Below are 67998 nucleotides of genomic sequence, written 5' to 3'. Positions count from 1 at the left end.
TAAATACTGCTGTGAAATAGTTTGAATAATAAAAATTTGCTATAAAATAGAAGTTGTTACCTAATTTCTAGTTGAGCATGCCATAACAACTTCCCAGCATTGGAAGACCGCACGTAAAGATTACTGAGTCGTATAGTGGGGCTATCCGCCGCGTAAACTGAGTTGGGACCTGTTCAAAAGTAATGTAAAATTTCATTTTTGGCTCAACCATTTAACTTGACCCTGAACATATGTACACACTTCCATGTTTCCAAAAGTTAAGTGTAAGTGTTAATAACATGTGTCTTAATAACATTAAGCAAACAAGCCAACTAAAAAATGCCTGTGATTCGTTTTTGGTTTCAATCTTTACCTCCTGAAGTTATAATTGCTTTGTAGTCTCGTTGAAGCAGAAGGGCAGCTAGGGTTTCAAGGGCTAGCATATCAGATTCCACACATTGTTCACTGACTCTGCAATCAATAAACTGAAATATACATTTTTAAATTAAGAAATTGTTTATATCATCTATCAGCTATCACCTATGGCTTTGTGAATGGGTGTCTGCCTGGGAAGCTGAAGATTTGGAATCAGTCTTCACTTTTGAAAAAAATTGATCTAAAGTAATAGGTCATGTGTTGTTTCATTTTACCACTTTACCATTTGTTTTACAAAACTAGTAGCAGGGAACAAATGTATCATCCCCCAACTTTAAGTTTTACCTGCAAATTTAAGGATACCAAAAAAAGTCACTTTATTAACATGATTGCAGATTTTTTAAATTACCTTAAGCATTTTTTTCCAATTTTTCCAATGACACTTAGTAGGCATCAAGACATCCTATGTTCCTTGTTCCAAGTTCAATAACAGTTTAGCTGATATAAATATTTGTCACAGATTTGCATGTGAAAGCCAAATATAAATCAAAATTACTGTTGATAGATCATTTCAAGATTGCTTACATGAAGCCGGCATTGTGCAGATCGGCACAATGAGCAGATTTTTTCCAGTCTTTTTTTGCACACTGTAGGACTGGGGACTGCAGATAGGAACAGCACCTAAAGATATGAAAACATTCTCTGACACCAAATAAAAACTGAAAGAAATTACATAATAACATGCAAATATACTTTACTGTACCATTCGAACATACTTGATCAATGAGATGTGATCAGCAAGTTTTTCTTTTCACAACAATGAATTTTGAGAACTTGGCCCAAATTTCAATCGCCAAGCATAACAAAAGATAGACCTAAAACCATTTTAGCTATAGAAATGCGGGTCATTACGGCTTATGGTATGTAACCATGGAAAATTTTGGAAATAAAGCTGTGAATATAACAATATCCTTATGCATTCAGTGTAGAAACTTGTGCCCTCTATGTAGTACCTCGGGTTGTATTATGATATTCCACCTTCTGGTTGGGTAATATTCCCGAGCTGGAACTATTCCGGTGTAGTACAAGGCGGAAGGGTAGTACTCGGCAGCAGTTACGGGGTCTTATTTTGGAGCCTCAGCCTAAGAGCTGTGTGTGGCATACGTAGTGGTACAGTAAAATGAAGCTTGTAAACAAACTAGAATGTGGCTGAATAGTATTTAAGAGCTTCAGTGTAGTAAGTTAGAGCGTAAGTTGTCGTGTAGTTGATAGGCTCAAGCTATGATGGGGTAGAGTGGTATTTCAAAGCTCCAGTAAAATAGGTGAATGAACACAAGTAGTTGTGTCAGTTTAGTCATATGGTACTCATGGTACTCCAATGCCTTGGTAGTGCATGTTGTTAAGGCAAACATTAAAGTGTGGTAAACCTGAGCTTCAACATAGTAACTTGTAGCCAATTCATATTTTACACAAGGCAATGGAGGCAGCTTATCACCACGATGGACAAATAAGCGAACTCACCATAATCACAGACTCCAGATCAGTCCTCCAAACCATTGAAAACCCTGGAAGAGAAAAACATGATATTATTAATACTATCCTTAGCACAGCTGAAACACTAAAAAGTGCAGGTACCAAAGTCAATCTCTACTGGGTGCCAAGCCATATTGGAATAGCAGGAAACGAAAAGGCAGATAAGCTAGCATCAGAAGAAAGCTCAAGACAAGACATCGGCAGACTCATCAATAACCAACTATCTGCCACAGAACAAAGCTCCATCTTCAGGGCATACTAAACAAAATAAACATGACTGAACTGCAAAAAGACAATGAGAAAGATAACTTACAGAGGAGGAACAGAACTGGCCCACTTAAATGGCACGCACACAAATCCAGATACATCTCCAGGGTACTTTTCAGGCTAAGAACAGGCTCAAAGCAAACCTGGCCTGTTTCAATAACCATATCCACCCAACGTGCAGAAACTGTGAAGAGGAGAATGAAACCACAATGCATGTCCTGCTGAAATGCTCCACTCTTGAGCTAGAAAGAATGGAAATAAGTTGCTACCTTACAGCAAATAATCTTGAACACAACTTAACTAACCTACTGGGTCTCAACCTCGAAATCCACAGCAACCAACAGTACGAGATCCAAAGGCTACTTGTTCGTTACCTAAAAGAAACAAGATTAGTTGACATGATTTGAACTACTAGCAAGAATATTCTCCACTACTTACCTTCATAACAAACCTGAGGCTAACACAAAGAAACAATCAAACAAAAACCTCATGACTCTATAGCCAAAAGCCCAAAATTTCCAAATTCACCAACGACGCTAAGGCCAGAGATGTGCGCGAGCAAAGATTTTCTTGCTCAAGCAAACAAAAACAATTGCCAATTTTTGTTTGTTTGCTCGATTAATTGAGAATTATTTGAACAATTTGCCAAACAATGTTCTCGTCCAAAATTGTTCATAAACAAATAAAATTGTTTGAACAATACAGTTTGTTTGAGCAAAGTTTATTGTTTGAACAAAAACCCTTCAAAAAAATTTCGGCAACGCAGACAACGCTCAAATTTTAAAAAAAACGGTTACATTTTCTTGGATAACAACAGAGATTCAAGAAACAATTAAACAAAAGGTTTGACTTTCTTTTTTAAACGTTACAGGTTCGAAAACATTTGATTTCCTTATTGACTGGATGTCAAAGACTTAGAATAATAGTAACAGTAATCACAGTTAACATTGATTTTTGATTAGAATTCACAGGTGTTTACTGTTTTTTGGCGGCAGAATTTGCACTGAGAAAGATTAATTTGTCCACATTTTGTGGATCCAAACGCTGGCGTTGTTGAGTGACAACATTTCCTCCGGTACTAAAGACTCTTTCAGACGATGCCGAGGTAGCAACTATCCCTAATATTTGTCTGGCGTATATTGCAAGAAGCGGAAAATCGTATTGACGCCCCTTCCACCAAGACAAGATATCTAGCTCGTCCATTTCATCGGCAGATAATCTTGGAATGGCGAGGAAGTTTTGCATTTCAGCCTTCAGAAGCTCTTCTCGGGTTCCATTTGTAGCAGGTTCCGCATCCAAGACGATGCCGTACAAAGCCGATATTTTGATTTTTTTGCTAGATGATGATGGCGCTGTCGTATTTGCTGTCCGCATTGAGTTTTCTGTTGGTGTCGAACTTGCAGCTGACGGCTCCGACGGAGGAAGAGGACCCAACTTTCGATCATAATAATTTATCGCATCCACGAAGTCCACGACGGTTTTGAAACTAGATTTGTTGGTCTTAAATCTGATGTCCAAAGTAGTCGCAAGGCGAAAGATGGGGTTGAGTACTGAGCCATCCAAATCAGACGGGAAACGTTGCAGCATAGCTGTTTTAACATTAATTTTCAGTTGCGTCATGGAAATTTCCCAGTCCGAGGGCAAACACGAAGATTCCTGGGGTGCTTCTACGTCACACTGCCTTAAAAGAACTTGGATCGCAGGTGAAATCAAAGATATGGTAGGATATCTATCACCTTGCAAGGCATCTGTTTGGCAACGGAAAGGCTTTAAGAATTCAGCAAGTTTCTTTAGCAAAGACATTTCATCGTTTGTCAGTATCAGGTGAGGGGAATCAAATTGTTCAGATGACAGAAGTTCTCTAATGACTACCCGGTTTTCTAAGACAGATTCAATGCTAGTCAAAGTTGAATTCCAACGTGTAGCCTGTTCCTTTTTCAATGAATTCTGCGATATTTCATCACTTGAAATTGGCTCGGAATAGTCATGGTCTTCTGATTCTACCATTGAATCATAGAATCTTGCGAGCTCTTTTTGTTTTGCAATGATTGCAGGACCATGGAAATGGAAAAAGTGAACGATGGAACTTGACTTTTTAATTACATGATTTAGGACCGTAACATTTAAGAACCCGTATTTCGCGATGCATAAATTAAGCAAATGAGCAAACCAAGGTATCTGTATCCAACCCAAATCATTGACGGCTTTTTAAATATTGGCTCCCCCATCAGTTACAACAACAAATTTGTTGAACTTAAGGTCCCACTCTGTAGCTACGCTTGATAAAGCTTCAGCAAGGTTGGCAGCCGTTTGCTTTTCGGTGAACAGTTTAGTGGACAGACAAAAAGATTCAAAAATCCACTCATCGCTAACAAAATGGGCCGTTACTGCCATATAGGAGCAATGTCTGTAATCATCCGTCCACATATCCGTTGTAAGACAGACCCTGATGGCATTTTTCAACTTAGCCGCGACTTGGGCTCGCATTTCTTGATATGCGACGGGAATGTGCGTCCTTATAAACGTTGTACGATGGGGAATGGTGTAGCGAGGCTCAAGAAGCTTCATCAGGGATCTGAATCCTCGACCCATGGCTAAATTCATGGGATACAAGTCCCAAGCCATGAAATTAGTAATTGCTCTTGTTATTAAGGCAATCTTTTCTTTGGACAGAGTCCTCGTGAATTTAGCCATGGTGTTTGGTGCTACATTTGGCGAGGAAGAAGTGGACGGATCTTCGGGACACGTTTTTTTGTGAGCGTGGGTGAGATGGTAGGATAGACTTGTGGTGGCTGACATCACTAAAAATTTTGATTTCGTTTTGCAGAGTAAGCACCTAGCTTTCTCCTTCTTATCTTTTTGATCGATTTCGATCGTAAAAAAGTCCCATACCCATGATTTTTGTTTAATTGCCGTGTTCTTGGCCGTTGCTGCTAGTGGTGGCTGTTGATGGTTGGAATCAGCCTTTTCGCCATTAGAGTCAGTGACGAAATTCTCATCATTAGAGGCCCCAGTCTCAACTTCATCAGCAGCAATCATTACCTCTGGAGCTTCATCAGGCCACTGAAACTCATCATCATCCATAATGACACCTATAGCTATGTGAACAAACAAATTTAAATAAATTTTTTTTTATTATGCAACAACCTTCTAATACCTTACTTTAGTTAAACTGATGAATATAAGGGCTTTACTTAGGAGACAATAGTATTCCATCCAGATCCCAGAGTTATTTGTTCAGAAGGCAACTGGAGTCTTGCTCGCTTTCTGTTCGCAGGAAAAATGAAATGCATGTTTAAAAGTTCTAATTGCCAATCCATCTTTTATTACCTTGTTTGAGTTTAACTAGCTTCTGTAGATAGTATAGGAATGATAGGAATAATATTATTCCAGTCAGAATTTCTTCCAAATGGAACGAGTGTTGTTCAACTTTTATAGCCTACGCAGCCAAAGATTAAACATTAGGTACATACATTCAAGCTCGAATTGGCAAACAATTATCATACCTTGCATATACTCAGAGAACGAATATTATGGGGCAGAATGGGACTACTATGGTATTAATGAGTTGTGGCACAACACTTGCACGTAAAACTCCTACGTTCAAAAGGCGACAGTGGAACAAAGGTTCATAAATGTTAAAAAAACCTTCATTATAGTTATATATTTAGCTTTAATGTCTAGTACTAGTTGCACTAGTATATACAACTAATAAAAAAAATTACCTTGCGATTTCCAACTTTTCACATACACAGTAGACATGAACTGTCGAACAGCAGAGTCTGAATTCTGAAAACTGAAAGTCTACTGAAACGCTGACTGACTGACTGAATCGGTGAATCCTGATTGACTGGTTACTGTCACTGAGAAACATGTTGCGCTAGTCATCATTTCCTTGAAAACTTGGAATCTTTTTAGTTTTTTTTTTTATTGTTTGAACAAAACCAAACAAACAATGAAAATATTGTTTGAAATTGTTTGATTTTTGTTCAAACAAACTCAAGCAAGAAAAAAAATTTATTTACTTACTCGAGCAAAAATTTACTTGATTAATCGAAAATTGCTTGAACAAAATTTGCTTGTGCACATCTCTGGCTAAGACTCCATCAAGCGACAACGAAGGTTAGGGCTAAAGAGCCTACCTACGCCCATAAACTGAAGATAAAATCTGGCCACCAGAGGGATTCTTCAGCACCCCTAAAAAAAAAAAAAAAAAACTTGTAGCCAATTCATATTTTGAAGACAGGGGAGTAGCTGGAAGTGTTACACATGTAATAATGTTGCAGTACAATTACTACTACCTCAAAATACCAAGATGTAAAACTGGAAGTTCCAAATCTGCATAAGCAAAATGTCCTATTTGCTATGTCAGGCATTTTCTTGTCTCACATTTTGCTTCTTTTCCTCGTGTTTCCTAAAAATAAATTTATTTAAACAAGGCAGATGATTGATATTTATGAAATGTAAGAATACTATTTACCGGTCAAGCATTCTTCTCTTTAACCTGTCACCGATGTGTTTTTTTTTATCTTCTGTCGTCCAAACAGAAGGATTTAGGTAAAATTTGATTTTAGTTTAAGAAAACACTTGAGATAAAAAAAAAACACTGCTAAACAGCATCCTTTTCTAAGGAGGACTTAGGGATCGACCCCGATTAGCCATAATCTGGTTAACCGTTCCACCCCGGGAAAGGGCAATCGGTGCTGAATCGGGGTGCCATTTCGTCAGCCAGGGCAGGGCGGGGCAAAAATTAAGGTTAACCCGCTTGCCCCGACGCCATTTGCAAAAATGGCGCCTGAATTCAAACTAGAAATTTGGGTCGGCTTTTTATCGGGGCAACCGGGGCGAACTCCCCGATTTTTATCATAATAATCGATTTCGACTCGATCAATTGATTGCAATCGGGGTTCCATCCCCGATTAGACACCCGATTGAGATCGGGATTCAAAAATTTTCACGCCGACCGCTCAGCCCCGTCGAAACCCGATTGGAAAAATGCGCCCCGATGAGGGTCGGGGCCGATCCCTAGAAGGACTATGGCAGAGCCAGAGTCATGGAAACCTGTGTCGATTTCGGAAGGCTGCACTTTTCTGCACTGGTGCAATTGCCCCGAGAAAAAGTTGTTCGAGTGGTAATCTTAGTGCAATCCACTTTTTCGGTGCATCGAATTTGTACGTTCCAGAAGCACTCCGGCACCGCCCGAGGTCACTCGAAAACTGCACTTTCTTGCCCGACCTTTTTAGTCAGTGCAAGCGGTGCAGTGCAATTTCTAGCAGACGAATTTAGAGAGTGTGTTGTTTAGTGATAGGAGCCTTTTTTTCTTTCGTCTGCTACTTCCTCCAGGGCGTAAAAAGTGAAAAAAGTGTTCGAGTGTAACGTTTATTTTCTGACAACCCAGTGGAGTGCATGACGTCACATGACCCTTCTCGCTCCGAGCCAGTGTGCACTGGCTACTGCACCGAGTGCAGCCATCCGAAATCGACACTGGTTTTGGTAGGTTTACGACATGTGCAAAATCGTCTGTCGTTATGTCTAATTTCGGAAAATAGCAGTCAGAGCCTCCAGCGGGTGTGTGATGAATGCACCAATCAGGAAACGTGTTTGAAAACTTCAACAGCCAATCACAACAGTGATAAAGGAAACGAACGGAGTAGACGACACCTGAAAAATTGAAGTTCGAAAAGAAACACTGACAATGGCCGTTGAATAACTCAGTTTCTCTCAATAGGTGACTCTAATTTGAGTTTCCACCACTGTACCCCGCCCCGAAACTATCGAAATTCTAGACACAAAGACCAACGAAACGTGGTATAGGGATTCCTCTCAGCGTGAACCAACAAGAGTTCCATGACTCTGGCAGAGTGCTAAATTTCCTTCCCTTATCTAGCATTTTCAAAGCATTCTACAATTTTTCCCTTTAGTATTTAATTAAGAGATTTCTGAAAAACGCCGCAAAACGGCGCAATTTTTCAAAATAGGGGGAATTTAAAAATAAATAAAAAATTCCAAAATTGCAACGTCGTTTTGATTTTAGTCCCACAAAATCAGGAATGTAAAGGGACCCTAGTGGATTTACTTTTCTAGCACAGGGACTGATAATAAAAAATTATAAAAATAAAAAAAAGGTGTTTTGCCCTATAACCCCTGTAGACGACCGGCCTCCTAGACTAGCGAACCTAGCGGGAAATCCTGGAACCACTTGGTAAACACCCGCAGGTTTTGGGATAGTCGATAGTTTACCTTACTGTTATATCATGTCTAAACTCTTATACCATGCCCATACCTAGTAACGCCAGCATTATTACTTAAGCTACGCGTGTTTAGCTCTAGAGATGGCGCTCTTCTGTTCGATACCATTTCGCCAGTATGCTCCAGTATTAGACAATATTCTCCCGTCAGAGTACCCCCGGAATTGTTATTTAATTGGCCATGAAGTACTTCACGTAATTGGCGCTCCTAATAGTGTTAAAACAGCGGACCGTACTGGCGGTTTGATAATGAACAGCCGCAACGTCACCTGCAGAGCTTACGTGGGCAGGTCGAGCTTTCTCATGCAAACCCCGTTACTACTCATGGTATACTTCATGATAAATCCATGGTATTTGACACGGTTTGGAGCCCCAGAATACTAACAACAAATAGAGTAATCTGACAGGACAATGTTTTCAAATACCTGAATGTACTGGCGTTTACTTACCTAATAGCCGCAGCGCCATCTCTGAAACGTAACACGTGGTAATTCAATTGATTCTGCAGCTGTAACTACTCCTGGTATTCTCTTTGGCTTTACCATGAAACGCTACCGTATGAATTTCAAACATGAAAAATATAATAATGAAATACACACAAAAGTACGAAGATATTGGGTTAACGATTATGCTACATCATGACCTTGATCAACTCCCAAGTATCGAGTTGTTATATGCAGGCTGTGCATATAACAATATCCCTATGCATTCGTTGTACAAACTTGTGCTCTATGTGTAGTACCTCGGGTTGTATTATGGTATTCCATCTTCTATAGGGGTAGTATTCCGGAGCTGGGTGTAGTACAAGGCGGTAGTGTGGTACTAGGCAGCATTCGTGATGTAGTATTTTACGTGGTAGTAGTCAAATGAAGCCTCAGCAAAGTAGCCTGTTGCCGAATGGCATTTCAGCTAACGCCCAAGTATCGCCCGTCTCTCCGTCTTCGCATTACCCGTCGCTTCATGGTTGCCCCGTCATCGCCTCGTTTTTGTGATCTCGTAATTAGTAACGTGTAGCAATGGCCTAATCTTTGTCAACAAAAAGACATCTCGTCCCTTAGCAACAGACCATATAAAAATGGGAGTTCTACGAGACGAATAGCTTTGGCCCTGAACAGTAAAGGCACAACACAAAGCCGGTGAACTGAGAAATAATTAGTTCTGGAATAATCATACTGCCACAACACAATTTCAGTTGGATTTTCAAAATACCTAATTCAGCCTGACCTTTGTCTCTGATGCTTATCAGTGTAGAGCAATGTTTGTAACTGCTTATTGATCAGGAATGCAGAGCAATGCAGAAGATTGCATCTTACGTATTCTTCTCCGTCTCCATAATAGATGCATAAATCCTTGGCGGATAAAAAAAAAAAAAAAAAAAAAAGGCAGCTGTAAGCCTAAATAGGTGCCCAATCACCACCACCACCAATCATGATTTCTGAAGAGAAGAAGAAAAAAAAATTTAAGACAAAAATGGCCAGTTCGAACCTTTAACATTCAAGTTTCATGACTAGGCACCTGGCACCTGCTTAACTGGTTTTGTTTCAGAAACTTTCATTAACATCCCTGCCATTACTATTGCAGACGTTGGGTAGTGTTGGAACCTACTGCTTCTGAAAGTGCTACCAATCCCACATAAACAATCAAAAAAGGGTTTCGTGATCGTCATAAAATTTGAGATTGAATTTCGGATTGTTACCTAAAAGACATATTGTCCGCCGATAAAAATTGTTACAAATTTCAGGATCCGCAGGAAAAAACCGCTATATCACGCAGATAAATCAACTTGAAGTGTTTTCCTTTAAAACTTACAGAAAAATAAGATTTTTAATAAGTAGCACATTGAAATTTGATAGAATTACCCTTTTACCCTTTTTGAACTTATTGTACAAGGATATTAGTAGTTTCGACTCCGAGCTATCACACAGCAAAAATAGAGGCGCTGAAGGGTTATCTTATTCACCAACCTATAACTAGAAGAAATTAAATTATAAAAAAAAATAATAATAATAATTCGTGGCAATAAAGAAACAGAAAGGTTTAAAACAGATTCATGGTTCGCATGACGCATTCTACCAAAAAAATAATAAAACCTTATGACAAGTGTGAAAGACAAGCATTACCTTATTCCAAGGTGTGTGAAAACATTTTTGGAATGGCAATAAAAAGCTTACCTAATGTATCCTATTATTATTTCCAGAACATGCTGTTATGCCAGTTGAATGTTGATAAACAATACCAACATACATTATAATTGCATTTGAAGGAACAATCACCATAAGTGAGTTGTAAAATTGGCCTATAGGTTGTAAAATTCTGCCTTTCATTGATGCAATGGGCACAGGGGCTAAATTTCCCAGGCTTAACAAGAAAGAAGAAGAAAAAAGGAATATTAATGTATAATGTTGTCTAAGAAAGACGGTAAGTTCACATAACAAAAGAATATATGATATTACTCAACATGAAGTTCCAGAGATGTTTCCATTTACATGAAGTGGAGATATAGCAAAGGATGATGCTTCTCTAAAGCCTGACAAATTGTCCCACTACATTTTTCTATTACAGCTTTGTAACAGAAACTACATATTTGCTCCATGAGATCTGCTATGTTTACAGCAGTTCCTCCATCTCTCTTTAGCACACTATGTCCAGCAAGTGAACATAGGGTACCAACTGCCTCCAAACAGAACTCTGTAACATATGCAAATATAGAATTAATCACATTACATATATTCATAGTCATTGTAGAACAATTAACTCATATTCTACCAGTATGGCACAAGATAGCTTTTTCGTTTTCAGAAAGATAAATTTTAAATCTGATGCTAATTTTAGCTCTACTAGTCTTTAACTCTTTTTGTCTTATTGAGAGAATAACAAAAACATCATTGTTCCCCATGAATAATGAATAATAGTACCACTTGGTATTGTAAAACATTAACTTTTCACCAATTCATAGTTTCAAGAGTTCAAGATGCAAAAAAATTTTAACCCAAAATGGATATGTGCAATCACTAGCTTAAATGTTACAAGTTGGTTTATCAATTGGTCTTAATAAAAACTTTATAGGTCTATTACTATACATCATGGTACTGAAGATACCACGTGAAATTAAATCTAATGTGCAAATTTCACCTCACATGTCACATCTCTCTACACATTGCACCAGAAGAAAGTGATCTATGCAAATTGCACCGGTGCTCTCCAGAGTCGCCAACTGCTTTCTGAGCGATTTCCCGGATTTGCAGTTAAAACTTGAAAGCAATTGAAATTTGTTACAACTTTAACCACCTCAACACAGATAAATTGTATTTAATACAATATCTTAGATCAAATTCTTAAAAAAAAAACTGTTAAATTTTTTAAATATGTCAGTGTATCGTATCGTCAGAGTCATAGAGGGGATGGTTCGTTCACTGCGTCGACTTTGGCCGTAAGGCTTGGTCGTTAAAATTCTCCTTATCGACGGTAGTGGCACCTAGTGAATTTGAACTGAACTTCATGACAATCCTATGTTAGCTTGTTATTTTTATATTTAAAAAGAAGTGAAAACCTAAGGTATTCTTTAAATTTTGCAACGGTTTTGATTCATACTTTTCCAATCCCAAGTTAAAGTTACATTCCCAAGCTAAATGCCAGCTACACAAGGCTTTCTTTTAGCGTTTCTCCTTAAGTACTTTGCAGCCCTCTGTTGTATCAGTTAAAAAACTGAAAATTAAAATGCTTAAAAAACCCTCGAAAACTGACGACCAAGTGTTATGGCCAAAGTCGACACAATGAACTAACCATCCCTAGGACTCTGGTATCGTATTCGTATTTGTCTATTTTAGCACTCAGCCCCGCGCCAATCGGGGAACTTTTTAGTCGATTGGGTGCGGGGATGATCTTTATCGGTGCGGTGATTTCGGTGCTCGGTGCGGTGATATCGGTGCTCGGTGCTTTCCCCGATTATCAATTAATAGTGATCTAAATTGGCAGTTGCCCTGCGGCCAACAAGAACAAAATGTGACCTTAGTCACGTGATTCTCGTTGGCCTATCAGAACGCAAGGTCACTGGTAAGACTAACCTCCTATGGCTGAAGCGGTGCTATCGGTGCAGCACCGATTATAGTATCGTTCCGCACCGAAAAAGAAATCCCCGCACCAAACTTCCCCGATTAATTTTTATCGGGGAAGCTTAGCGGTGTCCTCGATTAGAATGTGATCGGGGCCGAGTCCTAGTCTATTTAAATAAAATTATTAAAAAATAAAGTACAGAAAATGCCTATTTTATTAGGTATTTTTATTAGACTGTTTCAAATTTTTATTTAAATATTTTTATTTGGTATTTTTGGCTAAAAGTGAATAAAATACAATTATTATTTTAAAATACTTGCTTCGATTGGAATTTTGGCAACATGGTATGTAAAGATCGGCCCCCAAGCCAATAGGGGCGTTTTTTTGCCAATCGGGGTTCGCATTTCGGGTCGGGTAAATCAGGGTAGCCTCGTATTTTCGCCCTGTCCCGCCCCGGCGAATGACGAAGTGACCCTCCGATTGAGTAGTTTTTATTTTATTTCTTTGTTTTTTTAAATATTTTATTTGGTATTTGACATTTTTTACAAAAAATTTATTTTAAAGGCCGATTATTTAAAATGAAGTATTGTTATTTGCAGGTTAATACTTTCCGGAGTTCCGGTAATTTATACACGCTTCAGTACTTTGAATTAAATAAATATATTGCATTTACCAAATTCCGACGTGGCATTACTAGTGTTAAAAGAAATCCCGGTGATATTTAAAATATTTTAAAAATTAAAAATTTTACTCGAGTAAAGAGCCCATATTTTTCGATTTTTCTATTGTTTCACTGTCGTGCCAGTACCTATCGGTATAAAATTTGGATAAATCCAATTTTATTATAAAAAATAATATTAACATGTCAAAATTACATAATGACATTTCAAATTCAATAAAGTTATAGATGAAAATGAGAATTTTGATTCAAAAAGATATGTTAATAGCTATTGAAGTGGTGATAACATGACTGCGTGGCGCAACGGTAGCGCGTCTGACTCCAGATCAGAAGGTTGCGTGTTCAAATCACGTCGTGGTCACTATTTTTCATAACACAATAAAAATATCTTGTGTTTTCTATTGTTAAATACTTTGATCTAACAATCCAGCGTTCATTACTGCGCATGACTTCCGTGGTAATAACAAGAGGTACATATTTACCCTGTTTGATATTATTATTCAGTAATTTTGTAAATTGTATTGATGACCGATTTGTAAAAGCCTAACCGAGGCGTAAATAGTACCCCTCAGTCCGCTACAACATTTGAAATTTGCCTTAAATTTAGAAATCTGGAAATCGATCACCGACGTAATAGATATGTTTCACTTTCTGCTAGGAAAAACGATTTTAAAATTTTTGTTGCAATTAATGGTATTAAAAACCTCTGTTTTTATAAAACTGTTTGAGCGAACAAAATTTAAGAGCCATGACCACGACGTGATTTGAACACGCAACCTTCTGATCTGGAGTCAGACGCGCTACCGTTGCGCCACGCAGTCTTATGGTTCGCATACGTTTTGGGTAATTTATATCAGTAGTTCAACAAACTTACATTTTTTTGGCATCCCTTTTGTCATAGCATTCAATTTGCTATTAGACTGTAGTTTCCTTTCAAAAAATTTTCAACAATTGATGAAATTCAGCAGTTTTAGGACTAACCATTCAAAAGGATGCGTTTAAAACCTTGTCCATTAGTTCACTACCAGTGGTAGTAATATTACTGTTTTACATACCGGGGATAGTATTGGGCCAATTACTTTTTTACATACTTGTCAGTTTGCATGCTAGTATTTTTGTTTCGGATGCCGGTCAGATAATTCAGGGGCACCATTTCACGGTTTGCCGGACAAGCAAAAATGACAAAAGTCTTTCCCGTTTCGAACCCGTTCTTCTAGAAGGAGAGGCTTCAGCTCCGTAGTGCCATTTTTCTTTGCGCAGGCGCACAACTGATTACGTGGCACAGTGCCTTTGGGCCATTCAGATTTGTAGTCTGTCATTTGCCGACTTGAAGAACCCGGCAGACGTGGAAGTGCTTCATATTTTAAACGAAATCAGGGTAACTATATAAAACAATTCGAATATAATGTTTCTCTCTTTTGTTGGCCAATATTTTCGTTTAGTCGCCTGTTCTTAATCGATATAATTCCGTGTACTTGTCCATCTGACGTTTTTATTTGGGTCAGTTTTGATTGGCTCTGTGTATGTGTATGTCCGTGTGTGTATGTATGTGTGTGTGTGTGTGTGTGTGTCTGTCTGTGTATGGTGATGGGTCGCAATAGACTTTGACACGTCGTTCAGTCATCCGTCACTAAATCGTGCCCTATGCTAGGTAGACAATTGGGTGTAATACTGGAAAATATTTCTATTCTACTTCAGGTGGGAAGATGAATCCCAATGATCAGTACTTCCAGCAGCAGCAACCTGGTTATGGTGCTCCTCAACTTGGTCAAAACTATGGTGGCATGATGCCTCCTCCGCCAAGAACACCTGTGATGGTGAATCAGCCTCAACAGTTTCCTCCAGCCAACGGCCCACAGAACATGAATCCTTACGGGCAGCCTTCCCCCAGACCACCGATGACCCAGTACGGGCATTCACCCCTGCCACCACAGGCAGCAAATCCAAATCAACTGGCCCAGCAAATGGGAGGCATGAATTTGGGTGACAACAGCTTAAAATCTCCTGTTCCTTCTATGTATCCTCCTATGAATGGGAATGTTTCGCCTGCTCCAGGAACATTCCCCTCTCGCCCCCCAATGGCCTCTAACCTTCTGGCCAGCCCGATGCCTCCTCAGTCCCTCGCCCCAGGAATTGCTCCACCAAGGCCTGGCTTGATGCCTCCTATGCAGCAGCAACAACAACAGATGAGACATGTTTCTCCACAGCAGTATCCAAACGGTCCTGGTCAGTTTTGTTGTAACTTTATGTAATTGGAAATGAGTTTTTATTTTTCATCTTGCTTTAATCAGGTATGGATAATATGGGACATCCTGTAAATGGTCAACAGTTTAACAGTCCAAGACCTCCTACGGGTGGCGGTTTCCTACCTACTCAGACGGCTGGATTCCCTGGCCATCCGCCGATGCCATTCCAGCAAGCGCCATTGCAACAACATCAACAACAATCGCATTTGCCACCAACACAGCAACAGCAAGGCGGATATGACAGTATGGGCAGTCGTTATCCATCCAGCCCAAACTATCCACCTGGAATGTCAGGTCCAATGCCAGGACCACCTTCTCAACCTATGCCACCGCAACAACAAGCTCGACGTCTTGATCCCGATCAAATGCCCAGCGCTATTCAAGTCATGGAAGATGACAAACGGACGCGTTCTGGACCTTTCGCCACTAACCAGAAAGGCCTTGTCCCTCCTCTAGTAACCACTCCGTATTTAACTCAAGATCAGGGCAATTCCGGGCCGCGTTTCGTCCGCTCATCCATGTACAGGTATAATGGTCGATAGTATTCCTAAGGTTTCAGCAAAAGAAAAACCAACGAAAATGTTTCTTTTGTCGATAAAGTGTTCCAGCTCTGCCTGACATGATGAAGCAGACAGCCGTTCCTTTCGGCTTGGTTATCTGCCCCTTCGCCCAACTGGAAGAAGGGGAACAAGCTCCCCCAGTGGTGGATATGGGCGAGCTTGGCCCGGTTCGTTGTGGCCGCTGCAAAGCTTACATGTGCCCTTTTATGCAATTTATCGACGGTGGTCGCCGATTCCAATGTCCATTCTGTAAGGCGACAACTGAAGTGCCAGCCGAATATTTCCAGCATTTGGACCACACTGGCATGCGTATGGACAAGTACCAGCGACCGGAGTTGTGCCTCGGCTCTTACGAGTTCGTTGGCACCAAAGACTATTGTCGCAACAACGTCTTCCCCAAACCACCAGCCTACATCTTTGTTTTGGACGTGTCGTATAACAACGTCAAATCGGGGCTTGTCCACCTTCTCTGTCAAAACATTAAGAGCATCTTGCAGCACTTGCCGCGGGAATCCGTAGGTGGACAGAGTGGCACGTCGCGAGTGGGTTTCATCACCTACAGCAAAGAAGTGCACTTCTACAACATCAAAGCGTCGTTGGCCCAGCCGCAGATGATGGTCGTGGGCGATGTCGAGGTGATTTCGCCATCTGTTTTCTGTTTTTCGAACGAAAAAAATGTTTAAATTCCGAATTGCAATGCGCCAATTTCAGGACATGTTTATGCCGTTATTGGACGGTTTCCTGTGCGACCCAGTCGAGTCGGAACACATAATCGATCAACTCATGGTCCAAATTCCGACCATGTTTGCCGATTCGAGAGAAACGGAAACAATTCTCGGCCCGGCCATTAAAGCCGGCCTTGAAGCGTTGAAAGCGGCCGACTGTGTTGGAAAACTGTTGGTGTTCCACTCGTCGCTGCCGATTGCCGAAGCACCCGGCCGGCTTAAGAGCCGCGATGAACGCAAATTGCTGGGCACGGATAAGGAGAAAACGGTGCTGTCGCCGCAGACGACGTTTTACAATCAGATAGGCCAGGAGTGCGCCGGATTCGGTTGCCGGGTCGACTTGTTTGTAGCCAATAACGCCTTTGTTGATTTGGCCACTATCGGACAGGTGGCCCGGCTCACCGGTGGCCAAGTCTACAAGTACACGTATTTCCAGGTGATTCATTTCCGTAGCCCCAATATTTATGTGCAATGTTGTTAGTTTCGGTGATTTGATTTATGAATGCAGGCGGACCTTGACGGCGAGCGATTGGTCGAAGACGTCCGTCGCAATGTCGAGCAGACGGTGGCGTTTGATTCAATTATGCGCGTGCGTACGTCGACAGGTGTTCGACCTGTCGACTTTTACGGCCACTTTTTCATGTCGAACACGACGGACGTAGAAACGGCGGGCATTGATTCCGATCAGGCCATGACGATCGAAATCAAACACGACGACAAACTCACCGACGAGGATGGCGTTTATATCCAGGTCTTTGTTAAACTGAGACATTGAAACGACTCGATGGAATGTTCATTTGGTTTTGCTTTTTGTTGTTGTTGTTTTCTTAATAGGTGGCACTGTTGTTCACGTCGCCCGGCGGTCAGCGTCGACTTCGTATTCACAATTTGGCGTTGAGCGTGTGCACGCAAATGGCTGACTTGTATCGCAGCTGTGACTTGGACACGGTCATGAATTTGCTAATGAAGCAATCTGTGACTAAATTAACTGAATCCACACCGAAACAGATTAGGTGCGTCCTTCTGCCAATTGCATTTTGATTGGCCATTTATTTATTTCTTTATTTTCCTTCTTTTAATTCGAAAACAAAAAATAATAATAATTTCAAAAAATAAAAATAAAGGGACTCGCTGATTAATCGAAGCGCCCAAGTTTTGGCTTGTTATCGCAAAAATTGCGCTTCGCCTTCATCGCCGGGTCAGCTGATTTTACCCGAATGCATGAAACTCCTTCCACTGTACATCAATTGCCTGCTCAACTGCGATGCGCTTTCGGGCGGCTCGGACATGTCCATTGATGACCGGACGTTCAACATGTTTGCCGTTCAGACGATGCACGTTGGCGCCAGTTTGGCTTACCTGTACCCGCGTCTCGTCCCTCTGCTGGATGCATCGGCGCCGGCGAGTCCAAGCGATCAGGACGATGTCGTGTTGCCGTCGCCCGTCCGTTGCACAGGCGACAAGCTGCGTGACGACGGCGTTTACGTGCTGGACAATGGCATTCACATGTTTTTGTGGATCGGTTTGTCTGTCAGTCCGGAATGGATTCACGGTGTCTTTGGCACCAATTCAGCCGCACAGATCGACATTGACCGGACCAAGTTGATTGAGCTGGACAATCCCCGCTCGCAGCAGGTGCGTTTCAACTATGCAAATGTGTGTGCGATTGGATTGCGTGTATTTGATTCGATTTTCTTTCGTTCTTTGCTCCGCCGTCTCATTTCTAGGTGAGGAGTGTCATTGCCCAGCTGCGCTCGACGCGACAACGTCACATGCGCTTGACCCTGGTGCGGCCGCGCGATAAGCTGGAATTCGTCTTTAGGAAGTTTTTGGTGGAAGACAAACACGGCGATGCCAGTTCGAGTTATGTTGATTTCCTGTGCCACTTGCACAAGGAAATTCGCAATCTACTCAATTAACGTAGTAGCCCCCCCCCCCTTTTTTTGTGTGTGTGTGTGTTTTTTCTAATGGATGCGCAAGGAGAAGGGGACGCAATCACGTTCGAGTACGCAGACTTTGATAGTTGATGGAACGGGTTTTTGTTTTTCTCTCCCTTTTCCACACAACAACAAAAAAATCAAGAAACAAGCGAAAAACGATAGGAGGAAAAATTACGGAAGAATAATCTGCATCGAAAAAGAAGATAAAAATACGTTGTTCTTTATTATCTTTTTGTTTATTATTATTATTATCTACTCCCCACATATAGAAAAGGAAATTCCCCATTTAGAAGAAAAAGAGGATGAATAAATGAGCGATCGATGAGGAGTTTAAAAAAAACAAAAAAGAAAAAAATAACACACACAAAAAAATGTCGTCATTGATCGTGGAGAGAGGCAATAGAAGATGATTTTGGGAGAGGCCGAGATTGCCTTATTATTATCAAAATGCTAAGCGGAAAAAAAAATGATAATCTACAACAGAGTTTGTATTAGCCGAAACGCAATCGTGTTCTTTTGGGATTTTCTTTTCATTTTTTTTTCTATTTCTCTCTTCGCCTGTTAAATTTACTCTGTTTCCCCCTGCATCTTCTTCATATATTATTATAATTTTTTTTTTTTTTTCAAATAAAAAAAAATAGAAAAGGAAGGAAAGAGTCTGCTGATGAAACTAGAAATTGCCTAGAAGCTAATTATTATTTTGTTGTTCATACAAAAGAAGATTTGCCGCTGATTTGATTTGCTCTTTTTCTCTCGTCTGTTCTTATTCCTGGGGTTTGTCTCTTTCCATTTTCAATTATTATTCCCTTTTTTTTTTTTTTTTTGTGATTTTTTATTATTATCATCTTGTTCCGCGTACAGTTTGATGTGAATGTGTAAACACAAAATCGAGTGGGTGCCGTGTACTCGGAAAGTTTTCCTTGAAAATAAAAGAAAAAAGAAAATATTAACTAAAGCAAATGGCCGTCCTTTAAAAAAAAAAAAAATGTTGGCTGTCTGCGCAAGTTATTGCATTGGCGGGTAAACAGTGATGTTGTATACCGAGAATTCCTCTTATTTTTTGTTATGCCTTTTTTTTGTTTCTTTTTGTTGTTGTTGTTGTTTAGGTGTGTGACTGTGTGTCTGGCTCTTATCGATCGTGACTTGGAAGACAAGCCGCTTGACTGGCCCATCCGCCTACTGCGAGTGCAAACCGCCGGGGAGCTACCGCGTGTTGTATATAATTCGGCTGCTGCTGAAGTTGAGCTGCGCCAATCTTCTGGCCGAGCGCAATCCTATACATAAACGATATAAATTGACCTCTTAGTTTAAGAAAGAACAAAAAAATGTTGATTAAAACAACGTAAGATGAAAGTGGCCGTTCGACTAAGCCACATTCTGCTCCAACGTTTTTTGCTCTCATCCATTCTTCTTTCGAAATGATTTGCCTACATATATATAGGCTGTTGCTACCACAAGTGTGCTATAGACCAATCTTTCTTATTTGTTTTTGTTTTTTTGGTTCTTGTTTGTTTACTTTCATTCGGTGCACGTTGCCATGGCAACGCAATTGAATTCGCTCCGTCGAAAAGCCGATTGGCACGCATTGTATTGCATGCAATTGCCAGGCGCTATATAAACCGTTGGTATAAATGCTGGCATAAACGTCTTCGTCAAAAACAACATGAATAAACCATCGTCACCACAGTTTTGCAGAGTTCACAGCGAACTTTTGGCTTTTTTCGCCGTTGTCTGTGTCAAAGAGAAAATGTTTTGATTCTTTCATCCCCCCCCCCTTGCAAGGGTTCGATGCTTCTCCCGTCCAAGTTGCTTGACACGCACGAGAAACGTGAAAAGGGCGTCAGTTTATTGATTACCTCCCCCCCCCCTTTTTTCTTTTTTCTTTTTTTGTTGAGGCAGGAAGAGAGGGACAGCAGGAAGAGAGGGATTTGATTTGACGACTCGTGAATATACGTTTAGTTGTCACTTTGTGTGTGTGTGTAGCTTTTTGGGTTTCGCTATGTGATTGGAATCATTTTCTGTAAAAGGCTCTCGTCAAATGACGCGACATTGCCAATTGCTGTGAAATTCACTTGTTATCATCACCGCATTAGAGAGAGAGAGATTTAGTCGATTGAAAGCATCGCCCACCGCGTTTTACATATAATTATGCAGCTCTTTTTTCCTATGAGTGTGTGTGTGCACGCGTTTCCAACGCCTATACTTTGAATAAAAAACATTGAATCAAACAAAAGGAGGAAGGAGAAGCTGCTGTACGACGTCGCTCATTAGCATATTGATAACGTGTGGCGATTCGCATGTGTACGCGGATCATCTCGGCGCCCGCGGTAGGGAGGAAATGAAACATGAAACCGCTTTCATGCGGCCAGTCTTTTTTGTTTTGCTCTTACTGCGACCATCCCGGATGTGCAACACACAATGTTTCAAAGTTTTTCTCTATGCTATGGAAATTTAAATAGACAAGAAGAAAAGGGGATTACCCAATTGGCAAATGAAAAAAATAAAAATAAAAAATTCAGCGTGCAACATGTTTTTAAGCCAAGGACTCTCTCGTTACAGGGAAAAGGGGATTTCTTATGCTGTTCGACCTTGATGCGGGACATATTTAGTCGCTGTTGGTGTTAATCAATAACAGAGATGCGCAAGGTGTATACAACCTTTTGCGTCATTGTCTGACTATTTCCTTTTTTTTTTTATTTATCTTTGACAATAAGTCGAATTTGTGCCAGCGTTGACAGATTTTCTTTTTTTTTTGTCAATGAATAAATTTGAATATAAAATTCAAAAAAATGAACCTTCCCCACGAAGGTTGGTCTTGCGACATTCATAAATACAAATCGTCATCGAAGAATGATGTCTTCTTATTAAGATTGCGAGGGCCGCCCGTAGCAACTGTTGGCCTTCCATATCCTTTTTTTGTGATGGCCGTTCGTTTTCGAGTCTATACAATGCGTCCACTCGTTCTCTCAGCGGTTGCGTAGGACAGTTAACTCTCGATGCGCGACGACGACTCTATTCGAAACGACGAGCGCATCAATGAAATCAGGCGTCTCTCTCCACTTCTTCCCTGGCCTTTGATAGACAAGAGCAGTGAGAATCCTATAAGCTGAACAGACGAATGATTCAAAGAACCGTCCGATCCGATGACGGGGGTTGAATTGGCTGCCTAGTTACTCCCAATCTAAATTGAAAAAGATGTGAAAACAAGAATAAAGGTCATCCGATTCTTGCACGCTCCTCAGTATAATAGCTATATATATACTATGTCTTATACATGTATAGACCTATAACGAAATGCTTATGTCGCTGTGTGCAGCGTTAGTTGTTGTACCTTTCATTTAAAGGCACTCCAAAGTGCTGGTTGTAATGCAATAAGACACACACACACATAGATCACCTGTGTGCCACAGTATATAGTAATAGAAGCTGGTCTGGCAAAAGAAAAAAAAAGAGCAAACAGAAATGAGAAGCCGAGAGAAAAGTCCGTGACCTTTGGCTAATGCGAGATACTCTTCGTGACGTTCAACCCGCTACCTCCTACGTGGGATTCCCGAACGAGGGCACACAGTACCAAAACAAGGAAAGTGGAAACTTTTTTGTTTTGTTTTTTCTTTTCTTTCTTACTTCTTCCGTGACAACAGAAAAGAAAACAAAAAACTATGAACCAAAAAACTTTTTCTTTCATTTAAATGGAATTAGATTTTGGGAAAAGACGCCTCACCATCATAAATATGGCAAAAGTCTTTTGCATTATAGGCCTATAAGCGGTGCACATAAATCTTCAAAGAAAATATGCGACTCTTTTCTTTCTTCTTCTTCTTTTTTTTTTCTTCTTGCATATTTTAAACTGGCAATTAAATGGAAAATAGAGCGGTAGAAAATGGGGGTCTTGATCTTTGCACACACGACAAAACAGCCAACTTTGCAACGGCTATTTAAGATCCATCTCCCTTTTTTTTGTGTGTGTGTGTGTGTGTGCAAGATATGAGAGCTCCTTTGCCTTCTGTAGTAAGTCTAGTATAATATATAACGAACAGTTGACTTGTTTTGCACGACGTTGATAAAGCAGCCCCTCCCCCCCCCCCCCAAAAAAAAGGGAGGGGAGTTTTGTTCAGCCTACGCTGTGCCGGTCGATTTCTTTCTCCTTCGTGCAACTCCATCGTCCGGAATTCAATTGAAAGAAGAAGACAAGTTGCTCGCAGCATGAAAAGGACGTAGCCTATCTATGGTGATGTAATCAGGTCAATCTTATATCTGCATAATCCCATCATGAATGTGTGTGTAGACGGCTCCTTGTTTTCTATCTAATATCGTCTACATCTCTTTGTAAATCTAAAATGAAGCGCACACGATGATTGCTACGTCGAGTGTTGAGCTTCAGATTTCGTCTATGGGGTTCTACCAAATCGCTGCTCGATGTGCAGAGAAATCTGATGTTGGCAAGACGTTGGAGCCCGGACACGCTGACGCATCGCTTCCTCGACGACCGCGTATATATTTCAGAAAGAAAAAGGGCCTCTTCCACATCAATCTATATGCATATTTGTGTGTGTGTGTGTGTGTACTAGGCAGTCCAGCCGAGTATAGGATCTGATGGTCATGTAACACGGCCGGATGTAACATCCATCACATTATTTTTTGTTAAAGAGAGATGTTGCGGGTTTGTGTATTCGAATAAATTGATACACTCGTATATAGTAGTAGCCAATAAGGCTTCGTATACATAAAAGTTCAATATGTAAACTTGTTTTTTTTTTTTTTTTCATTTCAAATCTTTTCTTATTGCTTTGGATGAAATCCCATCGGTGGCCATACGATGCGGGATTTGAGAAAAAAAACGCATCTAGATGTGTACACCCGATTTTTGCATAATATATGTATTGTCGGCGCTCTGCGGGAAAAGGAGAAGGCGATATAGACATTCTGCTATGTAGTTTTCTATGCATTTCAAAACGAAGAGCAACAATTCCTCCTATTTCGTTCATGTTGAGGCTCCGTCGGCTGTTCTGCGTTTGACTGTTCTCTTTATCAAACGTATATACATCACAAATAACCAAAAAATCAAAAGAGAAATAGGATCAAAGTTATATATATGTATAGGCTGGCAAAAGTGCGCACACATTGGTTGAATAGATGTGTTGCAAAGGACACGTCACTCGCACAGTTTTTCACATCTCTTTTCTGCTGACTTTTCTATCCCCCCCCCCCTCTCAGAATTCTCTATATAGACGTATACATCGTCAATAAAAGAACAGCGTTTTGTTCGTTAAAGAATTGGGACGTCATCAACACACACAGGTATATATACGCTGGCATCGACATGTATTTTAGCCCCAAATTTATACGCGACTATACATCACAATGCCGACAAAAAACTGTCGGCATTCGAAAGAATCTCGTTCAAGTTTAGACACGTTTGTGTATATACGAGACGAGTGTGATCTCTCTCTTTCGGGCTATAAAATTCTATTCCTAAATGACATCCTCTTTCTCGTCTTATTCCTTTTTTTTTTTTTTAGTTGTGTGGCTGTACGTGTGTGTCAAGAGGCTCGTGCTATAAACTTCCGTACGAGCTGAATGAGAAAAAGAACGGGGGGCGGGGGCAAAAATATAAAAAAAGAAAGGCCGGGATTGTTGAGACGCTCCGTTTCCTCGTTGAAAATCTTTCGTTTAACTTTGGAGATTTCTCTCTTTTTTCAACTTTTTGTTTTTTCTTTTCTTTTCTTCTCCCGCCCCCATCCCCTTTTTGGATGGCAATTCTATTCTATATACTATACTGTATATTACATATAAATAAATACAGTTTTCATCTGTATGTGCTCTTAAACTGTCTTATTGCATTACATACTTTTTGTTGTTGTTGTTGTTGCTGTAAGTAGCTACGCTCTTCGCATTTTTTGGCGCTTTTGGGACGTGTTCCAAGAATGTCCTTTATGTAGATATCGATAGCGCACCGCGAAATCCATACACACGGTACGTGATGAAGCTTTGGTTGAACAGCGCCGCCTTATACAGTAGATATATAGGTATATATAGTATCCCGTACAACAGAAAGATTTAATAAATAGGGTTGACGTGAGTGATTGTCATAAATCAAAGACGTGTAATATAAACAACAGATTTAGAAAAGAAAATGACTTGTGACTGCCAACGAATGACTGATATTATGTAGACCCCTTTCTATTCTAATTCATTTGAACTTGTTTTTTGTTTTGTTTCTTTATATGTGCTGCGTGTAGTTGGCGAACACACCCAAGTGTTTGTTTCATTTTATTGTTTTTCATTTGGATATATAAAACTTGCTGTGTAAATAAGGGTGGCCCTTCTTTCGAACGGAGGGACACTGGCTATTACACGCCGATCGATGGCACGGCTCTCCCTCTCTGTGTGTACATATCCATTTTCTTTATTCTTTGTTACCCAACCATTTCCGCTCCATATATTATTCTGCATAGAAAATTTGCTCTTGCGTTGGGCAGTCGAATCCTGTATAGATCCTGTCGTCCGCCGCCTTTTCTTTCTCCATTTGGCCAGCTGATGCGCGCGCTGCATTTTTATGTATAAGAACTGCTGTCTGTTTTGCAGGCTATATGTACGTTATATAATACATGCATAGACTATCTGCTGCATGTCTTCCATCCACCTCTTTCGTGATCTACATATATATACGTGTCCGTTGCTGGCTATTCTATTCCCATTACAACAACAGACGGGGCCGTCTGTTGTAGCTTTAAATATAAGTGTCAATCGACGGCCAAGAAAAGAATAATGTGGTTAAAGGTGTACACATTTCAACTGCGTATATACACAGTAGATAAATCGAATGCGAAAAGAGAGTCAATAGACCATTAGTGATGATTAGGGGCATCTGTTAGCCTCAAGCGATCACGTATGATGGCCACGCCTCATCATCGGTTAGAGTTGCACCATCGTGTATAGTTAGAGACTATATACGTCTATATATGCACATCATGGACGCAGCGTTGATGCTTTCATCAATATAAAACACACAAGAAAAGGGGGGATATCTATGATGTATTTCGTCCTCATGTTACAGCGCTAATAGAACTAATAGGCTCGCCACTCGTTACGATGCTGCTGCTGTATCTACACCAAGAAAAAAAATGATGAATGTTTTATTTATTGTTTTTATTTTTGATGCGTGTAATGTTGTTGGAAAGGGAACACTTATATTTTAGGGCATATAATGTTACAGTTTTGTATATATAGTTAAACGTTGTCTTTATACGTACATATAGATGTATATGCGTAAAAGTGTATAGACTTATGTGTAACATAAGGGACAGCAATCATACAAGTTTTTGAAAACCTTATACATAATAAAACAAAGTTGGTGTGCACTTTAGTCTCTGCTGTTTCGTCTACGTGGAAATGATGGAGTTAAAATCGGATCCTTTAAGACATACATAGAAAGAAATGGTGAAAAACAAGTAAAACAACTTTTGGCTAACATTCGGTTGTTATAGGCAAGGGCGTGTAACAGTCACGGCAGGGGTCACGGTCTTTTCCATATATTTATATACGTATAGAGTCTACATCAGGTATATATGTACGAATGTATATATACATATAGATATCGGATTCATATATAGAGTGGACGTCAAAAGACGTGCAATGAAAGAATGCATATGTTTGGTCGATGAACATGTTCAGTTTGATGGGACAAGTCATCAAACGCATCTAGACTTATATATACAATGAAAATCATATGAAGATATGATCAACTTTGTTGCCTTATTTGAAATGAATTGCACTTATGTCTGCACTTGCAATGTTTGAATACAGAGTCTACATACACACACATAGACTTTTGTCTATATAGATTTATTTATTGAAAAGTTGGGCTGTGCGGCCATGGGTTGATCAGTGCCAGTTGAGCGGATGATGAGGGCGCATGCCCCGTTCATTTATCCTCGCTCTCTTGGCAAAAGATGAGGTGGAATCCACTGTGTCCTGCCCCAACGGTGGGTGGCGTGAGAAAGGGAGGGTATCATCGACGAGTGGCCCAAGAAGGAAAAGAAAAAAAAACGCAAAAAAGAGGACCTCGATTATCGTTGTCCCAGCAGTTGGTGTACGGCAGCCCGTCTGTCTGGGTAGCCCAGCAGCCAGTGCCTTCTTCTTTGCGGTGTGTGTGTGTGTGGTGTGTATGTTTTGTTTTCATTCTTTATCGCATCGCTTCTCTATCCCCTCCCCCACAAAAAAGCCCTAGACCTATTATAGTTTTCACTATTGGCTAGTGTTACAAACAACAGCTGAGAAAAGTCTGGGTGAACTCATCCGTTTCTAGTATATAATAATATACTCTGCGTTAGACATTTGAGAGGGGGGGGGGGGAAGAAACAGAGTCACTCATCACATCAGATTACGTCACAGGTTAGTGCATGTAATCTTCTATTAGTTTGACTCGTTTTTCTCCTATATTTTGAATGTGATTATGTGTGTGTGTGTGTGTGTATTTGTCTATTTCCGTAAGCCACGGGAAGAAGGCGTGTTTAGATAACGTCGAACGTCAACATTTCTAGACAAAGTTGCAGATATCCTGTGTTTACGCAACGGGCGAATTCATCTTGTTTAAGGTTATCGGGTTTAGCCATTTTGCCTTTTTCTTGTTAACTTTTGTTTATTTTTTTTTTGAGGGGGGGCAAACAAAACAAATAAAAGAGGAGAGGTTGGTGCTGGGAATTAAAGGATTTGTATCGAATATCCGGATATGAAAGCTCGATCGACTTTTCCTTCTTCTTCTTTTTTATTATTATTTTCTTTCCCTTTTTTTTTCTCTGTTTGGATGTAGTCCCAACGATTCAATATATCGACTGTGATTGGTTCTCCTGATGGATCATTCTCTCTTTATATAACCGTCTCTCTCACACACTGAAAGTAATAAAAACGAAAACGAAATAGAAAAGATTTAGTTCGTGGGTGTACGAACTGTTATCACATTTGCCTTAATACTCCACGGAGCAAATATCATTGACATGCCAAAAGCGATGTTGCGCAGCTCGCGAATATAACGACTGATGCATCCGCACACTGCATTTTTAGCGAACGAAATCTTCTATATATACATATAGACGTATATAGGAAGACAGCATAGTCGAAACGTATATCTCTATACTATACAACGTTTAATATCATATGTATGCTGTGGATGCTTTGACAAAAGACGCAGCAGAACGAGAGGGTGTGTGTTACACGGGACACAGCACTTGTCTCCTCCCATATATATTCTCTCGTTCGCTTGGTTCGCGTGTGGCTTAATCAATAATCGATTGGCCTCACTTTCGATCCGTTTGAAGGCGAAAATCAAGAGAAAAGGCATGTGCCCTATCTTCAATCCGACTGACGCTCGCTCGTGTATCAACATCCAAGGGCGAACACACACACACCGGTGCATCATTAACCTGCCAAGTCTAGGTTATACATACATATTCGTGTGTGATGCTCTCAAGTCGACGATAATCTTGAGGCGATTTGCATTGATGTTCCCATTTTACAAAATAACATTAATCAACAAAACCATGTATGTGTGTGTGTGGGGGGGAGTCTTTTGATCAACGGTTGATCTTGTAATGTAATAGATTTATTATATAGGTTTAAAATAGATAGAGCGTGTGTGTGTGTGTGTGTCTAATATATGCTGATGGCGAATTCATTTTTACATTGGCTGGCTAATGCTCGTTTAATGGACGCTGTGTGTGTGTGATCCAAGTCAATGGATAGGATGATGGTCGATGTGTGGTCCCGATGAACTGGCGAAAATTTTAATAGTAATATAAAAAAAAAAGGAGAAGAATATGATGGATTGTGTAGGATATAGGAGTTTTGATATTTGTATAATAACGACGGCAGACTCATCGTCGCCCGTATAAATCACCTCTCGTCCATCGTTTTTTTATGTCTACAACAAGAAATAAAAAGAGCGCAGGCATAAAAGAAAACCCATCAGCGCCAAAGCGGAAAGAAATCCGTGATTTATTTCTTTTTCCTTTTCTTTTTACATAGAGTCGTGTAGAATTTTTTGTTTTGGGTGTTTTTCTCTTCCTTTTTTCTTCTCGATTATAAGGAAAATGTGAATTTTAAAGGGTTTTTCCATTGTGTTTGCAATTTGCGAAATTCATTGCAAACGTATAATGAGGTGAATCGTGAAAAGCAGTTCACGCATCAGGCGTGTATAATTTCTCGAATTATGTAGCACACAAAGCATAAATGTATAAATTATAAGACGGAGATTTAAAAAAAAATGACAAACGCATGTTTTTTCAATGTTTTTTTTTTTAAAGTAATTACAAAGAAAAATGGCGGATTGAGAAGCTAACAAAAAAAGTTTCCCCTTTGTGTGTGTGCGATACAGGTGGAAAGAGAGATAGAGAGAAAACTATTATACTCACCTGGAGACGCTCGTGCTGACAGACGCCATGTCTTGCTGGCCATTGTTGGGCTTCCTGCTGTCAACGGCTTTTCGGCTTCTGATGGCTGATCCGCTAGCCCCGCCCAACATCCACCATAACGTACGGACCTTCTATCTTTCCACTCCGACTATTTAAACTTTCATTTAAAAAGAAAAAGAAATTACAGATTTGTTTAAAAATTTTTTTTTATGTGTGCCATTATTTCTTATAAATGAAATGTGGTCACGTGTCGCCGTTAAGTCCCCCCTTTTCCTTTCTTTTTTTATTTTTTCATCCGGCCAATAAAAACCAAAAGCCATTTGGCTCCTGGATCCTATTTCGTTTTGGGTCGTTACACACTCAGTTCCAAACGACCAGAGAGAGAGAGAGAGAGACACAATAACTATAATGATAATAGTCCTACAGGTTTTTGTTTTGATTTTGAAGGGCGGCGGTGGCAATAACAGAACGGAGCAACTGGACGATCTTCTGGCCGAAATCGGTGACGTCACGTCGGGCAATTTAGGCTCTTTGTGCATCTCGCAGCAATTCCGTTCGGTGCCCGTGTCCGTCAGGGTGGACGCATTCGAAGCCGCCCGACAAAAAGCCGACATGCTCGCCCGTCTTCTCCAAGATCTTGGACAACTGGACAATCAAGGCTTGTTGACTTTCTTTCATATTATATACTCGCATCTTTATATACGCTCCATTATATCTGATGACATTTTCAGTATTATAGAGGATAGACGATGATTACACTGTCTTATTTTTTTACTATACATCGCACAGACGCAATTGGCTTGATTACTATACTTACCCATTTATTTTAAAAGATTAAGATAAAAATAAAAAAAGAAAGAAATAAAAGGAGGCCAAACTTTTCCTATGTGATTATAGGTTTGGGCTGCTGTGGGAAAGGGACTTTTTTTCTTTCCAAGTATATTTAGGAGATCCGGCTCGACCACTTCATTTCCCTTTCTATGCGAACGGGTATTTTTAAGATAATACATTTTCTTTTTCTTTTTGTTTTCTTTTTAAAAACATGTATTTATGTCATTTCCTACTAGGAACTAACGATTTTTTTCGCCTCCTTTTTTTTTTTGTTTGAATTTTGAAACAAATGGCAAAGAATGGTAGATGCCTTGAAAATCCTGCTGGTCCACTTCTATACAACCATACATGTGACTTGAGTTAAAACTAGATGAAAAATGTATTTAAACAGAGTTGGACGGGAATCAAATGAGTTGCTACCATGGCAACCAGTGACTTCCATGATCCCGTTAGTCTACCAGCGTTAAAAAACAAATTTTAAACCTTTGATGTGAGATCAAAAGGCCGTTCTACAGCTATCCACTCTGGCGCTTTGTTTTCAGGGCCAATTCTCTTACGGGCGATTTATTTAATCGTTTCAGAGTAGGACGGATCAATAAATCCCCAAAGGAAGCCTTTGCTTTTCGTTGCGTGTGTTTGTCTTTTACATCATCCCGCCCAACCCTATATGTAAGGTGAAAACAATATATAAAAGGACCGCTGTAGAATACGTAAAACCAGCGAAGATTTAAAACTAACACAGAAAGCAACAGCCTTTATTATCTAAAGACTTAAAGAGGTTTTCGTTTAAGGGTACATTTTTTAAAGGAAACTTTAGCACTCGTAGCGATTTTTATAACAGCGAGACAAATCTTAAGCATGTAATTAAACCAAAGTAAAATGTACACCACGCGTTTCCAAAGCTTCCCTTTTTTGTGCTCGAGTAGCATATTGATCGAGCCATATTGTGTCCTGATGTAATAATGCTCAATCGATCGCCTCCTAAGACGCTTCTGTAGTCGTATCTGACGAAAACTCGATTAGTATATCGCCGAAATAGCTCAGTTGGGAGAGCGTTAGACTGAAGATCTAAAGGTCCCTGGTTCGATCCCGGGTTTCGGCAAACCTTTTTTTCCCCCCTTATCCTTTCAGCTTGAAAGTGACCACGCTTTCGCTCTTGGGTGACGTCACACTTTTTTCCTCACGCATATTACTGGAAACTTAACGTCATCTGATACGGTACACTATTGTTCGTTTTTTTTTACTGTCCAAGACAAACGGAAAACCGGTTGGCTGCATATTTTAAGGGTATTTTTGTTTTTTTCTGTGGAAAAGTCCAAAGGTGATTTCGAAATGACGTTTACGTTGGACTCGATTTAATATATGAATGTTGGTGAAGGTCATTCTGCGACGTTCCGGCCTTATTTCTTGGTTTTGTTTTAAAATTGAAAATGTAGGTCATTGATAAGGTACCATTCGATTTGCTAAGCTTACCCTTTTACGGCATGCGAAGAAAATGTCGCAACGCATTAGCGTCCACATAATTTGCATAGTAGCTGTTGTTTGACTAATTGCGCGTCTCCCGCCGTTATTCAGAATTGCTCAAGTTGCTGATTACGAGCGCCGTGCGGAGCGAGCGGACAATCGAAACTTCACGTATGGTCACATTCACTAAGCCAACAGCACTCGCATCATCGGCTTCATCATCGCAATCAAACGGTCTCATTCGCGAACAAGGCAATATCGTCAATCTCCTCTTTATGGCCCACGCGACTCGTCCAGCTTCTCCTTACGCCGACCCATCCGTCAAAGTCGATTACATCCAGCAGTCGGCATCCATCAACGCTTCCATTCAACAACAGGTCCGTGGTCGCCCGTTCTTATCCATCTGTCGCATAACACGTCTGTCTACAAACACACGAATAAGTTGATCCATCATTTTAAAAAAAACACTCACAGTCGACAACGCTGCCAAAGGCGACATCCACCAGTTCCGGCAGCGTGTTGCTGGGCAACACGGCGCTGAACGATCTGCCGTGGTTCGACGATCCCTTCCGTTCGACTCCGCAAGCGGCGAAAGGTTTTCTAGCCAACTGGAACAAGTTCATGATCAATTCGTCGAATGTCACCTTTCTCGGATGGTGGACGTTTCCGTATTACCAGTGTTCCAGTCGCCGCTGGTTGCTCACGTACACCATTCCGGTCACCAGCGTTTCTCCCACGTCTTCCACAGCTGCCGACCGGTTTGAAAACGAAAAACTTGAAATGATTTTCTTTGTCCAATCGCATTTCCTGATTTTCGAAAAAAAAAACGAAATGTCTTTCTTTTTCCTTTTTTGGAAACTATTTGGAAAGGTTGGATGGATTGCTTACCGTAGACGTGTCCGTTTCGTCGATGGACATCAACCAATGCGGCGACGGGCCGTCGTCGGTTGAGACAACAGCTGATCAGCAAACAATTACGCATTTTAGTGGCACCCATAAATGTCACGAGACTAGCACCGTATGCCATTTCTCTTTCAATATTTATGTGCGTGTATCAAATGTTACCTAATTGATTGATGAATATGTAGTGCCGATTCGAGAGAGGTTACGGCTGGATACGAGGTGGTTACACTTGCACCTGCTTACCCGGATATTATTCGCCGTTTTTGAAAAATGCCACTTTCAACGGATCCCACGTCGAATGTAAAATACCTTCACTATTTCATAGCTTTTACTTTCAAGCTATTAATTGTTTCATTTAACATTGATTTACCTACATACGTAGTGGCCTTTCGGAATAAGTTGACCTTCAACAGCCCAGTGTACGACCAATTGTACCGATGTCTTCCATGCTCCGCTGGATGCGACGTCTGCGTCGATGATTCGCCATGTTTGGCGCCTTACGACTGGCCCTTTAGGTTTGAATCCTCTTGACATTATTGACATCTGATGAAAAAGAAAAAAATAACAAGTATAGATGGCGTGCGATCAAAGTTGATGTTTACATGTTTGTTTAATGAGACCAGATGAAAAGAAACCTATTGACGAATGAATAAGGAAGTGCGCATTATAAAGCATTCGATAACCCGTCTCATTTACGACATGGAATTCTATTAAAAACACGCATTCGATTTTCACTAGTGTGCGTGAAACGTGTTTTCTCTCTTCATCAACGTCGTGACGAGCACGTCGTAAACCTCTAAAAATTTCTTTATTTACCAGTTTGTTTGTCATCGGCGTACTGTAATACGACCACCAGGTGCAGCTAATGACTTTGACACAATCGTTAGAGGTTAAGATTCCAGACACGGACACGTGCTGTGTTGGCTGCGTGCGGGGAACAGACGCACCTCTGCCAATAAGTCAGAAAAAGATGGGGAACTCGTTTCTCCTCTTCAGCTGAGGGAGAAAACAATCAGTTACACAAGAGAAATGAACAGTTGTGTTAAAGTTTTGTGGCTAATATTATGAGGTACGTGCATTGAGTCACGCACACCATCCACGATGGCTATATGTGCCATCATTCGATGGCGTGCGTGATTTTTAAAGGTATCCGCCCTTGTTTTCTTCTCCTCATTTTCACCTTGTTCGTTCTTGGGGGTCGAAAGAACATCTGAAGATGAACATAGAGGGGAATGCCTTTTGAAATGGCTCTCGTCAATGTCGGTGCATGTAAAAAGAGACATACCATTTTTAGCCAAACTTTGAATTATGCACGAAAAACTTGAATACATATCGCGTACCAGCAGTTTAGACATTCTGCACATTCAGATGAAAAAACTCGTTATTCAACTTCGTTGGCATACGTGCGTGTCCTGTATCGTCACTAGAAAACAAGTTTCTTCCGCATTGAAACTTCCTTTCTTTTCGTGTAGTAACCGAATTAATTTTGTTCATTTCTGCGTGGCATTGATAACAGGATCGCTTTATTGGCCATTTCCATGTCTTGGGTCTTGATTTCCATCGGTCTAATGGGCGCCGTTTACAAGTATCGACGCCTCAAAGTCTTCAAGGTGGCCAGCCCTACATTTCTGTGTGTCACACTGCTCGGCTGCGCCATTATGTACGCAGAGGTAACAAGTAATTCAATATTCCGAAAAACAAAGGCCCCTTCTCTCTTGTGCCACAATTCTTCCAACTCATTCATCTTGTTGAGATTGTTGTTTTCGAATTAAATCAATCCATCTCTTTTAATATCCCCTCCGTCTTTTGTTTTCTTTCTTCCAGATGGCGGCCATTTTTCCTGAACTGAACACGCCAGCATGCGTTGCCACCAAGTGGACTCGTCATATGGGGTTTTGCATCACTTTCAGTTCTCTTTTAATGAAAACATGGAGGTAAGTTAACAAAAACTCTCTAGATTTGTTTAATTTGATATGCACTGAATAGGATTAGAGTACACGTGCACAAATTAGGTCGACTCTCTCTCCCTCTTTTCCGTTGCTGTTTCTGTTTAAACACAATCAGATATCATTTTCACAATTTCAATTATTTCCTGGACGTTATTTAAAAAAAAAATCTAGGGTATCTCTTACTTATCGAGTGAAATCTGCGCACAAATTGAAATTGACTGATCAGCAATTACTTCAATGGATGGTACCCATCATGCTGGTGGCTACCGTTTATCTGGGTGCCTGGACGGCTAGTGATCCCCCTACCGGCGAATTCATTTTAACCGGGCCCACCATGAAGTTCACACAATGCACTTACAACTGGTGGGACCACAGCCTCGCCATCGGTAAGACATTTTTTAAAAAACTAAAAATAGCCACGTTTTCTTATTTTTTTTTGCATCTTTTTAAGTGAGAAAAAAATAGAGTTTGCATGCCATCCTGCAATTGTGTTTGAAAGAAAATTGTGGTAATTACGGCGGTGCACACCAGTCGTGCAAAGAGATGCAGATAAGATAAAAACCGTTAGGTCACTCTGCGGGTGAATGCCATCAGCATTCTTATTTTGGTTAATGAAACTTGCCATTTTGATTAAAGAACATTATTAAGCGTATCAACTTGCACCAGGTTCTGCTTTTAACATTTACCGTAAGTGAATTCGTAAGCGATTTGTAAGCGATTGAAGGTTTGTTCCGGCGTCACCTCTAATCCAACGAGAAAAGGTTTTATGTAGAACAACGAACCGTTGTTAGGCTTCCCGCCAAGTCCAGTGAAGAAAGCATGTCATATCAGAAACAGAAAGAGCGTAAAGTTTCTCTAAATTAAGTTGTTGATTCAGTGGTAAAACGAAAGTGTGTCGCAGATATTTATTTGTCGTGTTTCATTCCAACAGTTTCATCGTTGCACGTGTCGTGTAATCTCATTGTGTTTATGAAAGTTCGTTTTCCACGTTGCTGAAATTTCTGGATGAAACTCGTAACAATTTCAACGAAAACTTTATTTTTAAGCACAATTCAATCTTGATGCTATGGCATTAAAAAAACAAAACAAGGAAGATGAGAATAAGAGGTCACGAGAATAATTTCAAACAGCAGTAATGATTCAACGAATTGATCAAATTTAAACGAATATATTTCAGGCGAGGTGTTTTTCCTCATGTGGGGAATTCACGTGTGCTACTCGGTGCGACGTGCTGAAACGTATTTTAACGAGACGAAACACATTTCGTGGGCTGTGTACAACATTGCCGTCACCAACATCATCTTCGCTTCATTCCAGTAAGCAAATAGAATCAAATATCATTGAATACCTGTTCATCGACTCAACTATTTTTTAAAAATGGAAAACATAGTTTGCTGCTGTTGCCAAATGTCGGGCCGGACATGAAATATCTACTGGGTTTCGTTCGCACGCAGATGAGCACGACGGTGACCATCGCCTTGGTGTTTGGTCCAAAGGTCTTTATGTTTTTATTTCTAGTTTTTTTTTTTTTTCTATTTCCTATCGAGTTATGTAAAAACAAAATGAGAAAACATCTTCAATGTCGTTGAGTAATTCCTTGAAATAATAATAATAATTATGACATTTGGCCCTGAAATGTCAGTTTTATCTGGTGGCGGTCGGGAGAGGAGATGAACACGATGCAAGGACCAAAGCACGTGGTGTGACGGCTTCCTTCTCGTTGAACGGACTCAGCTTGGCCAGCGGCATGGGCGGAAGTTGCGCTGGAGCGGGCGGCGGAGTCCTCGTTGGTGGCGGTATGACGGAAAACCTGGAGAACAGTGGCAATCCGCCAGAACCCGACGATCAACCCGTAGACCTCTACCGTGAAAACGAGGAACTAAAAGTAAAATTCGAATGAATTTATTTATTTATTTATTTTTTCTTTCTTTCTTTATAGTACGGAATTCCCTTCTTAGCCCCCATAAAAACAAAAAACAAAAGCACAGCGACAAAAGCCATATTTCCATATAAAGTGTCGTAGGACAATTTTTTTTGTTGTTTTCTTTTAAGAAAAGAACAACAATAAAAAGAGGTCCATAATGGTCGGACTGGAACAAGGCGATCCGGTTTCCACGTTTGGTAGTTCAGGAGCCGAGGCAAAATCGCGGGCAGTTTGTAAAAAGTGAGGCAAAAAAAAAAACCGTTTTTACGGTAATATTCAGTACGTATGTGTAACAACGAGAACAATATGAACCGAACTGAAAACAGCAGTCGATTCAAAAAGGGTGGGAGAACGTTTCTATTCTTAAAAACAACGGATAAAAAAGAGGCACAAGGTTTTTCACACTCGATTTCGATATGTGAAAATGGGCGTTGCCGACACCTTAAACATCCCCCCAAAATTGCTGGAGATTTTTGCATTTGATAACTTGTGTCAATTTTTGCTTTTTTCTTTGCCTATCTAAAATCCAAAACGTTTGATTGTGTTTGTATTATTCAGGCTGAGATATCCAAACTGCTGACTGTCTAAAAACACAGACACATTTTTAAGAGAAAAAAAAAAGGGCTCAAATTAGAATAGAAAATAGAGACACACGGTATAGCCATTTGTTCTATTCACGATCGACACATGATTTGCCTTTCGTATGTGAATGTTTTCATTTTCTTTTATTTTAGTTTTTTTTTTTTGTTATTTCTCACGTAAGTCGCTACCTTTATACCTTAAAAAAATGTGTGTCAAACACATTGCAAAAAAAAATTTGGGTTTTTTCATTCCCCTTCAATCGACCTTCGCTTGTTTGGTTGACTCCAATAGTGCGTGTCGTGCGTTTTTGTTTATTTATTTATTTATTTTTATACCAACTCTTAAGTGTCATAAAACAAAAAACAAAATTTTTTTTTTTTCTTTTAGATGATGTCATTTGTTTAATTCGGTTCTATTTATCTGTCCAATTTGCGATTGAATTTGCCAAGGAACAATTGCAAAAGCTGGCCGGCCACATGGAGTTCATGAAAATCGTGCACATGGGCGTGAATAATCCACACCTGAAACCGAAACCTGGCGGTTACTTCAGTCACGGCAACGTGGCAACATCGGCCGCAGCGGCGGCTGTGGTTTCCGTAGCGGCCGCAACGTCCGTGGCGACGGTGGCGGCGCCAGGAAGCGGCCCTGGATCGACCAGTCCATCGACGGCGGGCGAATCGAGTCTCTTGCAAAAACGGGGAGCTTCGCTACTCGAACCGGCCGTTGTGCATTTCAATTACGAGTCGGACGTCTTGCTGAGCCGCAAGAGCTCGTCGCGTCAAATCCAGCCCAGCTCGCTGGGCGTCGTCGTCGACGATGCCAACGTCCTGGACGATTCGCCCACCGCCGAGCTTTTACCCAATTCGGGCCCGTCAAAACTCTGACTAGTCGTCAATAGTGAGGAGGTTTGGCTATGAAAAATGAATGACGTCATTGCGTCTGTGACTGTTTCTATTGGATGTAATCGCCCGTCGATTGGCATGGCATCCGAGACGTGTGCGATGATAGTAGCCAATCCAAAGACACTGTCCTCCTCACTATTGACTCGTTGTTTTTTTTTTAATGTTACCATTGCGCTGACTTGTAAATAATAGAATTTTTGTTTTTTGCCATTCATTGACTAGCCGTTCTAAATTTCGCTCTTCTGTCTCATCCATTTCTGTCGCACGCGTACACACTTATAGATGTCAAAGAGAAAAAAAACAAAACAAACAAAGGTAATCATATTTTGAAGGCGATTTTGTTGTTTGATTTCACGCATGTACACGCACATTTCTAAAAATAAAAAAATAAAAAATGGGGAATCGGATAAGATAGATGGGGGGAGGGAAAAACGGGACTGTACAATCGATTCACTGACATTACATACAAATACATACAAGATCGGGAAATATACATTAAAAAAAAAAACGTTTCCATTGATTTTTTGTGGCGTCTTATTTCTTTAAAACACTTTTGAGAGCGGGAAATTGACAGGAGGGATGTCGCAGAGAAAGTTGTTCATTCGAATTTTCTGGAGAATCAATAAACATTTGAAGAAGGAAATAATAATTGTCGGACATGGCATTTAAGAAGAAAAAGAAAATAATAATAATTTGTCACAAATGATTTCGCTTTTCTCCATTGCTCTCTCTGTTTTGCTTTTTATGTACAAGTTTCTATACATTCAGGTAACGTTTTTCTTTTTTTTTTTTTTTTTCAAAATGGTGTGGTATGATTTGTAAATGTGTTTTCTGTCGTAATACTCTGTAAATCTTAAAATTTCGAATTTCTCTTTTCGTTATTTTTTTTTTCTTTAAAAAAAAAAGTGGAAAATTTTGGCGCGCGCGCGAAATTTAAAATCGCAACGTTTTTGTTTTGGAGGTAAAAAATAAAAAAAATAAAAAAATGGGCAACGGTTCGGGACCGTTGCAGAAGCTCCGGGGGAAAAACATAATGTTCAGTAGACATACATCTGCTTGAGTTGATCCCTTAGATGTTGTGGCATAACATAAACATCCTGTAGATAAAATATAATCGTATCACTTCATACATCGTATCATTCAAAAAAAGGCAAAAGGAAGGTGGGGAATGAGCACTAATGACATACCTTGTGTTGCTCCTGGCCCCGTAGTCGAAGAATCACGCTACGAATCGTCTTACGCCAAAGGCTCGGTTTCTGTCCAAAATCAATTGCACTCCAGGCATCCTATTTTTTGTTTTGTTTTGTTTTGTTTTTTTCATTTTGAAAAAAACAAAAAAGATAAATTACAATTAAATAATCGGCATTTAATTATTCCTTAAAAAAATAGGAAGAAAAAGAAAAACCTTGGCCCACATATTTTAAAAACGGCTTATCTAGGCACTTTATCGGTCAGAGAGCACAATCCAAAAAAAAAAACTAAAAAATAAAGCAAATAAAACATCTCGTCTAACATCGAACGTGACATTGTGGTCATTGCAAATCAGACTATCGTATTGGAATGAAAATGGCGCGCAAGGCCATCGTTCAAATAAATTAAAAAATATATATTCCAAAAAGAAAAAGTTAAGTTTTAGAAACGGGAAAGGAAGCAAGGATCAAAATGTTAGAAAGAAATAACAAAACAAACAAACAAACAAAAAATCTTACCTGGACTTCCTTATTGAATTGGGCGATAGATGCAGCGCTTCCGGGATCGCCACTGTGAGGACAAGCCGAACAGTCTGAAGATGGCGACGTAGACGCCACTTCCGCGTCAGGTGTCGATAAAGCACTGGACTGTCTCTTGCGTAACTTACTAAAAAAAAAAATAAAATAAAAAAAGGGCAAGAAAACAACACGACACATAAAAAGGAAAAACGTTAGCATGTCATTTACAAACATAGTTATCACTCAGACCCTGACAAAATACATTTCAAATCAATTGGCTTTCAAAGGTGAGCAAGTGATGTGTGGAAACCAATCGATTCAGCCACGCCATTTTCTCTCTGTCGCTCACTTTCAAGGATTCTTTTCTTTGAAAAGAAAAAAACAAACAAAACGCACCTGTAATTCTCGATGGACAAGTGCCACTGATGCTGCACGTGACACCTAACGAGCGACTCTAAACGCAAGAGTTCTCTGCGAATCGAAGTGCTATTGCTTGCGGCCGATGATGAAAGCGATGAGGAAGAAGAAGAAGATTCGACAGTCGGTGATATATCTTCTTCTCCTTCCTCATTGCCGGGCTCTTCTTCTTCCAGCATCGTGGCTACTTGTTCTTGACAGTTGAAGGCTACTTTCTTTGCAGTCTTTGATGGACTCATGTCGATTGTTTTTTGTTTGTTTGCTTTAAAAGCCTGGCTTGATTACAACGTTCAAATGTGAAAATCAGCGATAATGGCGGATAAGTAAATAGTCTTGAACGAACACCAATCGTACGGTGATTGGGACAAATGTGTCAGTCGTCGATAAGCAGCAACGCTCATTACGTGAATCGGCAAACGAAGGGGAAAAAACAAACAAACAAACGAAACAAAATGGCAGATGAAAGAACAAATGAATTGTGAAGCCAATTGTCTCTTTAGGGAAATTGAGCGAAATGAACTGAACAACTCGAGACGCTGACTGACCACCGACTATTGAGCGTCTTTGTCTCTTCTTATCCCTTTTTATCAATAAAACCTCTGCTCATTAGTGCCGTAATTCCGCGTAAAATGCGTCTCATCTTTTCAATCGCAACTGCTACACTCTGACGGCGGCTGAGTTTTGGCGCCCAAATGTCGTTATCGATAAATAACAGGAGGAAAATAGGTCACATGCCAGAGAGGGCAGCAGTGGCAGCAGCAAAAAATGACTCATCCTCACCTGATGTAGACGGTTATGAGGATGATGGCAACAGCGGCAACAAACATGGCGCCAAATACAGCAATGATATCGATGACTGTTTGAGCTGGATTACCAGGTGGCTGGCCAGGGGGAACTGAAGATTCGATAATTTCGTTTTCTAAAGAAATTAAGAAAGGTATAATTTTTGTTATGTGTGTTTTATTTGGAAATTAGAAACATTGGCTGGACACAGAAATTCTGACAATAGGTGGGGTTTGCTCTTCAATGAATAAGGCAGACGACAAAAGCAAAATGTCTGCCAGAGGAAATCCGCGTCACTTTGTGCAATATGGAAATTGTTTAATTCAATTGAGCAATGTAATAATGTGACAACTGACAGGATGGCGCATTCTTAGATGCATTTCCTCTTTGGTTGCGACATCACGTGAGATTGAGTCGGATTGACATCTCGTTACGTTTGAACATAAGGACCCTTTTTCTGGGTTTTTTTCTTCGCGACTCGTGATAACCTTGTAAACATCCCCTTGTTGTTATGGGGCAGTGATAATAGTTTTCTAACCTTTGTTCTTAGAGATAAAACAATTTCATTTCCCCATTCTTTCTAGGCTTAATTATTTCCATGCTGTCCATGCTGAGTAACGTCAATCAAAGATGTGCAAGTTGTTAGCTATTTTCAAGCCTAGGTGGAAACAGCGAACCAGGGATTGGGTCAGGAATTTCCCTGCATGCTAAGCGACTGGTACTTTGATGGGGGACTCACCTTTGAAACTCTCCTCTGTGAATCCTCCATAATCCAGGGACTGCCCCCCAGAGCCTCCAATCGTGCCATTGTGCTGATTGTGAGATGACAGGATGTAACTGAGCGCGTGAGCGCTAGGATGATGCCCGCCGATAACTCCGCTGCTGGCATCCACCGAACGTAGGAATGTCGCTATCGTCGTCGCTATGACTCCCCTGTGGTACGTAGGAAAAACAAAAGTAAAGAAAACAATCGATGATTTTTCGTTTCTCTGATGAAATCATTTGTTTTATGTAGCGGCACGTCAAGGAAACAGTCATCTTTTTAACAAGCCCTATTCACCTGTTCCATTGTCTTTACCGATCAATTCAGCCCAAAAAGCAATGAGTCAAAGACCCTTTACCGCTTTCCCTGAGTGTTTTTCTACCCAAAAACGCACACAAACTCCCCCTTCCAAAAAAAAAAAAAAACTGAATTTCCCTTTTGAATCCACGTTTCTCGTGAAAACACATAGCATCCATCTTACCTACAAGGAGAATGACCCTCATCATACACCTGACCTCAATTGACCTTCCGTTCTCGCTCTCTCTCTCTCTCCCTGTCTCTTAAGATTAGCAACAAACAAGTACTCCCATCAGCGAGGGTATACGAGAGAGGGTGGCATGGTGGCAAGCAAATATAACGAGAAGTAAAAATCCTTGAAAGTGCGTAGGCTACAACGACCGGGCCAATCAACTACCTTGTCCAGCAGCCATAGAAAACAGGTAGTTGAATATCTCTACCTTTTTTTTTTTGTACTCTTTGGCTGTGTACCATCATTAACTTTCTTTTTCAAAAATTCTACTCACATGATGATAGATTCCCCGGAATATCAAATACCGACGCCTCCACTTCTCACACACAATTTCTTTTTTTTTTGCCGGGATCTCGGTGTGGGTGTCGGACTCGAGACACGCGAGAAAACTGCGCCCCGTCACGTAACCAGAGCACGAAAAGGACGGGCAAAGGGGATAATATATATATACACGTATATATTCAATAAAAACACCTGACCACATGACGGCAGAGTAGAAGAGAAAAAAAAGCTTATCATCTCTACCTTAGGTAAGTCTGATTTGATTTGTGTTTGTTTAGAACGTTGTAATCTCTATCTCGCTTGCATGTCACTCACACACGCGAATGAATTCGACTGTTTATGATCAAGTTCCTATGTGACTGATAGGCTGCACGGGGATGAAAACACAAGGGTGTCGTCTGTGTTACAGTTATTACGTTTATAACGTTAGCTTAACAGTCAGACCTAGTGACTAGGGGGGGGGGGAGAGATATCAATTAGAACGAAATTTATCAAAGAAAAAAAGGGGGCGTTGAAAATAAAATGTTGGTGGCCGACTTGTCCAGTCGCATGGACCAAGTGGTGAGGGACCTTGAAGGTGAGCTCCGGGCCTCAGGTGGGAGAAGAGGGTTGTAGGTTCTTCAGGTGTATGAACATCTCTGCCTCGGGGACAGTCTGTTGCCTCTTTTTTTCTTTTCATTTTCCAATGATGTTAAGCTTTTATTTTCAAGGGGGTAGTGGATAGAACGAGGCAGAAGCAGCGAGAAAGAGAGAGAAAGAGAAAAGATTTTGATACAGGGTCAACTAGAATGTCCTCAAAAAGAGGGAATGAAAAATTGATTTGTCTCTTCTTCTTCTTCTTCTTCTTCTTCTTAAAAAAAAATATGAATTCCCAAATAGGAAACAAGACACACGTTCGACCTCGGCCATTACAAAATAATAATAATAATATTGGCTATTATTATTACTGTTTGTTTTTTTAAATTATTATCCCCCTGAATAAGAAGCGTTTTACCCTTCAGCTGAAACGCTTTGTGTTCTATTCGAAAAGAAACAAAAATTGAATGAAAAGGACATGTCCATAACTCCTTTGATTTGTTGAGTTGGCATTATGAAACAAAACACCAAAAAAAAAAAAAATGTTTGATGGATCTACGTACGTCCACCTACGTATGCGTACGACCTACATGCTGATGGTGACTGTCCATTTTGCCAAAGAGGAGTCGCAAAGCAAAAAAAAAAAATGCGTTTCTTTTTCTTTCTCTTGTTGTGAAAAGGGAAACAAACGTCTTTTTTTTTTTAAATTTGGCTAGGCAGAGACACAATGAAAGCTGTGCAGTCTTGTGTGTGTGTTCTTTCCTTTTTCTGGCAACGGGTTGGCATGAAATTCGAGATAAGAGACGAATGCGATGGCATCCAGTTTCGCAGACGACAAGCATCTCTCGAGGAGGTTTTTATTGAACTTTTGCCCGTCTGTTAGCTAAGAGAGAAAGAGACTGGAAACAGAAAAAAAACCAAACAATTTTAAGTCTACCCCAACTGGGAAAAAAAAAACTGTTGAGAGAAAGCGGTAGCGGACATGTCGTGACTTGAACTTTTTTCTTCTTATTTTCACACGTTTCGAATTTTTTTTGTCAAGAAAAACGGACGAAAGAGAAAATTCCGCATGTTCTCTTGAAATCGATTTCAAGATCCAAGTGATTTCGCACATTTTTGTTTGTTTTTTTTTGTTTTTTTAAATCTGAATATATTTTCATTTGTGGTTGTGCATGTTAAACAAGAGGAGAGGATGGGAAGTGGAATGGGAACAAGAAGAACAAAATCAAAATACCTGGAAATGGAATGCGTGAAAATAGATCGCCGGCGTCTTGGCCGGCTCACTCTTGACGCTTCCATTTTCTTGTGTGTGTGTTTGTGTGTGTGTGTGTGTGTCCTGATTAGGCGTTGATTTCGAGATAACTTTTTTTGTTTTGGTTTTACCCAATCGAGGGAAATCTTGCTTTTCTTTTTACGAAAAAGAGGAGAAAAGAAGAAACATATGCGCGCACTGATGTGTTTCTCTTTTGTTTTGCTCCCCACTCTTCCCCCCGTTCTTTCAGAGTGTGTGTTGACGGTAGGTCGTATTCGATGCACCGAAACACTCCACTTTCGAAACAGTCACTTCACTTTCGCCAATCAGATGTCCAACTGTTGACCGATCGGAAGTTGATTGAAGGCTGTCCTCTCTTGTCTTCTGTTTGTTGCAACTGGACAAACGGTTTTCATTGATCGCCTGCAACACAAGGGAGAAAGAGAGCCATGTGGTGGTGGTCTGAATTGGACCAGCGTTAGACGGTAACTGAACAGCCGCAGCTAAACTCTCTCTCTCTTTGTACGAGTCCGCCACACGACAACAGAGTCCAGCAGTGAGAGCTGCACATATCCAACCCTCCTCACTCCCACCCGACCCCTTGTCTCTCTCTCTCTCCCTCACACACACACACACACACACACACACGGGAACTTAACTAACATAATGAATTTAGAAAGAGCAAAAAAAAGAGAAAAACAAAGTTCACGCATCAGTTACTATATCCGTGTGGTACTGGAAAAAAAAGTACTCGTCCGGCATTCCAATGCCTCACGAATGACGTTACATAGTAACCGAACAAAAGGTAAATTTAATAATTCAGAAGAAAAAAAGAAAGAAAAACGGAAGTGACCATCATGCATTTATCATTGCATGTCCTCGTCGATGGAATGGACGACTGCCACACGCACAATAGTCGACATTTTTTAAAAAAACTTAAATTATTTTAAACATTTTATTTCACATTTTTGTCTTCTTCTTCTTCTTCTTTCCTTGTTAGTTATTGTCGTGTGACTGAAGCTCAAACGTTTGTTAACGCTGTGCGGCTCATCCTTTTCGAAATGGCTCTACAGCAAATGACCAGTCAAATGCTTGTTCGAGGTCGATGATATTCGACACTGGACGTCAAGGTTCTTCCCATCTTCTTTCTTTTTTTTTATTATTCTAGTTTCGTTTTTTTTTTTTTTTTTTTATTTTTATTTTAGATTTTATTAAACACACATTTTCGGCGAAGCTTGTAGGTCGCCGAAAATGTGTTCTCTTGGTCTGCTGGCAGTGTGCATGGCTTTGTAAAGGAGGGCATCAGCCGTTTCTGACCTGAACCTGGAGCAACCAACGCCCCCAGGCTGAAGATGTGTAGTTTCAAAAAGAAAAAAGAAAAAAAGAAACATCACGCACTCGTGACGAGAAAATGAGGGAAAAACAGAAGAAAGAAGATGGAAATGAAAAAAAAAAAAAAAAAAGCAGGTAAAAAAATTTATTAAACGCCTTTTTTAAAAATTATTTTCGGAGGGGGGTTTCTTACAATTTTATTAATTTATTAATTAATTTCTTTATTTATTTTATATATTTTTATTTTTTTTTATTTTTAACTCTGAAAAATTTCACGCTGTACAACAGGTGAGTACTCGCAATGTTTAAACATCCGGTTGAATTAAGTTTTTTTTTTATTTCGGAAACGTAGAATTTTTTTGTTTCTTCTTTTATTTGCATAGAGGATTCACGCACACACACACACTCACACTCACATACCAAAAATCGTTGCGTCATTATTTTACATTGGGCTACTGACAAATGAGCAACGCGCTCCATTGCGATTAATGTGACTGAAGCCTGGCGCGCGTCAATTGTGTGTGTGTGTGTGTGTGTGTGTGTGGTCACACCTGACTGTATTGCGCAATGTACGGGCTGTATACCAGATTCAGCCGATTATTAATTTTATTTTATTTTTTCTGTATGTTCAAGCGTGAACAGTGTTGAACTGCATACATCGAAGTTGGTGGGGCGCCAGAGTCTGTTTGCTCAGCACTGAAAAATGTGTGAGAACGTTCCAGTATGTAATGAATTGTAACATTTTATGTTTGTTGAAAAGGGAATAAGATTTAATTGTTTATTATTTTTTTTTTTTTTGTAGGCACCTTATTTCGTTACGCAGCCACGTAACGAGTCTGGCGCAATTGCTAATTGGCCAGTTGCGATAGAATTCCAGATAATGGACGTTTCTTTTGACGGAAATTTGTTTGACTTTGAACGCCATTGCGAATCGGATACGAACAAAATCTTGCGCACTTTTCTTTTCATCATTTTCTTGTTTTGGTTTGTTGTTTAGCCAATAGGTGATCGAAGAAATCATCAAACGCGTGTGGAAACCATCTCGTTTCACACACAAAAATCGACGCTTGTTATCGGTCAAGACGATTGCAGTTGGCCACGATCATCACGTCCTTCCATCGAGCGGTTGGCAACTGGGTGCGCAGTTTGGCCGCCCCAAAGATGATATGCCAAACGGACATGAAACAATAAAAGCCACGTGCGCGCAAGACTCACGCGAGTGCAAGTGTCGATCGACGTGATGAGCAACAATCACTTTCCTTTACGCAAGACATCCATCCTCCCTTGATTTATTTGATCGCGAGAGAAAACGAAAGTGAATATTTGGGACCTTTCAACAAGATCCATTGTTCACAATGCAAGGCAATGTGTCAAAGAGTTCGGTCAGTTGATGGCCGAATTCAAAGACACGTTCATGTCGCAATACTCGAAACAAACAGTTGGAGGTAGTAAAACGATTTGCGCGATGAATATCGCCCCCCACCCACTAGTACGAGTGACTAACAAATTGTGTTGAAACAGTGGATCAACACTGTTTTCTTTGATTCGCTATCAATTAGCGTGCGAATATCGATGGCCTCTTTTTGTTCACGGCGCCCAGCCCAAAGTCGGGAGGTCAACGACATCGATGGCTGAGAGGCATAGAAAAGAGTTGATTTGTTTTGTTTAAACCGCAAAATGACACCAAAGTTGGCCACCGAGTTCTTTCTATGTGCATAAGCGGCGCACTTCGTTTCTGCCAACGTCGAAAATGGCCATATTTCTCTTGCCTCACCTTGAAACATTTGCAAGCAAAAACTCGCAAGTGGGTCACAAAGACATTGAAGAGTTTGCGTCTCAGTTTGTAAGGGTTTTCCGACACGCTATTTTGACACCTGATTTAATATATACACACGCTAATTCGTTTTCACCTGAACTCCCACTAATGATGGAACGTTGTTATTAAAATAGGGGGGTCAACAGTTGCCCCTTTTTTTATTTAATTCTTTTTTGGGGTTCTTTCTGGCTCTTCTGGTTGAGCACAGGAAAACACCCAACGGGACCGATATACGAATGGAGGACTTGATTTGAAAGCGGATAAAACCGGTTACATAACAGGTCAGTTTGTTTTTTTCTTCTCTTTACATTTTCATTAGCGCGGATTGTTACATTGAATCTACACTAGGACACGTGTAATTGAACTATGCATAATGTGCTATTTTAATTATTATTCTGCTGTCGATTTTTTATTTATTTTTTGCCATTAAAAATGAACGAATCAATTGAAAACTAGTGGCGTATTGAATCCCCTCCCACTCCTTTTTTTGCTTGCAACATATCACGGAGAAAGAGCCACTTGAATTTCTACTCGCAGGATTCGGGACATCCTTTTTCCAAGGGAATCAACTGCACGCTGTAGTGGGATTAGTATACATACAAGTGACGCACAATCAAAGAAAAAGAAAAGTAGATCGTGGATATCCGGTTGACGTCATTCGTTTGACCAAGCTCTAAAAGTGTTCAATTGCACATTCACAAAGATTTAATTGATTCCTTCTTTGTTGTTTTTTTTTTTCGCAATATTTTCCCCTACGGTGTGGGTCATTGAAATGAAAAACCTTTTTTTGTTTTGTTTTGTTTTGTTAAAGCATTGACAACCTAAAGAAAAAGAAAACAACTTTGGGGATAACCCACCACACAGGCGCATGATGTGAACAAGAAAACGGTGAATGGGAGTGTTTCTTATGTTTGACGTAGACTACACGAAATTGCTACATCCTTAACGGGTTATACGATCAAGGATACGATCAAAATTCCCCTTTTTTTAATTTTTTTATGATTTTTTTTTTATTATTATTTCATTTTCATTTGAAAAATGTTACGTACAAAACACGTTTGCAATTGCACCTTGCAGTCTACGGGTTCCAAAACAAAGAGAAGTCTATTATATCGTTTGTCGCCCCGACCATTTTTCTATTCGGTGTGGGGATGACCCACTAACCGTCTTCAAATCACCACCAGAGGGTCTTTTATTTATTTATTTATTTTATTATATTTTTAATTGTTAGGTATTGAAACCACTACTGGCAATTTTGTTTGCCATTGGTTTGTGTGATTATTGTTTTTAGTTTTGTTTTCTTTTGCTTCGATAGAGGGGTCTCGATAGACCTGGTTCCCAGACCACAACCAACTTCGAGTTCATTATTCTGGTGCTGCATCGATGAGAAATTTCCACTTGTTTTTCTTTGTTTTTCGTTTTTTGCCCCCTTCAAAACCTTAATCCAGAAACCAAAAATGAAAACAGAATACGGTGTGTCTCATTATATATATAGACAGGTATGGTAATCCCGCAAAAGAAATGAAAATCGAATTATTATTTATGTATCTATTCTTGTGTGGGTAGACCTACACATTTGACGTAGACGACGAACAACTCCGTGTGTGGGGAAGAGAAAGTTGTTTGCATGTGTGTGTGTTGTTCGTTTACCCCGCTAGACTACAAGAGTATAGTGCAGGATATATAGACGTGTATATATCCATCAACCGGGCGTTGTTATGCACGTTCGTGATTGGCGTCCCTGTGTGTGTGTGTGTGTGTGAGGGTTACATAGAGAGAGAGAAACGATGTGTATAGGTTTTGTGTTCAAGTCTCCAACTGGCCCCTGGATAGGAAGTTGGAAGCGGGACTCTGAAGGGCTCGTGTCAACCGGCCAATCACCTTCCTCTCTCTCTCCTCCGCTTTCTTGCATACGTGCTCTTTTCCTCCTTTTTTTTTTTAAGTTTGAAATTATTGTCTGTAGCAGAATACGCACATTCACCATGACTATATAGCTATCATCGGAAAGAAAGAAATAATAATAGCAGGTGTTTGCGAATGAATAGGTGCAACGTGTACAGAGGCGGGTCTTTGGACTCGTGGCGAATAGGAGGGTCGTTGAGCATATAACAGACTTGTTCTTCTTTTCTGTTTTGTTTCGCGCAGTCATTCATTGCGAAAAGAAGTTAGCCGACACACTTGACGTAGCAAATTGCATTAAATGATGATTTCGAATGGCAATCGTATAGTGGGGAAAAGAACAACACCATCTCTGTTCTGACGATGGAAGCTAAATGTAATAGGAGAAAACTAAAATGCCATTCCTGTCCGCACAACTAAACAACATTGAAGAGAGAGAGAGAGAGAGATAATATTTCCGAATTGTTTCAACATTGAAAACTGTTCTTTTTATTACATTATCTTGTGGAGGAAGATTATGCAAAACAGGTGCCGGGGACGTGAGAGAGAGTCAGATGTAGACAAGTGTTTGATGAAAAAAACACAACACACACACACACAAAAAAAGTGAAAGCTTCCAGCGAGAAATTACCTTTTCCTTTTTTGCCTTTCTATTTTCTTTTAAAGGATTTTCTTTTCTATTTACTCTTTGGCTTCGGAAAATAGAAATGAAAAAAATAAAATAAAAAAAGACACTTTTTCTTTCCACCATTATTTATGACTTGTGTTATACAACGTCACTCCAAAACTTGTTCTTTCATTCTGAAGAAAAAAACAAATTTGCTCTGTTATAGACTAGCTAATACGGTTCCCCCTCATTTGGGTATGAGAAATGTGTCTCGATTTTAGGTAGAAACTTCTGTGCGGAATACAAACGGGACAAGGTTGGGCTCATTCGTGGCTATTCCGATGAGCCACCGAAAACCTCTCATTCTATTCGCTTAAATATAACAGACTAGAGTAGATTAGCCTAGCGATTGGTCTAATTCAATCTACTCTCTCCCTCACTCCTTTTTATTTGATTTGATTTCATTTCATTTTTATCAAATAAATATTCAGGTATTCGACAACCTCAGCTGATATGTTACTAGGTGTGACGTAACGGCCAGGTGGGACGCACGTTGAACGCGCCCGTGTGTTCGCATGCAGACGCGTTGACACACGCGGAAACTCAAAGCAAATGCATATGCGTTCACGCCGTTGTGATGGGGACGACTGCTGCCCTTTTTTTTTTTTTTTCTCTCGAATCTTAAATTTCTTTCGATTGCGCACGTTTCTGACATTTCATTAGTTTTTTTTTTTGTTTTCAATAAAAAAATTGATGTGTCTGTTGATTGAAGTCGGAATGGATTCAGCGTACGGCCACGAAATGTCGGTCCTTGCAAGAACATCGCGGCCGGAATATCACGCGGAATATTACCATCAGCACGCGATTAATTCCATCTGATGGACGAATGGCAACGTGTGTGATTCGAATTTGTAAATTGTTGTTGTTGTTCTTTTTTTTGTTTTTTAAAGGCATTGCTAAATAAGAGCCAAAATTCGAGACGCCGTTGAAATACCTAACTAGATTTAATGGCAATTAAAACTATGCGTTGGCCAAGAAAAACAAACAGAGCGAGAAACAGAGAGGCAGAGAGAGAGGAAAAGGCGGTTAAAACTGATAAGTTAATTGTATCAAAGTGTATCACACAGTCACGCGGTCCTTCAGCGATCCTTGCAATCTGCAGTTGTTGCCTATAAACTTGGACGCGTTTAATAATCAGCACAGAAAAGAACGCAATTTCAGCGCGGAATAAGCTAAAGCGGCTTCCAAACGGCCGCAATCGAAGGGCTCCCCCCCCCCACCACCCTGGTTCTTTCCTTCAAGGCTGTGGCCTCATTTCCACGGCGAAATAAGGAGATGCAGAAAAATGAAAATAAAAGTTTTTCATTCGCTGGTAGAGATGCAGGAGCCTCGCATGTACTGTGTGCCCAACAATCAAGTTCAGCGTCCTGGGAGACTTATACGGCAGCCGATCGCCTCATTTGCATACCGCGTATACCAATAGACAAATTTATCACGCAAATTTGGATTTATACGAGAGACGCGCGCTTATTTGGCCATGAAAGAGGCAGCGACCGGAACAAGTGGGGCCAAACGGACGGATGTCCTTCGCTATTTTTTTGTTTTATGATTTTTTGTTTGGTTTGTCCCCCCATGTGCAGAACCAACGAGCATTGCAGTTTCAATTCTGGATTGGTTTTGTCACTCTCGTCGTTTAAAAAGGCACAACGGGATAAAAAAAAAAAAAATAATAAAAAAAATAAATTTAATTGGCCAGCAAGCGACGACCTTAAGAGATCAGTGCAAATATACGCGAAAGTGGGTTACGACGGGCCGTGTACCTCACGGGGACGAATATATTTCAGATGCGCCTGCGAATCGCATGGCCTTATTTTTATCAACCGGGCCGGTAAAAGAAAAGAAAAAAAAAAAAAGAAGTTGCAGTCGCCTTGTGGGCAAAAAACAACGCCCAGTCCAGCGAATACAAAAGCAGCATCAACAACAAAACCCAATCTATTCGGGTTCACCTTGGAAGAAGAAAAAAAAGAGAAGCTATCATCACCGAGAGGGGTGATTTGCTTACCTCTCTCCTGCCTTGAACTTCTTTTTTTTTTTTTTGCTTTCGCAAGATTTTGCTGACCAAAAGTAGAGAGCACTTATGCAATCTTTTCTTTTTGCATTTTTAAATCGATGATTTCTACATTTTTAAAGGGAAATTTTGCAAATGTCGAGGTATCCCATGCCATCTGTTGCAAGTTTGGTACTCTGCCAAGTAAAACAACTGATTAATAGATGTCTCTGCGTCTCCATCAACGAAACTTAATCTAACTTTTGAAACACCGGAAAAACTATAATTCAATTTGATATTCGACCTTTCCAAAACTTAAATATCTCATTCGAAATTCATGCAAAATGTAATAGGATAGTTTCTTCTGATAACGCAGCTGTTACCTCGCAGACAGGATCATATTTACGATGAGGTCAAGATTTTTGATCTTCATTAGTTACCACCTTCTTCAAGGACGTTTAATCATGCCTTTTTGAACGTTTACCGCCACTTTCTCTTTCAGTGAGGAATATCTCCGTACAACTGGTTAATGAAAATTTTCGTTCCTCGAAAATTGTATTCGTTTTTCATGGTTGCATATTCTTCAACCCCTACTGGTCATTAAATCAATTGCTCTGTTTACAAGGCTGCTTGCCAAGAGGGACATCTATAATTAACTTTAGCCAGCCCACAAACACTACAGCCACATTATTGTCTGCAGGTATTTACTTTTTTTTAATTTTTTTTAGTGTGTTTCAAGCTTTCCACACTGGGACCACGTTGCCAACATCATCCTCCTTAACTGGTTGCTCTTTTGTTGTTTGCAAGGACAATCTTGCCTATTCTGTTGGACGTTCCTTGACCAACATATTGCGACAATTCCAAGAGCACAATGCTCGTATTGCTGCTAAACAGATCTTCTCTTGAGGCTTCTCATCGTTTCCATAATCTCCTAAGGAATGGAGGCTCAAGAGCCATTGCTTCCAGGTCTTATGCTGATGTCAGGGGAAAGGTATTTACAATAGAATATAATGCAAGCCATTTACAACCTAATGAGGATGCTTTGGGGATACTGCAGATCTTGGCCATCAGGAGAGAGGATCAATCTGTCTGGGAACGCAGGGCACCCCTGTCACCAACCAATGTTCGCAAACTAGTCAGGGCAGGAGTGAAGGTTCTCGTTCAACCTTCCAACAGAAGAGCTTATCCCATGCAAGCCTATGCAAATGCAGGGGCGATTATTCAAGAAGATATCGGCGAAGCACCCGTCATAGTCGGTGTCAAGCAAATACCCATCGACTTTCTGTTACCCAATAAAACCTACTGTTTCTTCTCGCATACAATCAAGGCTCAGGAGGCCAACATGCCCTTACTGGACGCAATGTTAGAGAAGGTAGTGTATTCATATTTGCCTAGCAGCTTTCGATTCCTCAATTCATCTCCCGTTGTCTGTCATACAGAACATCCGACTGGTCGACTACGAGAAAATGATGGATGAAAACGGCCAGAGAGTAGTCGCCTTTGGTAAATATGCTGGCGTGGCAGGCATGATCAATATTCTTCATGGTCTAGGTCTACGACTCTTAGCCCTCGGCCACCACACCCCGTTCATGGTGTGAATAGCATTTCAGACACGTTTTCCTTTTGAAGCTACTTCCAGCGCTTATTTCTGTTTCTTTCTCATTAGCATATTGGGCCAGCGCACAATTATCGTAATTCTGGCATGGCTCGTCAAGCCGTTCGTGATTCTGGGTTCGAAGTCGCCATAGGCATGATGCCCAAATCGATTGGACCGCTCACCTTTGTATTCACGGGATCGGGCAATGTTTCACAAGGTGCACAAGAAATATTTCAAGTAAGATTTCTTTTCGCCATTTTCACGATCCACTTGATTTCGTAATTTTGTGTTTGTTGTATAAACGTTTTCAGGATTTGCCACATGAATACGTTCCTCCAGACATGTTACAAAAAGTGGCAGATCATGGCGCCACGAATAAAATTTACGCGTGCGAAGTCGGCAGACGCGACCATCTCATCCGCATTAAAGGCGGTCCATTTGATGCCAAGGAGTACGATGAACACCCAAGTCGCTACATCTCCATCTTTAGCAAAAAGGTATATCAATGCTACTCCTTCAATCAATCATGACCAGCCGCCGTTTTTCTAATTGTTTTCCATATAGATTGCTCCCTACGCCTCGGTAATCATCAACGGAATTTACTGGGCGCCCAACTCGCCGAAGCTCATCACGATTCCCGATGCCAAAGTACTTATCCGTTCATCTCAGAGTCATCTACCGTGGGTGCAGACATCGTTAGGCTCACCACCTTTGCCGCACCGTCTGCTTGCCATTTGCGATATTAGTAAAGCTCAACGTTTATGCTTGCGAAACGTCTGAAATCAGTTGACTCATGTCGATTTTATTTACAAACAAGGCGCTGATCCTGGAGGTTCGATTGAATTCATGAACGAGTGTACGACAATCGATAATCCGTTTTGTCTCTACGATGCCGAACAGCATAAGGACACTAAGAGGTGCAGTTCTATAATTCGACAATTGCTTCTTTAACCTAGTTAGCCCATTTTTTTAATAAATTATAATTTTGTTTTTGAATCTTTCCGAAGCTTTAAAGGTCCTGGAATTTTAGTCTGTTCCATCGACAACATGCCAACACAATTGCCACGTGAAGCTACCGACTTTTTCGGTGATTTGCTCTTACCGCACATCTTTGATGTCTTGCAATCGGATGCGACGCGACCGTTCGAAGATCACAAGTTCACTAACATCATTGAGGGTGCAGTCATCACCAGCAACGGCAAACTTACCAAGAACTTTGAGTACATTCAAGATCTGAGGAACCAACGCGCGTATGTTCTGTGTACCTTGCTAATTCCATTGACGTTTGACCAATCTCTATTCTTTTGCGAAGACGAACAAAGCATCGCATCGTCGGCGATTACGACGCCCAAACTAAGCGGGTTCTTCTGTTGGGAGCCGGCTATGTCTCCGCTCCCGTTGTCGAGTACTTGACCCGATCCAACGACGTTGCCGTTTATGTTGGTGAGAGCCAAAGTCTTTTTTTGTTTGTTTTTGTTTTGCGACTCAGTTTTGTTTTTCAACTAAATTTGTCATCATCTGGAAACAGCATCGGCGTTGAGAGATGAGGCAGACATTCTGGCCCGTCGTTTCCCTCGAACCGAACCCGTCCTGTTAAACGTTGAGGAGCGTCCAGATTTGCTGAAAGAGTTTATTGGCAAAGCGGACGTGGTTGTTTCGCTGTTGCCCTACGCTTTGCATCCTCTTGTGGCCGAGCAGTGCATCGCTTCCAAGACAAACATGGTGACCGCGAGCTATCTTTCGCCGGCCATGAAAGAATTACACCAGAGCGCCGTCGATGCCGGTGTGTCTATTGTTAATGAAGTTGGTCTTGATCCTGGCATTGATCACTTGCTGGCCATGGAGTGTTTCGAAGAAGTTCATCAGGGCGGTGGCAAAGTCAAATCTTTCGTCTCGTATTGTGGTGGCCTTCCGGCTCCTGAATGCTCAGACAATCCTCTTCGCTATCGTTTCTCCTGGAGTCCTCGTGGCGCTCTTCTCAACACTGTTTCCAGCGGTCGTTTCCTCAAGGACGGCAAGGTCTGATTCTTCCCTTTTCACTATTATTATTGTTATTGTCATTGTTATTATTATTATTAGTTAGTAGTAGTAGTTTTAAATCGGCCAGTTAGCAAAATCACGTGATTGTATTCCTTACAGGTTGTGGAAATTCCTGCAGGTGGGGCACTGTTGGAAAAGGCGGAAAAACTGGACTTTTTGCCTGGTTTTGCATTCGAAGGTTTCGCTAATCGCGATTCACTAGACTACATCGACCACTATGGAATTCCGGAAGCTCGTACTGTTTTTAGAGGCACCATCCGCTATAGCGGCTATTCGGACCACGTTCTAGGTCTTATCCAGCTTGGCCTCATCAGTCAAGAGCCCCACCCATGTCTGCATGTTGGTGGCCCCGATATCACTTGGAGGCAGTTCATGTGCAATCTTTTGGGTATCACCGATTACAACATCTTTTACGACAACCTCAAGAATCAATTGTTTGAGCGTACCGGCCGTAATGCCAGCCGTGTTAAGGCAATGGAAGACTTAGGCTTGCTCTCCGAAGAATTGGTGATCAAATACGGCAATCCCATCGATACGATTAGTAAGTGAAGTCGATTGTCTACGATGGCTGCGAGAGCTCTGGTGTGATAACAATCATTTTCATTCAATTAGGCCAATATTTGGCAAAGCGACTGGCGCTGGGACCGTCAGATCGTGATCTCGTGGTTCTCCGCCACGAAATTGATATTCTGTGGCCAGATCAGCGTCACGAATTGCGTGGCATTAATTTGGTGTGTTACGGACAATCTAGCAGCGCTGGCTACTCAGCCATGGCTCGTACCGTCGGTTACCCAGCGGCCATCGCCACCAAAATGGTGCTGGATGGCGAGATTCAACGCAAGGGCATGATCTTGCCCTTCATCCAGGATATTTACAGACCCATGCTGAAACGTCTCAAGGCCGAGGGCATTGTCGCCGAAGAAAAGTCCATTTGGATTTGAATCTCTCGCCAATCTTTTGGTTACAAACTCATTCTCTAGGAGCGTTAAATACTCATGCGATTAGGCTAAATTTATTTCATTAAAATCCCATGCGGAAGCTTACTGTTGTTACAAGAAAAACATTTTTAGGATGGAGCAAACGCTTTACTTAGTTCTCATTAACCCAGGGTCCCAGGCTCCCAGCCAACGAAACAGAATTGATATTAAAATTGAATTGATATTACATATCAATCGATTGGTATTAAGGTTGTGCTTCTTTAAGTTCATATTTTTTATTCAATAAATGTGATGAGAATAGTTTATAGGTTAAATGCTGTCTAACAGCACAAATTTGTTAGGAATGACTGCTGAATCTCGAAAGTTTTTCTTTGACTGACTTAAGGATCAGAATCCAAAACTCATTAGAATATTTTACTTTTGTTGTTCTTTAATTCAATTTCAGTGATGCGTTTCTCAATAGGAAACATTGTTCAGCTCAATTACGTCTAAAATAAACTGCTGTGGGAAAAAGATATTGTGCTTTATTTATTTATTATTTTCTTTTATTCCTTGGGTTTTAAATTGAAAGTTGTAATACTTGGCAATGGCAACGACGAATCAGTAGCAGACGAAAAATGTCCGTCATTCAACGTGCAAGATTTGTTTCTTTGGATGGGAAAGTTTTTTCGCTTATTTTCAAAAGATTTAGTTCAGTTTTTCCAAAAGAACCAATTGTTATTGAAATAAAAAATGAGCCATTCCCCGTTAAAATTGATACGAAGACTATAGAACATTTGGAGCGATTATCGTTGGTTGATTTCGCGAATCGCGAGGGCATTAAACGACTAGAAGACGCTATTCAGTTTGCGAACCGAATCCATTCAGTGGATACGACCAACGTGAAACCCTTAATAAATGTTTTAAGTGATGAATATACTCAACCGGTGAGAGAGGATTGTGTGACGGAGGGTAATGCCAGAGAAGAAATTCTGTCAAATGCCGCCGTGACAGAAGAAGAATATTTCTTTGCTCCGCCAGGGAACATTGCCCTTCCAGATAAAGACTGCTCCTACAAAAACTCAACATGAACTTTAAAAAATAGTAGATCACTGTGTAAAACACAAGTTTCTGAGCCCAAATCTCAGCCAGCTCTCATTTCTTGGTGATGCTTTGCAGCGGAGAATTGAACAAGAGTGGTATACAAGCAATGTGATTCAAAACACTAACTGCCTGTTTATTAACAACAGTTCAATAACCCAAATCAATGTGGAACTTGTGCAGTTACTCGTGAATGCCCAGACTCTAATGGGCTCTGATAGTTCTATTAGTCTAGCTAGTGTAACGTCTGGAAGAAAACCCACCAAACAAATGAAAGACTTAACTACTGTGTCGGATTTGATGGAGGCCCTCCCAAAAACCCAATTGAATCTTTGTTTTCTTACGCCACCTGCCCGGATGATCGATGAGTTCATTCATCTTCAAAAAATAAGACGCCGATGGTGGAAATCGTATCTTCAACAACCCGTCCTTCTCAACGCTACCAGCGTCGCCGTAAACGATGAGAATGATCCATTTTTGGAACAGAAGATTGAGTTTGGTTCTTCAGCTTTAGGATCCCAACCCATTGAAGTGTTGAAACTTTACAAGCCTGAAATCTTTGATCATTTGCAGGTTACTTAAATTGTTTAAATATTTTCTTCTTTTCATGCCTATTTTCATATGCATTTATTTAACAGTTAAGCGATGACATTAAAAAGTCGCTGTTGGTTAAATTCCAGCGGAAATCCTCTTGGCCTTCTCTAATCACGTCCCAGGTTGAATTGGAGTTGGCTGTTTTTTTCTTTCTTATGGACGCCTTCTTCATCAGAAATAAGGCGTAATTGTTACGTTGCAAACAATTTTATTAGTTAACTCATCCATTCTGGTTCTGCAATAGATCTGTACTTTCCCTTCATAAGTCCCTGGCGCCGTATGCGGTGGGTGTTGTGGTTGAAGGCTCTCCTACCCGAGTTGTTCAACTAGAGGACCTTCGCCGCTTAATGAGTCTGGAATTCAAACAGTCTAAAATTCCAGTGTTACCACTAAGCGCACCGTGGACAATAGCCCAATGCGATGCTAGAGGATTGAATTATTTAATATTTCTATCTGATTCAACTCTAGAGCAGGGAATTTGCGGTCTTCGTAGCAGAGACACTTCGCTACAGGTAACTGGAGATGCACCCAAATCTAAGAATTTATCTTGATCCTTCATTCATTTTACAGGAGCAAGTGCATGTAAGCGACGTAGTGGAACGGCTGAAAAAGTTCCTCGTTAAGTAGTCATTTCTTAATTTGTGTCGGATTGTCATTAAAAAAAATTGAGTCACAAACAATCGCTGAGCCATTGGGATCCTACCCGCCAAATTTGTTTCCCTATTGTTTTATTTATGGAGCTGTGGTGTTCACCTACTTTTTGTGTACTGTTCGGGCCATGACAACATGAAACTAATGTTTCTTATGATGAAATGTCCTGGAAAAGAGACAAAAGTAATAGGCGCTACTCAAGTTGGTCTTTTCCGAAAGGATTCCAGGTGACAATGGATTCGTGAAAACTCAATAATCAAACGTTTAGTACTAACGAGAATCTTCTCCATCGTGTTAAACCGATATCCTCGTTAATAAGATGGAAACCATACTCTATGCCAGCAGAATTTTATTTTACTACAATACCCTATCTGCCAAGCAACCTGAGTTGTTTCAAGATTAAACACCAGTTAACGAGAACAAACAAAAATTGGCAATTTATTTGTGCAAGCGTTCTGAGTGGAAACGTCTTAGCCCCGTTAGACGCGTTACAAAAAGAGGGGGGGAGAGAAATGGCACAAAAATCATAAAGTAAAATAACTTGAATCCCAAAAAGGCACGTCCGGAAAAAATTTGTTTCTTACGGTGACCGGAGGATGGCTAGCTGTGGTGTATTTTCTGCTTATGGCGATCAAGGTTTCTGGTGTTTGCCAATTTCTACAGTTGGGAGGTAAGAAGTTTCGAAAAAATTAATAACGGCCGCATGATCAATCTTCACGAAATATTTACCTTATGACAGATGTCACATGTGAGGCGATTTGGCTTATCCTCCTTGTGTTTTTTACTTGTGTGTTTTCTGAGATTCGAAATATCACATGCCCGCTTAACAGGCGGAATGTATCAACATTATAATCATTAAAATATTATGTAACAGGTAAATTATTACGTATTCACAAAACGGACATTTCTTCCAAGTAAGCGGATCAGTGTGAATCAACTTATGGCGAGCTACTGCGTTCTTTGAAGAGAATATCTGTAAAGGTGAATTCAAATTATCTGGGAGCGAAAATTGATTTTTTAAATATAAGTACCTTGTCACAAACATTACATTGACAGACACCTGCACTTCCATTTGTTTCACCTTTCGACTGTAGGTATTTTGGCTGTTTTGGATTGGATTTATCGAGGCCGATGGCGAACTTTGGATAGTACCGACTTTCTTTAGGTCGGTGCAATCTTGCCCATTCAAATTCTGCATACAACTGGCATTTTCCATCGACATGAACAACTCCTGTGAAATTCTGCCGAAAATTTGCATATGCACTTCTGGAATTACAAAATGTATTAAAGTACATGAACAACCTTGCAATCCGGGTAATGGTTTGGCGGATCGCACGGTCTATCACAATAATCATTATCGGTGTCATTCTCATTGAAGCCATCATCGTTGGACACACTGTCCTTTGAGACTGTGTCGTTGGAAACACTGTCCTTTGAGACTGTGTCGTTGGAAACACTGTCGCTGGAGATACCATTGTTGGAGATACCATCGTTGGAGATACCGTCGTTGGAGATACCGTCGTTGGAGATACCGTCGTTGGAGATACCGTCGTTGGGGACACTGTTGCTGGATACACTGTGTTGGGAGACGTTATCCTTTGAGAAGTTACCACTGGCGACGTTGGTGTTTGACGTGTTATTGCTGAATCCACTATCATTGGGTAAGTCATCATTGGAGAATTCAGCAGTAGAATATTCGCTTTCGGTACTGGAAAATGATGAAATTCGTTTTTTTGCGGTTGCGGGCGTTATAGATATAGGTTCGTATGACATTTACGACTTCTTTCAACGACAATTTAACAGCGTTTCTTCTAGCCCTCTTTATCTTGGTAAAATGTGCAGATGTAATTTCTGTCAAAATATAGATATCACGGTATCATAAAAAAAATTTTCGAAGGTAATTTTAAAATACCATAGAGTCGCTTAAATTGGCCTTTCGTAACGTGTTCGGGCATACGATTATCGAAGTATCCATTTGGGAATGAAGCTTGTACCAGGCTACCAATAAAACGAACACATGAAGAATTTTTTGCCCTGATGTCTTGCAGCTGGCTCTAAAATGTTATATGTAACTATTATGTATGCACTTGCAGTTGTATGAGAAATTAGGAATTTCAGTACTTCACTTAAAGGGATAAGTCCGATATCATCAAGCTGATCACAATGTGGAGAACTGTCAACCTAAATATTACAATAATTTTCAACCAAGTATTCGTAGGACTGAATAATAAACTTATCTTGGACTTACCTCTTGAAGGGGTAAAGATCTTCTTACCCTTCGAGCCCTAAGTCGTATCCAGAGTAGTTTGTTTTTACGGAGCAGCTCATCATGCTGAGCTAGTTTTTTATCATGGGCATTAACTTTAAGGAGATAAAGTTTTTTATTATTGATATTGGTAAGACTAAGTTACAGAGAACGAACCTCTTGATATTACGTTGTCAACCCTCTCATTCAAGACTTCAATTTCCTCCAGCAGATCTATTTCCCTTGCTAAATAGTTTTCTACCATTTTAAAAGGTAAAATCTATTTTCCCCCGGCAGCCGTTGGGCGCTAGTGTCAAAATTGTCTATTTCCCCCTGGCAGCAAAAAGGGCACTGTGCCCTTTGCGAAGCCTGTGCTGCACAGACAGACGAATTAAATGTGTATTTAAACCTAATCTGTATTACTTAAAATCCTAATCAAATGTATTTTAACTGTTAAGAAACACAAAGAAATTTAACTCATAGTTGTTATCTTATGTACTGGGTACTGCTTTTTATCGAAATTAAAATATTGTCACGTACAAGAAAACGTCTATTAGCTATTTGGAGTCGGGGGTGGTTCGCCCCCTCAACCCTCGATAGGTTAAGGAATAAGGGGAAAACTTAAACGTAGTTAAGTCGTAGTTAAGTCGTATAGTCCTAGCTATGGCAAGTTTTTCGTGCCAAAAGGCTCCCCTGCACCCTACAAGCAAAAACCTCAACCTCGGATGCTAGTCGTCACCCCCACCTCAACCTCGGATGCTAGTCGTCACCCCCCACCTCAACCTCGGATGCTATTCGTCACCCCCGCTATACTATGGCGTTATCGAAAACACTATATTGCCCCGCTATTTTGAAAATTACCCGTCAGATTTATGCTGCCACCTGGCGGCGAATCACAGAAGCTCTGTCATGGAGCTACTAGATAGGAATTTGAAAACTCGCCAGGGCCACTAGAGCCACTTGTGTTTGGCTCCGAAAATTATTTGTCTGTCTCCGCCTCAGTACGCTTTGAAACTATTGAAAGGTACGCAGAACAGTCCGTACGTTTTTGAACGTTTTATTTTAATTCACGATCCCAACAAACTATAGGCAGTTTTTACCATGTCGCAGAGTGAGATTCTAACAGTGAAATTAATTTATGGTTTTTAACATTTAAATGAAAAACTATAAGACCAATAGAAAAATAAACCTGATTTCCATGATTTTCATTCCCACTTTTGTCAAAATCGGCCAAAAACGACATCTCTTGAAATTCTCTAAAAATCACACGGCATAATCAAAATTAAACGCTGATTTCAATTTAGTAATTGGTTTTCTCGTTAAACTAGCCATTTAAAAAATGATCGGAAACAGTTCTGTTAGCGCAACAACTTAATTTATTGTTTTTAACATTTAAATGAAAAACTAAAAGACCAATAGAAAAATAAACCTAATTTCTATGATTTTCATTCAATTCTGAATCGAAATCATGTATTTTAAGCAAAATTTGAAATTTGGCCAAAAATGAAAAAGTGGGAAGGGTATAGCCTTCCCACTTTTGTCAAAATCGGCCAAAAACGACATCTCTTGAAATTCTCCAAAAATCACACTGCATAATCGAAATTGAACGCTGATTTCGATTTAGTTATTGGTTTTCTCGTTAAACAAGCCGTTTTGAAAAATTGACGAAAACAGTGCTGTTAGCGCACCAACTTAATTTATGGTTTTTAACATTTAAATGAAAAACTATAAGTCCAATAAAAAAATAAACCTGTTTTCCGTGATTTTCATTCAACTCTGAGTCTAAATCATGTATTTTAAGCAAAATTTGAAGTTTGGAAAAAAATGAAAAAGTGGTAAGGGTATTGCCTTCCCACTTTTGTCAAAATCGGCCAAAAACGACATCTCTTGAAATTCTCTAAAAATCACACGGCATAATCAAAATTAAACGCTGATTTCAATTTAGTAATTGGTTTTCTCGTTAAACTAGCCATTTAAAAAATGATCGGAAACAGTTCTGTTAGCGCAACAACTTAATTTATTGTTTTTAACATTTAAATGAAAAACTAAAAGACCAATAGAAAAATAAACCTAATTTCTATGATTTTCATTCAATTCTGAATCGAAATCATGTATTTTAAGCAAAATTTGAAATTTGGCCAAAAATGAAAAAGTGGGAAGGGTATAGCCTTCCCACTTTTGTCAAAATCGGCCAAAAACGACATCTCTTGAAATTCTCCAAAAATAACACTGCATAATCGAAATTGAACGCTGATTTCGATTTAGTCATTGGTTTTCTCGTTAAACTAGCCGTTTTAAAAATTATTGAAAACAGTGCTAAAAGCGCACCAACTTTATTTATTGTTTTTAACGTTGAAATAAAAAACTATAAGACCAATAGAAAAATAAACCTGATTTCCGTGATTTTCATTCAATTCTGAATCGAAATCATGTATTTTAAGCAAAATTTAAAGTTTGGCAAAAAATGAAAAAGTGGGAAGGGCCTGTCAAATCTTGTGAGATTTAATGTCGGAGACTGCCGACTCAGGGTAAGTATCTCTAAGTGTATTTTATATTTTCTAGGCCTAACACCGTAGTGTTAGCGTATGTTTTTGGTTCGTCTATTTTTTAGGCCTAGCACCGAAGTGCCAGCGTATGAATTTGTTTATTCTCTGGCCTAACACCTTGATGGTGTCAGCGTATGAATCTGTATGTATATATTTTTTGGCCTAACACCGTTCTAGGGTGCCAGCGTATAGAGAGAAGAATTTGCCGTAAAGAACGGAAGACGATGGCGGGTTATGGCCGCGACACAAACAGCGATAACTGAAGGATACAAGAAAAGATGAGAATATTAATTTTATAAATTACTAATGGCTTGGTTTTCATCTGAGGTGCGGATGACTGGATAATTCCGGCTAGATGTTCGGTGGCGGCCTGAGGAACGGTAGCAAGGCGCAAATTCGGCGGCAATGGCAGCAAAGGTAGCACAGGCAACAAAGGCGGCAAAGGCAGACGGCGAACAGCAAGTAAAGCGAAACAAGTAATGGATTTTAAACAGTGATATTATCAATGAATAGACCAGGCGGGAAATCGGTGGAAAATTTTTTTGTATTAATTAGGCCTATTACAGCCCCTTTTATAGAGGAGAGTGGGGGCAATTGAGACACAGGGCAATTGAAACAAAAATTGTTTCTCTCGCCGTATAAGAGAAATTTTCTTGAAAAAATTATGGTTAATAGAATGAGGGGGTTTACAAGTTTAGAAAAATTTACGAGTTTTTTTATTTAAAACTTTTTAAGATATCTCGAAAAAACTGTTTTTTGTTCTCCGTCTGTTAAATTTGCGTTTTCAATTTTTTTGTTTTAACCCCTAAAACGCTACGTTTTAGTAATAAAATTAGTTTCAGATGATTTGAAATTCATTTTTCTACAATTTAATGTCATTTAATTTTTCCCTGCACTCTTAAATAATTTAAAATAATTAAATGTAACGATGACCCTATTGCAGGGCAATTGAAACACTTTGTTTATATTCCCTGTCTGCGAGTGGTTGCATTTTTTTTGCAAGTATTTGACGTAATTCATTTAAACAAATGTAAATCATCATGTTAACACAACTATAATACTTGTATTCGCTGTTTGGGATTTATTTTAAAAAGCATGTTGCTTAATGGTTTTTTTTTAAATTTAATTATTTAAATATTTTAAACTAAATTACGATATACCATAGACCAGTTTCGGATGCTGCGTTGCAAAATATTTAAAAATCGAGGGGGGTTTAGATTGCAGGGGGAGATAGGAAAAAAGGGGGTTCTGATTTATTTACCCAGTAATACTTATCCAATTCAGGAAATGTTTTAGAATACTACACTTTAAGACATTCTGCGTCTTCTCCAGTCATTTTAAATAATCAATCATCCCTAGTTTATCCATGAAAATTAATTCAAGTAAAAGGCTAGGTATGCTGTTTAGTATTTTTTGCTTTTTTAGTAGTGGTTATCATAGCTGTCAAGTGTCAGTCCTGTCACAGGCTTAATATTACTCTGTGTTGCGAACTGTGAATTTACTTGTGCCAATTTTAGAAATGGTTAAGATATGTGCTATTGTGGGTTGCATAAACAAAGCTGGAAACGGAGTATCTTTCTTTTGTATTCCAAAAGTAATACAGAAAGACACAGAATCAGAACAACAATTACAGAAGAAAAGACGTTCGTTGTGGATCAAGCAACTAAAGAATCGACACCCAGTGACTTATTACTTCATCAACTGGTTCATTTTTGGAATGAGTGTTGGCTGTTTCAAGATCCATATGATCACCATATTCCGCAGTCTGTTCTTCAGGGTTTTAATAAATAATTAAAAATACATTATTTTAAGAACCGTAAAACTCTCATGGTTATGTTACTAGCAATACTGCAGATATAGTTGCTGATGAATCTTCGAAATAGCTAGCCAAGCTATAACAACAAGCAAATAAATCAATCATAATAAAGCAAATAAGCTGTAACAACAATTTTCTCACTGTGTGTCGATGACTGTTGATCTTTACTTTCCACTTGCTTCCTGTTGCATTTTCTTAAATGACATTGCAATTTATTTTTTGCATCTTCTTTACTTGTTATTATATCAGCATTACACTTCACTTTGGGGACCCAATCAGGGTGAGACTCATCTTGGTTAGGAGTCCCTGCAACGCCAAATAACAACATTAAACATATGTTAAATTGTTGTATATGAATTCTTTACTAACCAGTAATAAAATGTTCATTACAAACCCTAGTATCACTGTGATCAGTTATGGAAATGCTATTCTATAGTTGCTTGATCCACAACGAACGTCTTTTCTTCTGTAATTGTTGTTCTGATTCTGTGTCTTTCTGTATTACTTTTGGAATACAAAAGAAATATACTCCATTTCCAGCTTTGTTTATGCACCCCACAATAGCACATATCTTAACCATTTCTAAAATTGGCACAAGTAAATTCACAGTTCGCAACACAGAGTAATATTAAGCCTGTGACAGGACTGACACTTGACAGCTATGATAACCACTACTAAAAAAGCAAAAAATACTAAACAGCATACCTAGCCTTTTACTTGAATTAATTTTCATGGATAAACTAGGGATGATTAATTATTTAAAATGACTGGAGAAGACGCAGAATGTCTTAAAGTGTAGTATTCTAAAACATTTCCTGAATTGGATAAGTATTACTGGGTAAATAAATCAAAACCCCCTTTTTTCCTATCTCCCCCTGCAATCGAAACCCCCTCGATTTTTAAAAATTTTGCAACGCAGCATCCGAAACTGGTCTATAAGCATATTTTAAAAATCTGTATATCGCATTGTACCTAATGGTAAAATTTGATCACACTAGCAGTTGTGGCTGCTGACATATCGTGATTTTCATTTTATGTGGGTATGAAGAAGCTTCCTTATGGGAAAACCCACGTTGCGATTGCGTCGACACACCGTTTCAATTGCCCTGCTACCATGGCAATTGAAACACTCGAAGCGACCTCAGTTTTTTACAATTTACTACTATTAAAATTAATCTTTTCTCATAAAAAAAAATATCGTTTAGTAGCTGAGATAATAGGCTAGAATTCTATATAGTTTTTATATTAAACTTTTTAGTTTTTTTTTCAAGAAATACAAAAAACCAAAAAGTGTATCAATTGCCCCCACTCTCCCCTACCGTTTACAAAAACAACGTTGACAAAGAAATAATTACGCGTAACAATAATTTTGGCGCTTGCGTAGATGTCGTCTCGAACTTCTATTCTTCTTTCCGCGCGTGACCTTGTGAGGTGAACGAACCCGGTTGCTATGGAAACGAATTAACTGGTTAACCTTGTTACCATGGTGATGAAGTAACCAGTTAATCATAGTTGCTGATCTCGATTGTTTGTGAATAATTACTGGTGGCGCTATCTCATGACGGGTTCTACGATAATTCTAGTTAAATGATCTCGCACTAGATGGCACTGTGTTAGTCTTATGTGGCGCCATCTAGTGGTCATTTTCAGCACCAGCCACAGTTTGCAACAGGATCTTTGTGGCGCCATCTAGCGCTGGATTTCTGAACCAGATACCTAGTTCTTGGTGGCGCCATCTAGCGATGTTTCCATGAACCACGTGTTGTCTTACTAAGTTCCCTGTGGCGCCATCTGGTGGCGAGTATTCGAACTAGATTACATATAACCATATCCAAGTGGCGCCATCTTGTGATACTTTTTCTTACTATTCTAGTTTCATATTTTGAACCGGACATTGTCATATGTCCATATAAGAGCAGCTCATTTGTTCCTTGTCTCACATTAATCTTCTTCGGTCTTTGTTCTTTTGTTACGCCGGTCTTCGTCATGTTTTCTCCGTTTAGATTCTCTTTTAAATTGTCGGTCTCTGAACCATCAGGTTCGGGTTCTGGAATTTCTAACATAGCCTTCCCATTTTTGTCAAAATCGGCCAAAAATGACAGCTCTAGAAATTCTCCAAAAATCACACGGCATAATAGAAATTAAACGCTGATTTTTATTTAGTCATTGGTTTTCTCGTTAAACTAGCCGTTTTAAAAATTAACGAAAAAAGTGCTGTTAATGCCCCAACTTAATTTATGGCTTTTAACTTTAAAATAAAAAACTATAATACCAATAGAAAAATAAACCTAATTTCTATGATTTTCATTCAATTCTGAATCGAAATCATGTATTTTAAGCAAAATTTGAAATTTGGCAAAAAATGAAAAAGTGGGAAGGGTACAGCCTTCCCACTTTTGTCAAAATCGGCCAAAAAGGACATCTCTTGAAATTCCCCAAAAATCACACTGCATAATTGAAATTAAACGCTGATTTCGATTTAGTCATTGGTTTTCTCGTTAAACAAGCCGTTTTGAAAAATTGACGAAAACAGTGCTGTTAGCGCACCAACTTAATTTATGGTTTTTAACATTTAAATAAAAAACTATAAGACCAATAGAAAAATAAACCTGATTTCCGTGATTTTTATTCAATTCTGAGTCTAAATCATGTATTTTAAGCAAAATTTGAAGTTTGGCAAAAAATGAAAAAGTGGGAAGGGTATTGCCTTCCCGCTTTTGTCAAAATCGGCCAAAAACGACATATCTTGAAATTCTCTAAAAATCACACGGCATAATCAAAATTAAACGCTGATTTCGATTTAGTAATTGATTTTCTCGTTAAACTAGCCATTTAAAAAATGATCGGAAACAGTTCTGTTAGCGCAACAACTTAATTTATTGTTTTTAACATTTAAATGAAAAACTAAAA

At 39.9% G+C, this 67998-nt stretch overlaps 7 protein-coding genes, 5 long non-coding RNA genes, 1 other non-coding gene and 1 pseudogene across 20 annotated transcripts; 7 read left to right on the top strand and 7 right to left on the bottom strand.

The window, feature by feature from the left end:
- Positions 1-1553: 1553 nt before the first annotated feature.
- On the bottom strand, positions 1554-6224 carry LOC116922631 (E3 SUMO-protein ligase ZBED1-like). 5 transcript variants are annotated; one of them, XM_045178557.1, is made up of 10 exons: positions 5880-6224; positions 5661-5751; positions 5485-5593; positions 5317-5421; positions 2593-5252; positions 2460-2528; positions 2201-2396; positions 1990-2145; positions 1876-1919; positions 1554-1786 (listed from the first exon to the last, which is right to left on the bottom strand). In XM_045178557.1, exon 5 carries the CDS (start codon positions 4159-4161, stop codon positions 3130-3132), a length of 1032 nt encoding a protein of 343 aa, XP_045034492.1. In that variant the 5' UTR covers positions 4162-5252; positions 5317-5421; positions 5485-5593; positions 5661-5751; positions 5880-6224; the 3' UTR covers positions 1554-1786; positions 1876-1919; positions 1990-2145; positions 2201-2396; positions 2460-2528; positions 2593-3129. The 5 variants fall into 5 exon arrangements, with proteins under 5 accessions (XP_045034492.1, XP_045034491.1, XP_045034494.1 ...); XM_045178556.1 differs by having other exon boundaries at positions 1554-1781; positions 1990-2111; XM_045178559.1 differs by lacking the exon at positions 1990-2145 and having other exon boundaries at positions 1554-1781; positions 5312-5421.
- On the top strand, positions 1787-2755 carry LOC123475614 (annotated as a pseudogene).
- Positions 4363-5238, bottom strand: LOC123475583 (E3 SUMO-protein ligase ZBED1-like). Its single transcript, XM_045178458.1, has one exon. The coding sequence runs from the start codon at positions 5236-5238 to the stop codon at positions 4363-4365; it is 876 nt and encodes a 291-aa protein (XP_045034393.1).
- Positions 6225-8851: 2627 nt separating the features above from the next.
- LOC116929223 lies at positions 8852-11804 on the bottom strand. Its single transcript, XR_006650982.1, has 7 exons — positions 11169-11804; positions 10856-11090; positions 10574-10760; positions 10270-10372; positions 10099-10206; positions 9918-10021; positions 8852-9837 (listed from the first exon to the last, which is right to left on the bottom strand). It is a non-coding gene; the product is annotated as an uncharacterized LOC116929223 (long non-coding RNA).
- A 2558-nt stretch (positions 11805-14362) lies between these two features.
- Positions 14363-18945, top strand: LOC123475613 (protein transport protein Sec24C-like). Of its 2 annotated transcripts, XM_045178554.1 has the most exons (10): positions 14363-14512; positions 14833-15117; positions 15190-15360; positions 15426-15906; positions 15981-16575; positions 16652-17101; positions 17174-17416; positions 17500-17678; positions 17790-18300; positions 18393-18945. In XM_045178554.1, exons 2-10 carry the CDS (start codon positions 14841-14843, stop codon positions 18582-18584), a joined length of 3099 nt encoding a protein of 1032 aa, XP_045034489.1. In that variant the 5' UTR covers positions 14363-14512; positions 14833-14840; the 3' UTR covers positions 18585-18945. The 2 variants fall into 2 exon arrangements, with proteins under 2 accessions (XP_045034489.1, XP_045034488.1); XM_045178553.1 differs by having other exon boundaries at positions 14833-15360.
- Positions 18946-28999: 10054 nt separating this feature from the next.
- Positions 29000-38212, top strand: LOC116929225 (probable G-protein coupled receptor CG31760). Of its 2 annotated transcripts, none has more exons than XM_045178578.1 (14): positions 29000-29134; positions 29462-29672; positions 31421-31686; positions 31784-32067; positions 32180-32327; positions 32398-32512; positions 32595-32727; positions 33729-33882; positions 34037-34146; positions 34333-34547; positions 35339-35477; positions 35552-35657; positions 35804-36046; positions 37117-38212. In XM_045178578.1, the coding sequence occupies exons 1-14, from the start codon at positions 29042-29044 to the stop codon at positions 37549-37551; spliced, it is 2652 nt and encodes an 883-aa protein (XP_045034513.1). In that variant the 5' UTR covers positions 29000-29041; the 3' UTR covers positions 37552-38212. The 2 variants fall into 2 exon arrangements, with proteins under 2 accessions (XP_045034513.1, XP_045034514.1); XM_045178579.1 differs by lacking the exon at positions 37117-38212 and adding an exon at positions 36644-36695.
- Positions 30875-30947, top strand: Trnaf-gaa. The gene has a single exon. It is a non-coding gene; the product is annotated as a tRNA-Phe (tRNA).
- On the bottom strand, positions 31031-34444 carry LOC116929228. 2 transcript variants are annotated; one of them, XR_006650992.1, is made up of 8 exons: positions 34345-34444; positions 33029-34258; positions 32583-32755; positions 32375-32526; positions 32198-32268; positions 31782-32116; positions 31319-31712; positions 31031-31251 (listed from the first exon to the last, which is right to left on the bottom strand). It is a non-coding gene; the product is annotated as an uncharacterized LOC116929228 (long non-coding RNA). The 2 variants fall into 2 exon arrangements; XR_006650991.1 differs by having other exon boundaries at positions 31031-31712.
- Positions 37889-40441, bottom strand: LOC123475618. Its single transcript, XM_045178580.1, has 4 exons — positions 39675-40441; positions 39279-39426; positions 38757-38855; positions 37889-38666 (listed from the first exon to the last, which is right to left on the bottom strand). The coding sequence occupies exons 1-4, from the start codon at positions 39932-39934 to the stop codon at positions 38607-38609; spliced, it is 567 nt and encodes a 188-aa protein (XP_045034515.1). The 5' UTR covers positions 39935-40441; the 3' UTR covers positions 37889-38606.
- Positions 40442-41276: 835 nt separating this feature from the next.
- Positions 41277-45249, top strand: LOC123475619. The gene is made up of 5 exons (XR_006650989.1): positions 41277-41416; positions 41807-41960; positions 42055-42300; positions 44881-45010; positions 45086-45249. It is a non-coding gene; the product is annotated as an uncharacterized LOC123475619 (long non-coding RNA).
- Positions 45250-45351: 102 nt separating this feature from the next.
- Positions 45352-47121, top strand: LOC116929229. Its single transcript, XR_006650990.1, has 2 exons — positions 45352-45933; positions 46015-47121. It is a non-coding gene; the product is annotated as an uncharacterized LOC116929229 (long non-coding RNA).
- Positions 47122-51832: 4711 nt separating this feature from the next.
- On the top strand, positions 51833-58817 carry LOC116929230 (alpha-aminoadipic semialdehyde synthase, mitochondrial). The gene is made up of 18 exons (XM_045178585.1): positions 51833-52281; positions 52389-52572; positions 52639-52953; positions 53021-53173; positions 53248-53415; positions 53490-53675; positions 53743-53923; positions 53996-54095; positions 54186-54428; positions 54491-54621; positions 54707-55197; positions 55318-55759; positions 55831-56143; positions 56842-57156; positions 57272-57809; positions 57875-58014; positions 58075-58342; positions 58401-58817. The coding sequence occupies exons 2-18, from the start codon at positions 52453-52455 to the stop codon at positions 58455-58457; spliced, it is 4161 nt and encodes a 1386-aa protein (XP_045034520.1). The 5' UTR covers positions 51833-52281; positions 52389-52452; the 3' UTR covers positions 58458-58817.
- Positions 58818-58891: 74 nt separating this feature from the next.
- LOC123475624 (transcription factor YY2-like) lies at positions 58892-61024 on the bottom strand. Its single transcript, XM_045178584.1, has 9 exons — positions 60904-61024; positions 60730-60842; positions 60603-60662; positions 60394-60535; positions 59784-60332; positions 59513-59722; positions 59368-59454; positions 59211-59303; positions 58892-59138 (listed from the first exon to the last, which is right to left on the bottom strand). The coding sequence occupies exons 5-9, from the start codon at positions 60252-60254 to the stop codon at positions 59082-59084; spliced, it is 918 nt and encodes a 305-aa protein (XP_045034519.1). The 5' UTR covers positions 60255-60332; positions 60394-60535; positions 60603-60662; positions 60730-60842; positions 60904-61024; the 3' UTR covers positions 58892-59081.
- Positions 61025-64836: 3812 nt separating this feature from the next.
- Positions 64837-65857, bottom strand: LOC123475257. Its single transcript, XR_006650115.1, has 3 exons — positions 65458-65857; positions 65230-65394; positions 64837-65164 (listed from the first exon to the last, which is right to left on the bottom strand). It is a non-coding gene; the product is annotated as an uncharacterized LOC123475257 (long non-coding RNA).
- Positions 65858-67998: the final 2141 nt, after the last annotated feature.

This window comes from Daphnia magna, linkage group LG8 (genome assembly GCF_020631705.1).
Source record: "Daphnia magna isolate NIES linkage group LG8, ASM2063170v1.1, whole genome shotgun sequence".
Lineage (NCBI taxonomy): Eukaryota > Metazoa > Arthropoda > Branchiopoda > Diplostraca > Daphniidae > Daphnia > Daphnia magna.
This window is presented reverse-complemented; position numbering and strand designations above follow the sequence as displayed.

Excerpts from the sequence above, each read along its gene's own strand:
- LOC116922631 (XM_045178559.1), bottom strand. The coding sequence starts at position 4,161 with ATGGTAGAATCAGAAGACCATGACTATTCCGAGCCAATTTCAAGTGAT.
- LOC123475583 (XM_045178458.1), bottom strand. The coding sequence starts at position 5,238 with ATGGATGATGATGAGTTTCAGTGGCCTGATGAAGCTCCAGAGGTAATG.
- LOC123475613 (XM_045178553.1), top strand. The coding sequence starts at position 14,841 with ATGAATCCCAATGATCAGTACTTCCAGCAGCAGCAACCTGGTTATGGT. Across the intron at positions 17,417-17,499 it reads AGGATGGCGTTTATATCCAG|GTGGCACTGTTGTTCACGTC; the intron begins GTCTTTGTTAAA and ends TTTTCTTAATAG. Across the intron at positions 18,301-18,392 it reads ACAATCCCCGCTCGCAGCAG|GTGAGGAGTGTCATTGCCCA; the intron begins GTGCGTTTCAAC and ends TCTCATTTCTAG.
- LOC116929225 (XM_045178578.1), top strand. The coding sequence starts at position 29,042 with ATGTCTTGCTGGCCATTGTTGGGCTTCCTGCTGTCAACGGCTTTTCGG. Across the intron at positions 34,147-34,332 it reads CTTTTAATGAAAACATGGAG|GGTATCTCTTACTTATCGAG; the intron begins GTAAGTTAACAA and ends AAAAAAATCTAG. Across the intron at positions 36,047-37,116 it reads GTGAAAACGAGGAACTAAAA|GAACAATTGCAAAAGCTGGC; the intron begins GTAAAATTCGAA and ends GAATTTGCCAAG.
- LOC123475618 (XM_045178580.1), bottom strand. The coding sequence starts at position 39,934 with ATGAGTCCATCAAAGACTGCAAAGAAAGTAGCCTTCAACTGTCAAGAA. Across the intron at positions 39,427-39,674 it reads TTGTCCATCGAGAATTACAG|TAAGTTACGCAAGAGACAGT; the intron begins GTGCGTTTTGTT and ends TTTTTTTTTTAG. Across the intron at positions 38,856-39,278 it reads AATTCAATAAGGAAGTCCAG|GATGCCTGGAGTGCAATTGA; the intron begins GTAAGATTTTTT and ends AACAAAAAATAG.
- LOC116929230 (XM_045178585.1), top strand. The coding sequence starts at position 52,453 with ATGCTCGTATTGCTGCTAAACAGATCTTCTCTTGAGGCTTCTCATCGT. Across the intron at positions 53,924-53,995 it reads GCTTGCCATTTGCGATATTA|GCGCTGATCCTGGAGGTTCG; the intron begins GTAAAGCTCAAC and ends TTTACAAACAAG. Across the intron at positions 56,144-56,841 it reads GGCATTGTCGCCGAAGAAAA|ATTTAGTTCAGTTTTTCCAA; the intron begins GTCCATTTGGAT and ends TATTTTCAAAAG.
- LOC123475624 (XM_045178584.1), bottom strand. The coding sequence starts at position 60,254 with ATGTCATACGAACCTATATCTATAACGCCCGCAACCGCAAAAAAACGA. Across the intron at positions 59,455-59,512 it reads AATGTAATGTTTGTGACAAG|ATATTCTCTTCAAAGAACGC; the intron begins GTACTTATATTT and ends TCACCTTTACAG. Across the intron at positions 59,139-59,210 it reads CATGTGACATCTGTCATAAG|AAATTGGCAAACACCAGAAA; the intron begins GTAAATATTTCG and ends TCCCAACTGTAG.